This window comes from Neolamprologus multifasciatus, chromosome 22 (genome assembly GCF_963576455.1).
Source record: "Neolamprologus multifasciatus chromosome 22, fNeoMul1.2, whole genome shotgun sequence".
Classification (NCBI taxonomy): domain Eukaryota; kingdom Metazoa; phylum Chordata; class Actinopteri; order Cichliformes; family Cichlidae; genus Neolamprologus; species Neolamprologus multifasciatus.
Genome location: NC_140459.1, coordinates 20647275 through 20719363, shown reverse-complemented (window position 1 = coordinate 20719363; position 72089 = coordinate 20647275). Strand labels below are relative to the sequence as shown.

General features: G+C 39.4%; 4 protein-coding genes across 4 annotated transcripts; 2 read left to right on the top strand and 2 right to left on the bottom strand.

Annotated features, from left to right (window-relative positions):
- The first annotated feature begins 42337 nt into the window (after positions 1-42337).
- On the top strand, positions 42338-43874 carry bet1 (Bet1 golgi vesicular membrane trafficking protein). Its single transcript, XM_085148738.1, has 4 exons — positions 42338-42503; positions 42670-42776; positions 42953-43009; positions 43616-43874. The coding sequence occupies exons 1-4, from the start codon at positions 42485-42487 to the stop codon at positions 43769-43771; spliced, it is 339 nt and encodes a 112-aa protein (XP_085004864.1). The 5' UTR covers positions 42338-42484; the 3' UTR covers positions 43772-43874.
- A 414-nt stretch (positions 43875-44288) lies between these two features.
- Positions 44289-63698, bottom strand: LOC146493440 (putative acyl-CoA dehydrogenase 6). Its single transcript, XM_085148735.1, has 9 exons — positions 62704-63698; positions 54393-54513; positions 49345-49474; positions 48395-48501; positions 48101-48268; positions 47734-47907; positions 47173-47334; positions 45592-45742; positions 44289-44785 (listed from the first exon to the last, which is right to left on the bottom strand). The coding sequence occupies exons 1-9, from the start codon at positions 62905-62907 to the stop codon at positions 44695-44697; spliced, it is 1308 nt and encodes a 435-aa protein (XP_085004861.1). The 5' UTR covers positions 62908-63698; the 3' UTR covers positions 44289-44694.
- A 105-nt stretch (positions 63699-63803) lies between these two features.
- gngt1 (guanine nucleotide binding protein (G protein), gamma transducing activity polypeptide 1) lies at positions 63804-64778 on the bottom strand. The gene is made up of 3 exons (XM_085148739.1): positions 64667-64778; positions 64442-64540; positions 63804-64286 (listed from the first exon to the last, which is right to left on the bottom strand). Exons 2-3 carry the CDS (start codon positions 64535-64537, stop codon positions 64161-64163), a joined length of 222 nt encoding a protein of 73 aa, XP_085004865.1. The 5' UTR covers positions 64538-64540; positions 64667-64778; the 3' UTR covers positions 63804-64160.
- Positions 64779-64923: 145 nt separating this feature from the next.
- Positions 64924-69250, top strand: tfpi2 (tissue factor pathway inhibitor 2). The gene is made up of 5 exons (XM_085148737.1): positions 64924-65879; positions 66103-66273; positions 67822-68001; positions 68129-68302; positions 68786-69250. The coding sequence occupies exons 1-5, from the start codon at positions 65807-65809 to the stop codon at positions 68863-68865; spliced, it is 678 nt and encodes a 225-aa protein (XP_085004863.1). The 5' UTR covers positions 64924-65806; the 3' UTR covers positions 68866-69250.
- The last annotated feature ends 2839 nt before the right edge of the window (positions 69251-72089 follow it).

Here is a 72089-nt window from a genome sequence, read left to right as displayed (position 1 = left end):
GGATTCCCACTGGTTTGTCTCAGAGCTAAGAGATGTGAGGTTTGGACTGAGGTTGGGTTTATTCTACAGATGTTTTAGGGTGGTATCTTTTTGACATGACAGCAGGAGGCCAATCTGATGCCTCAGCATAAAGTTTCTCCAACCTATAGCAAGTTAAACCTGACTGCACCTTAAAACGATGTAACACTAACAAGAGAGCCCCAGCTGCTTCACTGAGTACGATAAGTTTGTGTTAATAGATAAAATTGTACTTGTTGCTTCTTCTTGCAGTACCTGCAAAATAATAACAAAAGTGCATCCAATGTCAACAAAACAGTAAAATCCTGGACTGATACTTATGTAGTGCTTTTCTACTCGATTTGAGCACTCGAAGCGCTTTCTTACTACCAGCTTCATTCACCTACTTCAACACGCAGGTTGGAGGATCCAAGGATCAAACCACCAACCTTCACTATTCATAGAAGACTACCTACCTACTGAGCCACAGCTGCCCAGGTCCATTTATAACACTGGATCTGGGGTAATAATGAAAAGTATGGAGTTCACTAATTGGTGAAAATGTGGCTTGGATCAGGAAAGCCCCAGGTGAGTTCCTGCTGAGCGGCTGTGAGTACAGGTAGTTTGTTTGGAAGTTAGTGGCTCACTGAGCATGTTTATTACAGTCCTCGCAGACAACCTGGCTTCACGCTGGTTTGCGGTTTGGGCACAACACTACCACACAGAGCAGCTTTTAAAGCTACACAGGCTGACGTGAAAGTAGAGTAGCATCAGTTGTTTCCTTGTCATGTGCTGTAAAGAAAATCAGGGGAAGAACATTAGATTAATAAATCCCAATCTGCTGTAGTTATGCTGTGAAACGAATCGCACCGTTCTGGCTAAGAGTGAAGAATAAGAGCTAACATGTTAGCTAGGTGTGAATGCACAGTTAGGAGTCCATAGTAGCTTGTAGCTCAGCTTGAAGTGTTTTATGTTTCCTGTGCAGTCTCCAATGTATTACTCTTTATGGAATAAAGTCCCCTTTTTTCATACTGCAGGAAGAAAACATATTTTTGTAGAATATCTGCAATAATATGTGCTAGTTTGCACATCAAATCGCCCTCAAAATTAATTTACTTGGATTTACTTAACACATAATAATTTATGTGAGTGTTGAACTTGTTCTTTTTGTTTTTTCCAGTGTTTCTTTGTATGTGCATGCACTCCTGTACGTTCCCACCATGCATTCCCACCGGCACCTGGAACCCATTACATCCTTATGGAGCTGTGTGGAGGGCACATGAGTCTTAAAGTGGCAGGGGCTGTCTTTCCCACATTAAAGTCATTAGTAAAGTCCGTACCCCCCTGCTGGCCTGGCCATTTCAACGGGCCTGATGACGATACCACATGTTGCATGAGGTGAAGCTCTAAAAAAGAAAAGGGACATCAGGTGAAAACATCTTCTCTGTTTAGTCCTTAGCATGAGTAGTTTTTGCTAATCTCTAACATAAAAAAGCATCTTCAAAAGTAACTTAATTTAAGCATTCAAAGTTGTCTGCACTGATTGTGTATGTAGGCAGTTAGAGCTACCAAATGTAGCTAGTGCATGTGTGTGTGTGTTGACCTCCTCTGCTGGTCGCATTTGGAGGTTTGGCTCATGATGGAAGAAATTCCATTTGAGAATTACAGATGTTTTTTTTCCACTTTCCTTTGTCTAGTCCCTCCCACTCTCTCTGTCTTTCTCACTGGATCCCCCCACCTTATGTGTCTCTTGCTCTCGTTTCTTGAGTGCTCAGTGGAAAATCACCATCATAGCAAATTGCAGCTCTGTGCGCCTATTCAAACTCACAGTTAGACTAAAGTTATAGACTGTAGGTCGGATTATATCAACCCAGTTGTTGCCTTTCAAAGCCACCATCCTTTAAATTTGTGGCCCTATTTATTATTGAGATGAGACGAAAATGATGACCAGTGTTTATTGCATGGAGTGCCCATCTTCCACCTTTGCCAAACATCAGTTTATTCTGTATGAATCACTGGCTGCTGGTATGGAGGGGAAAACGAAGAGTCTGGAGAAGCTGAGAGAAAGAGGTTAAGGAGAGAGAGGGAGGTTAAAAAAAACTGAGAGAGGGAGTGAAGGAAAGGGAGGAGGTTTAAGGGTAGAGCAGGCGGCCCGTGACATAGCTGAAGCATTACTACATGCCTGTTGGCTGACGTCCACTGACTTCTGCATCTGGTTAAAATCTACAGCCTCTTCTTTCCTCCTCACTACTTCCAGGCCTCTCATTCGCTTTTCACTTAAATTTCCAACCCTTCCTCAAGTAATTCTGCTGTTTTTAAAAAAACAAACCAAAAAAAACCCCCATTCCTTTCTTGATGTCTCTGGTTCATGATAGTCAGACCTTCTTTGCTTGTTTGTTTCCTGCTTTCTTTGCCCCAGTCTCTTTGTCTCTGCTCACAAAGACAAACATGGATGCATGAAATAAGAAACAGGAGGTCATATCAGAACCTTCTTCCCCTTTGACAGCTCAGTGTTTTGTGTTGGACAGTCTCTTTCTCTTCACTTCTTTAGTAGAGAGTGAGGTTAGCTTCAGACAGGAAGTGGAAAAATATAGACTGTTGTTTCTGTCTCCAGATATCATGCCAAGGTGAGCCAATCAGATGATGGCTATGACTTTTTATTTAGGCCTATATGTTTTGTTTTCTACATTTTATGAAGGAGGCTGTTAAGATCATTTCCAAAAGTTATGAAGTATTTCAAAAACATGGTGTCTTATTTAGAAAAGCTTTTATTTTTGCTGATGATGTAGAAGACAAAGCCTCAGCTAACTCCAGGACTTCCCTTGTCATGCAAGAAAATCACGTATTATGTCTCTTAACAGATTATTTATTAAAAAAAGGACAATTATGCTCAAATTAGAGCTGAAACACAGGAAACGACTCAGGTTGACCACAGCTGGTCAAACAAACTTAGACTTAGGCTATATGCACGAGTGGAGATCAACATTTCCTGGGTCACACTGTTGGACCTACCAGAGGTGACTCTGAAGTCACCTCAACTTTCAGCAATGAACCTGAAATGTTTGCCTTTCAGTCTTCAGATGGTAAACTAATATACACATTTTAACAGATTACTGACATTAAGACGTTTGCTCAATTGTTCTGCATCTCCCGAGTCTTGCACCTTTCTCTGACAGACAACTCTTGTTTTAAAGTATCATTATTGGATAAGCGCATGTGCTGAAACATTGTGGTGGTCCCAACTCATCATCTCCCAGTCATTCCAGAGTTTACATATGACAGGTATGGGCTTGTTTCTCTTTCCCCTCTCTCTCTCTCTAATACACATAACACGTTGATTATAATTGTGTTCTTGCAAAAGTCTTTTTGCAAACCTTTGTTTCTCTATATTTTACTAAGAAAGAACCAGACTTTGTTGCCATTTTTCAGGCTTTCCAGGCTTCTGGACATTGGCTGCTGTTTCACTGATTTTCAGGCCAGTCCTCATACCTGACCATTTTCATTGAAATACCATTAGTTTTTTAAACCACCGAACACTGTGGAGAAAAAAAAGGCACCTAACACCAGGGAGGAACCAATGCTGTGTCTACACATAACAAACAAATTAGCAAAGAACCCATTTTAAATTTATCGTTGGGGACTTTGTTTCTAGCAGCTTGTAACAAAAACATATATTTGTTCCCATTTCTTTTATTGAATATATGAAAATCTATGCTAGTGATAAAACATATTGACAAGAATTAAACAGTATTTTTTTCAAAAAGTATTTTTGCACTAACAAAGCGCTATTAGGAGAAAGCTTTCCATAGCACAGCATGATGTATAGTGTGCCCTTAAAAAGTTTGAGGAAACTGAGGAAGTTGTGCCAAAAGACAAATAAATTAAGAACCAGGCTTGTATAATTTGTCATATACAAGTTCTGTTTGTCGTCAATATATACACAGGAGGTCAGGAGAGAGGTGCAACAGTGAGTTTCTACACGATGGAGGCTCCGTCATGATTCGGGGTTGTATTTGAGCCAAATGTTGGGGTGTTGGGGATCTTCCATCAAAAATTATGGAATTATGAATGCAGACCATCAGATTTTGATCCACCATGCAATGTCATCTGGAAAGCTTCCGACAGGCAATAGCTTCATCCTGTTACCATGACAATGATCCCAAGAGGAGCTTTGAAATGTCCTTCATGAAACCCGGAGATCTATTCCTAAAGAATACTTAAAGAAATGAAGCTGTCCAACAGAGTCCAGGCTGTTTTGAATTCATACTAAATAATGATTTTCAAGATTGTTACAATTATACAGACTCTGTTTTTGCATTTAAGCTTTATTGTACTGCATTGCACTTTAAACACACTGTGTATGTTTCAATAAATCACTTCACAAATATACTTTCATATATTTGCCGTCACTCCTTTTGTCTCCCACTGTGGTTCTTTTTTGTGATACTTAAACATGGTTTTTACAGCTTCAGGGTGTATCCGCACCTCCGCTCTTCGCCCAGTTCAGTTTAAAGACCAGATGATATCCTGCACCCAGTCATAATGCTGAGGTGGAGTCTGAACGTCTTCACTTGTCCCTCCTCTAAAGTCAACTCCACTTTTTGCCTTTCTTTTTTTCCCCCCCTTCTGCAGCTGAACCCAAAAAAAACTTCACAATGACCAGAAAATTCTTCCACGTGTCCGCTGCACGACATGGAAGAAGCAGTGGGATGAAGAGGACATGTCTGATGTTTTTGCTTCTCATTTGCTTAAATAAAGCTTTGAAATGTAAACTTTGATTGCTCAACGGGAACCTTCCCCTTGCACAAGCAGTCATAGAGACAATGTCAAAGGAAGAAAGACGGAGAAAAACTGAACAAAGCAGACAGCAGACAAAGCAGAACAAAGCAGACAGCTGGGTAACAAGTGATAACGAGTGGTTAAGCAGCACACCGATAACTTGAAACTTCAGTTTTGCTGCTCATGATGCAGCTCATTTGTTGTTTATCTGCTGTGAAATACATGAGATATTTAACATCTGTTTTACTTCAGGAAACTAAGAGGTGACTGTTAAAAATAGTATATTACTGCCAACTCAACATACTGAAGTAAAAAAAGGCACGTGTGAAAAAAAAAATGCAATGCCCTGAAACAACAGGAGGAAGAAATAGTTAAGAGTGTGAACTATGAAAGAAAATGTCCAGGTGTTCACGGCACTGCAGTCAATCTTTTGCTACTTTTTCTATTTTCAGTCATCTTTTTTAAGCGGGCCTTGATTACTATCAGCAAGTCATTTGAAGCTCATTTCAGCATGACTCTGTTTTAGTGACCGGAGTGACCCCGAGGAGAGAGTGGAGGCGGTCTGCCTTGGAGGGGTTTGAGAGTAGATAGAAGCTCTCAGCTGGAGAGGACAGGCCTCAACTGGCATCAGACACAAAGAGAGAAACATATATACTCCCAGTTTTCCTCCAGTGAATCTGTCATATTCAAATGTTTTCAGATCGTTTGTGTATAAGATCATTATGTTTACTCCATTAACGTCTTGCTTAGATGTTAATTTGGCTGTTATTTTAAAATTTCTACCGACATACTTTTACTGTTCACGTTAAAGCAGTAAACTCTCATGTTGGCACCCTACATATGTCACAAATCTGAACTCATTGTTTAGCCTGCATTTATAAATCACAGCTATAAAAAGAAAACAATAACGTGGGTGGGGACTCACAGTTTAACTATAAATTAAAGTAAGTGCACTACAGAAGGAGAAAAAGAAAAGACAGCTTCCTTTGAGAAATAACTGCTGTTATTTATCAAAAGGTTCGTACCTGTCTGTAATCAGAAATAGCCGCAGGCCCTGTCTTGGTTTCTTATTTATTCTTTCTGTTGGATTAAAAAGAAGAAATTTCTTTGAAGCTGGCGTGCTTCTAAAAAAGTGATCGAATCTACATGAAGAAAAAAACAAACAAATGAACATGAAAAATGATGGTAGGCTTTGAATCTTGAATGCATTTCCTGCCATACCGCCTGACTTTAATGTCTTCTCAGATTTTCACTGAGATAACATTTCGAGTTTTAAACTCTCCTTCTCTTCTCCATCCATCTGGTTGTAGCAGACGGCTGCCCCTCCCTGAGCCTGGCTCTTCCTGTTAAAAAGGAGTTTTTCTTTCCCACTGTCGCCAAGTGCTTGCTCACAGGGCGTCTCATTACAGGGTCTTTACCTTACAATGTAAAGCGCATATATAAAGGCAACTGCTTTTTTGAATCGGTGCCATATAAATAAAATAAAATTGAACTGAATTTAAGTATTTGTGAAAAAAAAGCAGGCTAAATGTTTCATCTGAAACCGGGTATTTAATTGTTTCACCTGATGGTTAACATTGCAGGCGTCGAGCTTTATTCTATTCAGGCTGTCGGGTCTGACCAGGCACAGATAAGAGACGTGCTTGGACATGCTGTGAGCCATTTGGAAATCTGACCTTTTCCCCTCTCCTCAGACAAAAGCACAAACTGCATTTCTGTAACGTGAGCATATGACTGAAGCGTCTGTCCATATGGATGTTAGGGTTACAGAAATCAGCTGCTCTCACAAAAAGTCCCCTTGATTTACTGTGTAGTCACAGTGTCATTAACAGTCTACATATTTAATATGCAAGATAAAAATATAGTCCAGGTCATGAGCAGCACACACGCACACACACACAGTCAGGTGAGCATGTCGGCGAGTTAGAGGACCGTGTTGCTGTGTTTTCTTAGCCTGTGTCAGACAGGATGGCCACACTGAGGAGGAATCAGGAGTGTTTCCTCTAACTGCTCCCTGAGGTCCGTGTCAATACACACTTTCTCCCTCCCTCTCTCTCTCTCTCTCACACACACACACACTGAAGAAACACATTGGATCCTGTGTCAAACTTCAGCTGCAGTTCACACCAAAGAGGGGCTCTTTAATAGTGTCTTTGCTTCTTTATCAGCATATCCCCACATAAATGAGTCCTCTTTAGGTTTTTTCTAAAATGCTCCAACAATTTGGATATAAGTGCAGTCTTGGCATTTGAATATTTGACTGACTCTCTTTTGTCACCATCTTAGCTTTCTAATGGAAATGAGTGACATAAGAAACTGTAGGAGGGGAGGGAGGTAATGCCAAAGAGCGACTGACACACTTTTCTGGCTCTTCAATCTTGCAGTGCATACACACCGGTGAGGTTTTGGAGTGCAGGAATATTTAAATTTTCTTAAAAATGCCGAAAAAGAAAGGACAAGAGATCAGTCGCGAACAGCTTCCCAGCATGTAGTCTCATCTATAAATCTGCAGCCTCCAGCTCTGGAGCTCTGGTCTTTTTCCAGCATGTCTGGAATTCTCCCTCCTTTCCTTCATCCTTTTCTTCTGTTGCTTCCTTCTTTCCTCTTCCACGTCTGTTGACCACTCCCTCAGTGGCAGTAATCACACGAAAAATAAAAGCAGCATTTCCCACAAAGATCCGAGGTGTGATCTTTGCACTGCACATTTGTCTTTTTAAAAACAATTTTCATCAAATAAAATATGCAAATGTTTACTTCCTAAAAGGCAGTGGAGGGGACTAGTCTTTTCAAACCTATGTGCACAACAATTACATCTACTTTCTTCTTTTTTTTGAGAAATTTAATAAATCTCCTTTTTTTGGGAGAAATTAAGAGATGAGGCATAAGAGACGTTTTTAAATATTATAAAAATCCCACAGTCATGAAAATCATTATCAAAACAGTTTAAAAGCTTCTTAGGAGCCAAACGTTGCGTTAAAAAGGCTCAAAACCCCAATGAAGTATACAGCATGCGTGCCTCTCCTTTGTAACTTAAATATAATTGGGTTTTTTACATAGTGATGTGATTTTACATAGTGATGTGATGCACAGTGATTGTTTTCCTCCACACAGACTTGCAGATGACGTGGCTCTTGAGTCTCTGCTGCTCCCACGTCAAACCAGTTTCTAAAAGAGAACAAGGGGGGGAAAAAAGAAGAAATCTTAATGACAAGCCCTAGCGGCCCAAACGAACTGGGAGCTGGCAGCGTTGGCTGGCGTTTTCCTGCTTTGGCCCGCCTGTGATGGAGAACAGCCTGTGTTTAGGGAGGGGCGTTTAAAGTTTGGAATAACATGGCATTAGCCTCAAAATGACAATTCTCAGTCTCCATTTTTCCGTTTTCTTCCCGGCAGCCTGTTGCTCTTACTGTCTGCTTTTCCTCCATCTTTTACCTCCTTCTTTTTCTTTCCTTCATTACTGCATTAAAAAAAGTGATGTCTCCCTTCCTAACAAGACATGTTTCAACCAAATCCTGTTATATATTTTACTGTCCCAGAACTAAAGTATTTTCTGCTCTCAGTCCTCTTCTTTTTCTTTTTTTCTTCCTAACCAGATGTGTTTCTCCTCTGGATCTCCCCTGTGCAGGCCCCCATGATTCATTTTCCACAGACATCTTAAAAGGTCCAAAGCTCTCCCTTCCCCCCATGCCTTTTTCTTTTTTTCCTCTTCTCCCCTTTCTCTCATTCTCTGTGCTGAGGCTCCTACTGCTGGATTGTCTCAGCCTGCAGTGCTTGTCAGGATCACTGGAACGAAAACTCGGAAGGAATGAAGCTTATGTGGAATCTCGACAGCCAAAGGGCTGATGTTTGTGAACAACGCTCGCTGCCTCTCACCAAGCTGCCCAGGTATCCCATATGTACTGGTGGGTCCATCCACAGGATTGCACCCTCATGGAGGCAAATTCCCCTCCAGAAGGACATGATAAAGGAGGCTTTTATGTGGGCTTTTTTACTTTCCTGATTTAAGCATGGGGGGTGGGGAGCTGCATTTACATCCACTTCTCGTCCTCCTTCTATGATCTGACCTCCCTGTGCTGCCAGCTCCTTTTTTCCCACTCCCATTTTCAAGCTGGATTTGGATTGATTTAACAGTTTATGTTACACTCTTTGTGATAATGTAATCTGTAATTTGCAAGCTTCAGAGTAATTGTTTATCTTCTGAGAGAAAGATGTCAAGAGCATCGGCGTAACTTTGTGCTGAACATTTGGGGTGGGGGGGGGGGGGGGGGGGGGCAAGATCTCTGTCTAAATAAATAAATAAATCTGATGATTAGACATGCAACTATTTTGCTGGTAATACCTGAAATGAGTAAAGAAAATCAACATCCTATTTATGCAAGATAATTCATAATTTTATTGGGGGGGGGGGGGGGGGGGGGGGAGTATATTGGTTGGGTCTGAAAAACCAAATTATTTAAGGTCTATTGTTAGCTTGCTTTGTCCTTCCCAAAACCAATTGTCATGCATTTTGGATCATTGTCTTTTTGGAACACCCAAATATGTCCATGTTTCAACCATCTAGCCTTTGATTTCAGGTAGAGTTGAAGAATTATGAGGTAATTCTCCTCCTTCATTATTCCATCTACTTTATGCAACATGCTGGTACCACCGGCAGAAAAACAGCCCCAGAAAATGATGCTACCACCACCATGCTCGACAGCTGGTGCAGTGTTCTCAGGTTAGAAAACCTCACCTTTACACCTCCAAAAGTACCTGATGTCAGTTGTGCCCAAATAGCTCAGTCATTGTCTCTTTTGACCATAAAACGTTTCTCCAGAAGGCATTTGGCTTGTCCATGTGGGACAAGAGTTAAGGAGTTTGATTTTGGAGGAGGAGATTTTTCCTTGGTGGGCCCCTTCTCTGTCCATGGCTATGTAAAACTTATTTCACCTTGGACAGCAACGCTGATGTTCCAGGAGTTTCTAGTTCATGGCCGGTTGAACCTTGGTCGTTCCAAGTTAACTCAAACTTGTGCACTCAATTTTTACTACTACTACTACTACTACTACTCCAGAAAAAGAACAGTTCAGAGAAATCATTAAAACCCCCAAATTACCACGACATTCACGCCCACCATGAGTGCATGTAAATTTTTAAGAGAGGTCCACTGAATTGAAACAGTTGAGAATTCCTGACAGGCAGCACCTGTCACTCTAATTGTTAATCTAAATCATAAAAATGCAGATTTAAACCTTTAAATAATGGAAAGAGGCTGAGCTGTGTAAAACTTACACTGACAGTTTTGTCGTGAAGTGAAAATAAAAGACAAGCTTTTCAATTTGTACCACGCTGTAAAGTCTTAAGTTGTTAAAATGGTTTCTGTAAGAACTGGGTCAGTTTTGGTCAAACCAAACAGCTCATTTCTTTCCACTTCTTCACGTGCTTCATTTGACCACTCCAGAAATTGCCACCGTGCTCAAAAAATGTCACAACAACTGTTTATTTTATTGTTGCCTATCAGTGATGACAAAACTCGAGCATATAACTGAATGTAATTCCATAATCGTTGGACAACTGGATCTTCTGCAGCATCAAACACCGCATTCTTTCTTTGCACACAAATAAGGTGCACAGGCCACATAAAATTAATCTTTTAAAGCTTCTTGCTATCAAAATTTACAGAGGAATAAAAGATGCATCATGAAAATATACAAAAGTCATCATAAACAATAAGATTTCCAACATTTAGTCTTGAAAATGCAGCAACACTGGTGTCTTTATAGTTTATTTCTAGTTATAACTACAAAATATTCTGTTACATATGACATGATCACATTTGGGAAAACAGCTGTATATGCACCTGTAAACATCTGTTTTTGTGCAGTGTGTGAAGAGTGTGTGGGGGTGCCAGCGATTCCCTTGTCTTTACTGGCACGTGGCCTGCAACTGCTTGTTGAGTGAATCCCCTCTTTTCCAGCAATTAAGTGTTAAATTGAAAGGTGGGCTACGAAGAGGCGAAACCCACAATTAGCTGGCGAGTGTAAAAGCTTTACACGGGGTCAGAACGAAGCCTGGAAGTACTTTTTTGTAAAATCTGATGTAAAAACCATTTTAAGAGACACAGTAATGCCGACATCATCTCTGTTTTAAGCATCTCTGTGCTTAAAACACGCAGTGTCTGTTGACTTCAGCCACTTCAAAATGAATATATTTCCAGTTTTTCTTGCACATGGAGGTTAACATGGATGTAAAAGTCAGAAATACTAGATTTGAAACTCTAAGAAAACAAATCATATACACCAATCAGCTTCAAGCAGTGTTACAGAATCCTTGCAGATACATTCATTCGACTAAACTGAGGCTCGTGAAACTGTCAAAGAATTAAACTGTATAAGAATAAGAAATAAACAGGAAGCTCTATTGTAATACAACAACCGCATCAGTGTGATGAAGGCTGTCTGGAAGATGAGAACTCAAAGACAAGGGAGAATTTTGCTTTGGAAATGCACATTAAGTGTAATCAAACCACCCTGTAATACTTATGCTACTTACTTCATTCTAGCACTGTTATTAAATGAGCGGTATCTTAATTTATGGCTTAATTTATAAGAAAATGCCCTGCATTAAGCATCAAATAGATAGTGAAAACTAAATTATATGATTCAAAATTGCCCTGTTAGATCAAGTGCAAACAGCAGTTAAAGGGGTTTGAAAGTTAATGATTGTTTAGTGAGAGTGCAGCGCTTTCTACCAGCACTCATCCTCACATGAACCCAGAGTCCTATCATCCCATCCAAGCTCTACATCAGATGAAACCTCCTGCCACGTTGTCTCTCCTGTTCTTCCTCCCCTCCCTGTCTCCCTTTCTCTCTTTACTTCCACTCTCTTCCTCATTCCCTTGTTCTACAATTCTCACTGTGATTTTTTTTTTAACTCTCTGCGTCTTGTTTCCTTCTTTTTCAGACATTTTCTCTTAGCATTTCTTTCTTTCTTTCTTTCTTTGCTCACTCTTGTTATATTTGTATTTGTTGTAGAGATGAAAGGAGGTTGCAGTCCAGTTCATTTGCTTCCTGTGCTCCAGGCAGTCTAAAAGCCACCTCGGTGACCACACCGCACAAGCGTGGATGGCACATTGATGATTCAGCTGCTGTACTCCGGTCAAGGGCCATTTTCACTCTGCTGTACTCTCTCATTTGTCACGACTCCCAGAGAGACATGGCGCTGGCTTCTAAAGGTCTCTTAACATGAAATGCAAGATGCACTTTTGATAAAAGTTTGCAAGTTTATAAATGTTGGGTTTGTTTAATTGTGTATTTTTATAGAACTTTATGGGAGAAATGGGAGTGATCATTAGCTTTTTCCCTGAGAATCAGCAAGCTGAAACATTACTGTACAAGGTATTGTTAGTTTATGACACGTTTGTATTACTCTAGCGTTCATCCCCAGTTGATTTGCATGTTTCCTTTCTTTTAATCTTCACAGTTTTACCCACACAGTGAAAGTGCAATGAGGTTTATGCTTAGCAGGAATGGATTCTGTGCACTCCTCCATTTATTTTTTGTTTCTCTCATTTTATATAAATAAATCTGCGAAAATTAGTTTAGACTCAGACAAAACCATCAATTATTGAGGGGCTGTAGTAAGGTTTGCTGAAACTATATTGATTAATATTTATATTGTACTGTAGTGTGTGATTAATCAGTTCCTGGTCCACATACATATCTTAGAGCACTGAAGGATGTGGTCCATGGAGGAGGAGGTGGATCCCTCCTCAAATCCACACTGAGGCTGCTCCCTAAATGGTGGACACTTTTTCACACAGATGTAAAAAAAAGTCCTTAAAAACAGACATTAAAGGAGAGAGTATTCACACAGTACCTCCACCTATGCATATAAGCAAGTTCTTTGTAAGTTTATACCGGGTTTTTCATACAGACATGCTTTTTAATTGATCACTTGAGTGATCACTAAATACCTAACAAGGTTACAACTTGCTGAATTCAACATGCTGAATAATTCTGGCCTGGTTATCTGTTCCTGATATACTGAGTCTATAAACACTTGATCAGCCAAACAGCACCCAGATTATAAAAGTGATTTACTTCTAAACACAATGGACCCGATGCACGCCACCGACCAGTGAAACCATTAGAAATGTGACACAGGAGCATTTCTTTTCTCTTCTCTTTGCTTTGCATTTGAGACTTCTTTGTTTGTGAAAGTCAGTCTTGCTCAGTCAGAGCAACAAATACATGGTTCAAATGCTTCAAACGCATGCACATGCTGCGGATCAACCATTTCAGCTCGTGCCGTCTCCAGCGTCTAGACTGTGAGGCTGCAATAGGCTACAGTGAGTCAGGCTGTATTTTTTTCTACCTGCTCATTAAAACGTTTAAACATATCTTATAGAGAATCATGCTAACATTTCACCTCAAATGCCTCTGGCGACAATGAGAGAAACGTGAGGCGTCTAAATGCCTCCCAAAATCTTTTCTGAAGCCCGCCCAGACAATCTGCAGGCAGAAAAAAGAAAAAGGGAGAAGGAGAGAAGTTAACAGCTCCAAAAATAAATGCAAAGAATGGTAGAAAGAAAACAATGAAAACACTGAATCCAGCAGTCCACCATTAGTCTGTTACAGTTCTTCAGTTTTTTGCATTTAAACACCAACTTTTTCCTTCAGCATGCCTTCAAACTGAAGGGCACTTTCTCCCCCAAAAAACAGCTGCTACACCTTCTGTGAGTTATCTGTATATTTCTAGACAGTTTGTCATTGTTTTCTGTTTCTCTCGCTGTGAAACAAAGAGTTTCCAACCGCAGATGCTCCAAGCTACTCTGGGAAACCCATCTTGGTGCTTGTACTCATTTTCTCGATGCCCCTTCATGAGTGAGAGAGCAGCATCCTCTTCTGGTGAAGATGCTCAATATGCATTAAGCAGTCCGAACTCTTCCTTTTTCTTAGTTTCCACACGTCACTCTGCAATTGTCAGGGGAACATACGACAGCAGCCCGCTCACATATTTTACACGAAAATTTCAATTCTGTGAATGCAACACGAAGTAGGTTTGTTGTTGTTTTGCACACACATATGTGTATTCTTGAAGAAAATGTGAGGTCAAACTTGCTGGTGAAACGACGAAACGTCAGTATCACACTGTCCACTGGAGGGTGCCGCAGCATCACACACGGAACCACCGGCGGGCATGCTCCATCCTTAAAATGCAGACGGCATCAGCAGCCGCTCACCGATTTTGTGAAGAAGTCTGTAAAAAATAATCAGGTTTCTAAAGCTCCGTTCAATGAAAAAGTCACACTTCAGCTTTGCTAGGTGTTTTTCTTGTGTCATTGGAAAGTGTTAATGTAAACGCTGCTGCACACACACACACACACACACACACACACACACACACACACACACACACACACACACACACACACACACACACACACAGAACATCTCTACTGGAACAAGCAGAGATTATATGCCTTTCAGCCCATGCACATCCGAATAGCCCAGTGAGTTCAGGGATGGGACATCCTTTCATTTTTGCTCCAAATCTGTGGCAATGCAGTATTTACCCACTTGTGTCCTTTTCACCCTCCTCTTACTTGGAATTCATTCAAGCGGTAGAGCACATCAAAGAACATCTTAGCCAGGAGAACTTTGTCTGCAGTCCTTTCTGTCTGCACAAACTGTAAAAACGTATGACACATGTTCAAGCAAACATGCATCCACATTCACAGCAAGAAAAAGGGGGCTGGAGCAGGTCTGATGAAGAAAAGGCATGTTGGGAATTATTTTGTGTTGCAATAATTAGGTAAAGGAGCGAAAGTGCAGCTGATTTTTCTTTTGTCATGTTTTGCATATTTGTAAAATCTTTGTGCACCTAACTTTATGCAAAACAATCTATCAGCCCGCTTATTATCATTAAATCACCTTTTTGAACCATGATTGCTACCAAAAACCAAACAACCACACAAGGAAAACCTAAAATCTTGATTTATTTGCCTATTAATCCATTTACAGAATTCTGTTTTTCTCTCTTCTTACCTCCAGTCATGCTGGAATCATTTTCTGTAAGATCTGTGAACTCTGTGCTGTGATCAACACGCAAGAGAAGTAAAACTTTTCAGTACAGAATGAACCTGCAAAGCAAATGTCTTCTCCTTGTATCTTCCCCTGTGGCAGTTATGATTCGCATAATGTAGGATGACAGACAGGTCATCAAACGTGTTCAACAAAAGAGTGCACATCAGTCCACATTCAAAGAAAAAAAAAATACAAAACAGGGCAACAATAAACCATTTTCTGCATTGGGTTGCACAAAAAGACAGACGAGCATAAAGCAGCCTACGGTGAGTCCCTTAAACAGGGCTATTTCTGTAGCTGTTGACATTGCAGCAGGAGTTTTAACTATTATGATGTAAAAGGTGAAGAATCGAATCCGTTTGTAGAAAGGAGAAAGACGTGTATGGCATGTTAAAAGTCTTTACCTTTACCTTGGAGTTGTACAAATAAAGTTTTGGTAGAAGAAGAAGAGGAATTTTTAACTCCAGAAGAAAAAAATCACACTCTACAGAGAATTAGCACCTACATCTGCACCTTAATATATGTAAATTTAATCAGGCAACTATAGATAATTGCACTCACCGCCCAATTTATGAGTTACCTCTGTTCAGCTGCTCATTAATGCAAATACATAATCAGCCAATTACGTGGCAGCAGAATAATTCATTTAGGCATGTAGATGTGGTCAAGATGACCTGCTGAAATTCAAAATGAGAAAGGAAGATGATTCAAGTGACTATGAAAGTGGAATGGTTGTTGGTGTGAGTATTTCAGAAATTGGTGATCTGCTGGGTTTTTCCTACATAGCTATCTCCAAGACTTCCAGAGTATGGTCTGGAAAAGAGAAAATATCCAGAGTGGCAGTTCTCAAGTGGAAATGCTTTGTTGATGCTACAGCTCAGAGAAGAATGAGCACATTGCTTCGACCTAATAGGGGGCAACAGTATGTCAAATAACCACTTGTTAAAATAAAGGTATGCAGAAGAGCATCTCTGAATGCAAGACCTTGAAGCAGATGAGCTAGAGCAGCAGAAGACCACACCGGGTGCCACTCCTGTCATCTCAGAACAGGAAACTGAGGCTTTAACTTGCTCACCAAAACTGGACTATCGAGTAATCATTCAGGCTGGTTTTTGTGTTGTAAGTGTGGGGGATTCTTTCTTGGTACCACATCTTCTGATGGCTGGTTACAGTGGGATAACACACCATGTGAGTTCAGATCATCTCAAACTAATTTCTTGACCATAACAATAAGTAAATTTTACTCTAATGCCCTCCAGAGTCACCAGATCATGAAATGGTCTAAAGTCTTATACAAGTCATAAAAGCTATAAAAGTTAAGAAATAGAAGTTTTAAAGACAAGAAGCTCTGATCAGGACTGGAGCTCTCTATTTAGTAGCTTTTTTCTTTTCTCCTTTCAGTAACAATATCAATATAGAAATGGAGATATAAGGCTTTATTGGAAAAAAAAATGCAAAATGTCTTTTTGTGCCACAGTACAAAATTAGCCTTGTCAGACCTGATCTGCTTTTGAGTCATATCTCTGAAAGATGTCCCCTAAATCTAGTCTGACGTATGTTATGATGAGAGAGACACTGTCGTGTTTGCTTCCACCGTCCCTGCTTGACTGCATTTACGAAAGGTCCTGTTCCGTCATTCAACATTCACCGTGAGACTCAATAAGAAAGAGAAGTCTCGATCTGCATACATTAGACTTGTAAATGTATTCAGATGCTCGCGACAGCAGCCATACATAAAGATTAGTTTTAAAAAGTGTCAGGACCTCATAGACAAGTTTGAGGGAGGCAAAAGGCACAGATCAGTGGAGTAAAGACAGATGGGCCACCAGGACACCTAGATAATTATGCGTATGATAATTGACTTAGTAGACTAAAATGTGTCCTTGAGGGGAAATAAAGTATTTTTGGTGGTTCTAAAGATTTAATTTCAATTGCTGGATAATGGACAGCTTGCTGAGTAGATTGTCTAATTAACAAGCAGGGGAAAAAGCAGTGCAGAGAAGCCAACGTGGCCTCCTGACAGCAAACTAGAATAGATCGCTGTATACCTATGGTCAAAACAATGATTTTGTTGCAATCTAAAACACTTTTGTTGGCTGGTTAAGGCTCTGAATGAGCAGTTTTGGAGGGTTTGGTTTTAAAACAAAGTTGAAACAAGAGTCCATTGGTAGCATCTGCGATGCTGTGATTCACACAGATTAAACTGGCTTGTCACAGACAAAAGCATCAGAACAGGTAATATGCACCCTGGTTCACATACTAGCATGCTTTATTACTAGTACCAAACGCAAGTGCAGACAGGTGGGCCTGTCATCAGGTCTTTAAACGACTGCTCATAATTTAAATTACGAATGATTAGATGAAAAGTCAGAGGATCGCCTTGAACAGAGTCTAAACCTTTGTATCACATCGCATTTCGTGTAAATCTATAATCTGTTAATTAGCCCAGCTGCTCAAAACCACAAATGCCATCCTCATTGAAGTATTGGACGAAAAGTCAGAGTACCACTCGAGCCATTGGAATACATCCTCTGGGCAAAAATACATGGCACTGCCACATGCTCACTATCATGGCAGCACAGATTTAATGTTTCTGTCTGACAGAGAGCTCAAGTAATCAAAGTTCCTCCATTATGTTTTATTTTAATGCTAATGCCCAGAAATCAAAAGAGCTGATCCCGAACTGAGCACAAAACATAACATGCCCTTCAAAAAAGTTAGCTGCCCTTTTAACCCAGACCAAATCACTGTTAATACACCAGCCGTACTACACCGTGGTCTGAGCCTGATAGATACGATCTATAAATGTATCCTTCCTCTACACTTACACCCTAAAGGGAGAAATAAGTAGGGACACAGTGAGAGGCTTCTGATTTGTGGTGATGCACTTCATCAGTCACAGGTCCAGAACATCAGGAGGGTGACTCTGTCCATCTTCCCTCTTGTCATACTGGTAGCAAGTGTGCCAACACTTGATTAGTGAGTTCATGGAGCAAGCAGGGCCGAGCTGATTAGTGTTGGCCTGACTCCATCTTCCTTTCTCGGTATGGTGTTTGAAAACATGTTTGCAGCATCTCTCGTTCTCCCCTTCATGTGAGATTCCAGGATTGGAAGCAGGTGCCTCGTACCTAAACACAGGCCCACCAGCCATTAGCCACTTTTGCAATCAAGTCTCTTTCCAATGATCTGCTCTGCTACCTCCTGGTCCCTGGAGCAAAGTCTCTGCTCTATCAAGCACTTGTAGTTTCAGCCAGATATTGATAGTATTTTCTGTGACTTCAATATTCAGCCCACTTGGTTTGCTGTTTTCCTTTTGCTGCAGTGAATGATTCATCATTTCTTACCCAATCTCCTGTCTCATCCGATATCCACATTGGCTTAGCTGAACTCGCTGGATCACTTGCCTGTGCATTACCCCAGTCTGCCCAGTTACAGCCCAAACCTCAACTTAGGGTTTGCTGCCACCTGAACCAGGCCATAGCTCTGCTTCACCAGCTATCAGCCTAGATTGGATCTGCATGTTGGAGTTTTATCCAACTAACAGGCTGTTTCCATTTCAGTTTCTGTTTCATCCGGTGTCATGTCTCCAATTATGTGCTTCCATGGTTAGACTACTGTTTGCACATATACATTCACACCATCAAGTGTGGAGTGCTATGCACATTTGGGCCTTAATTTTTACCATCTTGGAAATGCAGAGGAAAGAGAGGAACTGCTAAACACTTTTTTTCAGGCACTGAAGGTAAGAGTTTATCATATTGAGCTGCTTTTTTTGGTATACTTTATTAATCCCCTGTAGGGAAATTACTCTCTGCATTTAACCCACTCACTCAGTGAAGCAGTGGGCAGCCACCAATCCAGCACCCGGGGAGCAGTGGGTAGGGCTGGTACCTTGCTCAGGGGTACCTCAGGGTAGCCGTTTGGTGGATTTGAACCCCCGATCATGGGGCGAACGCTCTACCTTACTGAGCTATCTCCTCTTTAGTATTCATGCATGTCTATACTTCCACTGTAGAAAAATTAAACGTACCGTGTGGTGATGGGAACTTATAAGAATTTAGTGATTCCGATTAACTCTCTTATCAATTGTCACTGGTTCTCATTGGCTCAGTTTCGAGAGTCGTCACCATTGCTAAGCAACAAGAAAGAAATTACATTCATGCAAATTAATTGCATGCTGTGGGTCAAACGTTTGTGCATATGTATATTATGTATTTCCTCTCTTTGTTGTGATCAGTGTTAGAGTTGTAACATTTTCTTAAAATTAATAGAATACGTTACTTAATTACTCCTGGGAAAAAGTGTTTGGTTATACTACTCATTACATTACTTTCATGTTACTCTGCAAAATAGCTGAAACACACTGTCTCATAATCACCATTTAACAATATAAACCTGAGGCTACAACCCCACACACCAACACAAATCCCTAATGAGGCTACACATCTCTAAGATCTTTCTCTTAGTAGAATAAAAAGCTGACCACACAACTCAAAGATGAAAACCAGCCACAGTGATTCTGCTTTAGAAACATAAACAGGTAGAAAGGGAGGCTGCAGCCTGACTGCTCATCTGCTTGTTCCTGTTGAAGTTCAGGGTCTGGCTGCTTAGCTTAGCGTTAGCATGCTGTCTCGGTAGAGGCTCGCAAAGCTGTGTTAGCAGCATAATGCGCTTGTTTCTGTGCTGGATGTAGTTTTCCACTTTACCATTCATCTTGTCTATTTGTGCAATTAAAATAAATGTGCATATGGGTAGCTTCATCCAACTTCAACCTCACTGTGAGTCCGATCAGCCAGAGCACTTGAACACTGCTTTCTGGATTTTAAAGCAGTGTAAGTGATGTAACAGAGCACCGAACATCCACTCCATAGCCATCTTCAAAAGAGTTTGGTCTAATACTGTGCAACATTGTAGCACTTCTTTGGCTGATAACTGCTCTCAGTCAACATAAGTGTCGGTAACTAAATGTCCACAGAAACGTGGGCTGTGGCATTGAAACAAACAGCAGAACTGCAGCTGTTGTCAGTAGCCTTCAATTCAGTGGATTTGCAGTATATAAACTTACATGTATACACAGCAGGTATTACATTCATATGTACATTCATACAGTGTGGCTTAAAACACAAATCAGCTGAAATTTATTTAGTAGATTAGTTCATCGATAGCGTTAGACACCCTTGGTCCAGTGGATCTTCAGGAAACAGTAATATCGTTGCAATAGTTGATAGATGAGTAGATTTGGGCTCTGTTATCTCCAACATACACCAGATCTAAAGTAAAACATGTGTGCAGCATGAATTACTGCAGGTTCAACCTCAACATACTTCTCTTATCTCAAATCCATTCCTGTAGTGCAGGCTTCAGAACTGACATGGATCACAATGAAAATAAACAAACCAAAAATGGTAGAGGTTTAATATTAAACTCAAAAATACTGCTGTACTGGCAAGACATTAAAAAAGCCTATCTTCCTCTGAGGTTAACACTTTATTTGACAATTTTAAAGAAAGTGATCTGAATTCTGCTGACACATAATCATCCTTCATCCTTTGCTCATGCCACAGCTCTCCACAAAATCTAATGAAAGTCAGCTGGATAGTTTTTTGCATGATTTAATTCACAAACATGGACATCAGACCAGGCTATCGCCACTTTGGTGAGAATTCTGGTATCATACTATAACGGAGACAAAATATTTAATATATAAGAATAATAATGTTGTCTCTTTTTATGAGGTGAATTTCTACACTCAGACTGTGGTTTAATTCCACATCTTAATTTACTGCCAGAAACAGTTTTTTCTCTCCTAATATTGCCGTCTTACTTTTCTCTGTAATGAACAGATGATGCTACATGTATCACTCATAGAATTTAGCTACATATTTACACTACAAAGCTACACCAAATTGTAATTATGGCTTCTTCTTCTTTTTTTTTGGTGAATTCACTATTACATTCCCAAGCTTTGTTCCAGCATCCAACGGTGAGGAACCTCAGCTTAGTTTGACATGTGGGACTGACCTGAACACAAGCTGGTGAGTGAAGATAAGCAGCTGGTAAATTACCTTCCAAGGTTACAACAGCAAAAGAAAAAGAAAGGACTCATGAGAAAGAACATTAAGGCATAAATATATTGGGGCTATTAGAAAATGAAGATTATGCAATGAAAGGATATTTAAAATGGCTCAAAATGTAAATTAGACAACACATTTCTGCAAAACAATTTGGTTTTCCATCATCACAAGGTTTGGACCGGTACTTTTGGTATTTATCTTAAATTAGCTGGCTGACAATGCGCAACGTGAAAGATTTGCCCAAGGCCACAGGAGTGTCACTAATCACTCTGAAATCCCGGTCTCTCTTGATTTTTTCCCCTCCTTTGGCCATGACAATAATCACCTTTAATGTAATTTTGTGAATGTACGATGGTCTTTAGCTTTCACCGTTCATTGCGTTTAGCTTTAACTGTTTCTTTCTTTGTCTTTTTCAGCTGCCTTGTGCTTGTGTGCACAAGGCACATTTTCAGTGTCTTAAAGAAAACTGAGAAAGGCACCGAAAAAGCTCATTCTCCACTGAGGTCAATACTTTATTTTTCAATTTTAAGAACACAAAAAGATTCAAGCTGCCAATCAACATTGTCCTTTCACACTTCACATACACAACTGTTCTTCTCTAGCAGGAGAATATATGGAAAAATGTACAATTACAGAAGAGAACTAAAGAACAGTTTTCTTGATTTCTCTAACATCTCATTGGATTTTTTTCCATCCAACATAAGGTGAGATTTCTTTTTTTCCAAACGTTAAAATATTTAAATGTGTTTGCCTGTGACTTATGGATTTAATATGCTGAAGTAGGCAGATCTCATGGAATTGGTAAGAAATAGGACATCGTTACCCACAAAATTCCCCAATCTAACCTGCTCTGTGGTTCAGTCCAATTTGATTGAAGAAACGTTAGTCAGCTGTCAGTGGCTGTAGGAAGGGCATTCATAACTTCATTAGTGCTGTTTTGGTGCTAAATAGCTACTAAACCCAACAAATAGACCGTTTCTCTACGATCAATTAAATGTTCGCATAAACACTGGTTAGTTGCATTCACGTAAAATAATCCTCACCAAATGGTGGACATAGCCACTGTGATAACACTTTTAAAGCCATTTGAGTTTTTTGGAGGCAGAAGGTACCATGTTCTGATGAACGCTTGGAGTGTTAAGTTATCAGCTAGTGCTAGCTAGGCCCGGTTCAATGATGCTAACTAGTGGAGGAGAACAGCTAGCATAGCATACACTGATCGTGTACATCTGCCTTTGTTGGAATACTTGTTATGAATACTTTTTATCATGTCAGGTGGCCCTGCCCCTAAAGCTGCATACACACTCTATACATATCACGTCAAAGCAAGTAAATGCAAAGACAATGAATGATTGACATATAACTTAGTAGTAAATACATTAGGAGGTTACCTAGGTAACCAGAGTCCAGAATTTCAGCAAGTGGACAGATGTTAGCTTTAAAGAGATATGCAATGAATGATGTGTTTCCAGTGCGGAACCTCAGACCATTTTGATATCCGTTTGTAAATATGCTTTTTAATGCTGTAAAAATTGACGTTTTAACATGAGACTCTGCTTGGATTTGACTCATTTTACGTAATACACACAATATTCTGTCATCCAGGACATTTAATGAAATTATTTAGGAACAAGAAGCAACCCTAGGGTGGAGTATTTACTTTTAATGCAATAGGATTGTATTTTATATATATTAATTTTGTTTTCTTTGTTCTTTTAAGATGTTTGTACTGCAGTAAAAATGAGTGAAAGCGCAGTATTTTATTATTTGTTTATGCTGATATTGTACATTTCAGTGTTTATTACAATTTGTTTAAATGTATGTTAAATATGGTTTTCCAGTTTACTTGGTGAACACCTTAACATTGGTACCTTGAGGGGTTGTGGGTTGCTATAGTGACAGGCCAGCGTCTTCTTTATTTACTGTTGGAAATAAAGGAATATTTGAGGTGTTTAAATATCAAACAGCACAAAGGTCTTCAGGATGAGCTGCCTTCTGATTTACGAGTTCTCTTATCACTGCACTACTCTTGTATTACCATTTCTGCATCAAGCCATTTTTGCGCATTTTAATCTATTTTAGGACGTGGAAGAGAGCAAAACCTGAAAGAATTCTGTCTCTTTTTGCCTAATATTTCCTTTTCATTTCAAAACAACTGGTAACTTTCCTGCAAATAATGTTGTTATTTTTATGGTTTGGTCTCACCCTATCATTCAGTCCTGATTTTGTGCACACTGACTAAATCTCAGAGACAAGAACAAACAATTCCAGTTGCAAAACATTTTAAACGGCAGTGGGTTTGATTTACTTGGATTGAACTGTTCAACTTGCTGTCAGACTGTGGTTTCAGCAACATCTGCCAGCACCTTGTTTTCTAACATTAGTATCAGCCTCACGATGACTCATCTGACCAAGGATCTACCACAACTTTTCTGTCCGTTCAGTCTTTATTTAAAAATGCATCTCTCCTCAGCTGTGATCGTGTCTTTCAGTCATGTTTGAATGCATTGTGACACGAGAACATCGGGATGGCATAAAAGTCGAGGCCTGTCTTCTCTGCTTAAAATGAGGAGAAATGGGAAAAAAAGCAGAGAGACTGTACACCTGAATTCAAAGCTTTTGATTGTAGTCAGAGGGAAGTAATGAAGTAAAAATACTTTGCTGCTGTACTTAAGTAGAATTTTCTTAATACTTCAGTATTTAGAACTTTTTACTTTTACTCCCTACATTTAAACACAAATATTTGTACTTTTTATTCTGTACATTTTCAGAACAGACTTGTTACTTTAGGTTCACGACATTCGAGCAATGTTTTTATTTCACGCTTCAAACATCAGATTGATTTGAGTCTACATGGAGGGAACAGTAGCACAATCCTATTAGTGTATCCATCTCTGAAGCTTAAAGACGTAAAAAGTTATAGTTTATGCACCATCTATACTCAGGTTAAACTGGGCCAGAACCATCCAGAATGATGTTTGTGGTTCAGATGGCCATAAGCTGTGATCGTGGTACAGCATCTAAGCAGAGCTGCAGAAGAAAGTGAGCATAAAGGGAGTAACATTTTTTTTAAGGTAAGGCAGGTAATTTCAAATGCAACTTTTCTAACAGCTCAAAAAATATCAGCAAACACGCTGCTTGTGTGCAAATTGCCACACAACTAAACTAAAGGTACATCAGCTGTATTTCCTGGGGAGAGAAAAGAAAGAGACTCAAAATCACTCAGAGATGGTGAGAGATGTAAGAGATACGTGAAGGAGAAGAAGAAAATACGTTATATTTAAAGCTAAGGGCTGCTCAGTCACATTTGATAAACTGGAAATTTAAAGCACATCTGCCAAGTCCAATAAGATATTGGATCTTTACATTAAGTTATGTTTTTCCATGTTGTGAAATGTCCTGCAAAACAAACGGAAGGATAGGTTTGTGTTATTCAAATAGATATTTAGCTGATGATACTGAATTCATCCTTTTATATCAACTGTATACTGTGTAGTATAAAGACAGTATAACCAGTATACTGTCAGTATAGGGAATGGAAACCATCAAACATCTACTTACATGCATATCTTGATATGTTAGTTAAAGTTAAATCTTTAAATCCACTAAAACCACTTTCTAAATCACACTTTAACCCTTGAGTATACAAATTTTTCTGTTTAGTTGTGAAAGCAAATTTTATTATTATTATTTTATTATGATATTATTGAAGCACCTAAACCTAAATGCCCTTTAAAGAGCTTCTTTTTACTTTCTTACTCTGAGTACATTTCATAGTATGTACTTTTACTTGAGTAAATAATTTGAATCACTGCTTAACAAAGTATTTTCTTTTACACAAATATCTGTGCTTCTACTTCAGAAAAACAGCTGTAGATTTGTCACCTCTGCTTGTATTTCAGCTTCTAAAGAGAGAGGCAACAAAAAAGAAACATTTCCTCGTGCCTCCTCATTGGTGTCCAAATGCTGCTGCTTGCAGATCGCTTCCTAAAGCATTTTACAGGCTTTCTCATCAAAGCTCAGGTGCACACCTTTTCCTCCAAATTACTGCTGTGAATCTAGTGAGCACCTGTCCACTTCAAGCGTTCCAGTGACGTCTTGTTCTTCTTTGCATTTGAGATCCATGCACAAATCAAGAGCAACATCGCAGTAATCTGTTCATGAATGAGGGCCTTCTTTTGTTTAAGAGAGTCACTTTAAATTACAGTACCTTTTGTCCTTTTGTGAGGATCCTTTGATTTGATTTACACCCATAAGTTTTTTGGGTTTTTTTTTATGAATATTAGCTGGGACTTCTGAGATCGTCTGCATGCTCAATGAGATGAGTGGACTTTTGATCTGTGTTCACAACACTGTGATATTTATTTCCACACAATAAAGAGCACGGTGTATTTGCATTCTCATGAGCCTCATAAAATTTGAGATTGTCCTTTTTTTTTGTTAAATGTGAACATCTGTCGGTTGAGGTGTTGTGACGCACATCAGACAAATGATTTCCTCCTTCGACTTCTCCTTGGGAACAGCAAAACCCCCCCAAACAAAACATTACCAAACGGCCCAAACAGTGTTTCTTTGAAGTGCTTTTAAATTTGCATAAATGCTGCATTTTCAATAGGTAGAGAAAAAAAAACTCAAGAAGAGAACAGAGGCTAAAATATAATCTACAATACAATGATTAAAGAGGATGGTTGTCGGCTGAAATAATACCCCAGAAAAATGGCTTTTATGTGTACACGCTCCCCATTTCCCTGGACAATATAAGAACTCTAACAAACTGAATGGGTACTATACATGTGGGTTTAATGTATTCTCATCTTTTATGTCTTTTCTTCTGGCTGAGAGATATGGTTTGCCCTCTTTCGCCAGGGCTTTTTAGATTTATTCTATTTTTTAAATTAATTTAAAATAGTGGTAACTGTTATTCTGCGCGATACCTCATCTGTAACCTTTTCGTTCTCATTTTGTTCATATTATTGACAAAGAGGGTGAAGAAAGTTTGGCCTTGATTGGCAGAAGTACCTCGGTCGCATTAACACTGTCCCTCAGAGTGATTGAAAACGACTGTGAGGAGTTTGTTGAACAGTTTCTAAAACAGTCTTGAGACTTCATTAGTCAAACAAGAGAGGAAGGACTCGCTTCCATCTGAGAATGTGCCATCTGATGCAGTAAAACATTCATATTTAAACAGAGTGCCTCGTGATGTCTTGAGTCACAGTGGCAGACCCAATAAAAAAATCGAGTACAGAATTTAAAGCCTCAAAACTTGCAACACAACAAATTTCAAAGGATTTCAGACTTGAGTCAGACTTTGAAACGGCCTTTTCTAAATTGATAAAATCAACCCGGATATGGAAAATTACATCGAAGAAAGTGTTGTGAAAACCACCCTTCAGCTTTCACGCTTATTTGAAGTGTAATGACTTTGCAAAATGCAAAACAACTGGCTAAGAAGTTACAAATTATTATAATTGACTGTGTCACAGCAATAACATACACTAAAACTTTAGAAAGATTGCAACATTAAAGCTTAATTTTGAATATTTTTAAGGGTACTCAATGTGCTCAAATGTAACCCCAAAGCATTCTTGACCAAGAGTCTAAACCTGACGGCTTATTAGTGAGACTCACATTATTGCCGTGGCCGCTGTGTCAAGAACCCTCACTAAAGAACACCTTGGGAAAGATGGCAATGTTTTGCACCCCAGAAAATGGCGAGTGTCTCCTGGTATGCATTTGTCCATGTAGCAGTGGAAGTTTTGGGTGAGTGGGGCAGGTTTGCAGAAGTGAGTGCAGGTAGGCTGCATGTAAGCTGTGTGTGGAGTAAGGTGGGGACTAGTTTGTATGGTCACAGAGCAGAGTGCAGTAGATTTAATGAGATAAAAGTGTGGAATTAAATCTATATTGTAAGACTTTTTAAAGCTGAAGTGTCTTTTTTCACTTTAAAAAGTGTAAATATGCAAATCTGATGAAAGAATGGAAGTTATATCAGAGCTACAGTGTGACTGCTTTCTTTCTTCCTTTGGATGAGTCATTACCGCCGTGGATGGTTTGTTTTTAGTGTCACTTGCATTGTGTTATCTAAGATATTAGCAACACTGAGCTGACCCATGACTAATTAGTCTGCATTGGTCTTATGCATGCATGCTTTGCACCCATATTTATCAGGAACGTCACGCCTAATGTATTCCTGACAACAATATGTTTATGTGATCTTGCTGCACTGACACAGCAGGGGCAGATAGACTGTGCCAGTCACTCATTATGCCAACTGATCTTAATATACAAGCTTTATAATAATATGGGTGAATGTTGCCTTGGATATGGGGGAGGCTCTCTTGCGGAGACGTTCACATTGTGCTTTAAACTAGGGGGCAGTGTTACTCTTCTGAAACAGAGAAGCAGTGTCTTTGTATAGCAAGTGCAAAGTTGTGATTGATGTGTTCACGGACACAATTTAAAATGCGGGCTTGGTAAAGATACAGTACTAGTAATTTGATAAGGTGGAAACTTTTACTGTTTTGCCGATGCACTGTTAAGGAGCGATCCAGCACAGTGCTGTATAATAATAGTTGTGTTGTGTGTTGTGATTAAGATGCACTTGCCGCCTTTGTTACATGGCCTCCAGGTTCAGATGTCTATTTACGAATTCGTGACAAAGTTTAAAGATTCACATGGTTCTTTTTTTGGAAAAAGCTGCCACATTAATACCTGTGCCGGCTTTTATAATCAGATTATGGTCCATAAAGCCAAGCTGTACTTTCCGAGGAGGAAAGTGGGGCAATGTTAAAGTAAGATAAAAGCAGAATGGGATATGACTGCTTCTCCCACACACATATTCTCTCTCTCTCTCTCTCTCTCTCTCTCTCTCTCTCTCTCTCTCTCTTTTGAAGACAAGTGCAGTGGCACTGTCACAGTCATGTTAACATCTGCAGAGGTGGATGTCATGGCTTTAATTAGAAAGTATGTTTCTGAACTGTGATCATACTAGGGTGCAAGTACCAATGGAAGAAGGACCTTAGCTTATGCTAACATACCTGCGACAGTAGGAACTGCATTGTGTCCTAAAACAACAGTTAACCTGCTATTGCCAAGTGTACGATTACTTGATAAATGAGACTTCAGCATCATTAGTGTGATATAGCATACATCAAACTGATAAATATGATGTATCTGTGAAGGTTTCAGTCATCCAGGTCGTTGTGGTCTAAGGAGCTTGGAAGAAAAAGCGTTTGGACTTCTTTAAGTTTCCATGAAGACGTTTCACCTCCCATCCGAGAAGCTTCTTCAGATCTAAGAGCACCTGGTGGAGAATCCCAGATTTTAAGACCTATGGGAGTGTCCCCAAGAGGGTGATGGACCCCCTATTGATCCTCTACCTTATCACACGAGCCAAGGGGTGAAAACGGGTGCGGGTCACAATCAGCCAGGGTTTCGGGTGAGCTCATTGTGAAACTAGCCCCACCCTATCATGTGATTTCCTGAGGTCAGATGGCCCAGGATGTGAGTGGGCGTTAAGGCGTCTGGGAAGGGATCTCAAAACTGGATTATAGATGGCAGACAGTTGGTGTTGTAAGCCGCCGCCTCTATTCAAAGATGGTCGCTCACAGTGGACATAGATGGCTTTTTTCACTCCTCTTTTAAACCATCTGTCTTCTCTGTCCAAAATGTGAACACTGGCATCCTCGAAAGAGTGACCTTTGCCCTTCAGATGCAGATGGACAGCCAAATCTTGTCCCATCGAGGAGGTTCTTTTATGTCATCACCCAAAACCATGGCTGATTGTGACCCACACCCGTTTTCTCACCTTGGCTCATGTGATAAGGTAGAGGATCAGTAGGAGGGTCCATGACCCTCTTGGGGACACTCCCATAGGGCTTAAAATCTGGGATTCTCCGCCAATTGCTTTTAGATCAGAAGTAGCTTCTCCAATCAAATGTCTTCAAGAAACTTAAAGAAGTCCAGATGCTTTTCTTTCAAAGCTCCTTAGACGATAAACATGATGAATACTCATATATACAATGTTAATAATATTTCATTTCTTTTTTTGTTATATGTCAGAAGGTTCGATAAACACTCCATTAAAAAAAATAATTTTCTGTCACTTATTTTAAGCTGCAGAGTTTCCTGTGGTGGGCGAGTATTTGTCACATCTTTTCTTCACTTTTAAAATTTTCATTTATTGCCTGGTATAAATGCAGATACCAGTGTATTGGCAAATAACTAATACTGGCTGATGTATCTTTAATGCTGATATATTAGTCAGATGCTACATAAATAAATAAAAACGCATCTTGACCTGGGCCCTGGCTGTTATCTACATCTTTCTGTGAATGCAGATGTACTTTTAAAAAAATCAGAAAAACTCTAATTTGACTATAAATGAAGGGTAGCATGAGCCAGAACCCAATACCTTGTATGTTACCTGCAGATTCTGCACATTCATATACAGGCATCTACATAAGACACATGTGATCTAAAATGATAAAACAAGACTTAAATAGGGCTGCACAGAGAGCTGGCACAATTTTAGCAATGTTACAATAATCATGTAGAGCAATAAACAACCCGTTGTTTAGTTTGTGTAACATGTAATGTTGCCAAATTCGCCAGATTGGTGCTCTTTTCTCTGTGTGTGAAATTTGAAAAGCAAGGCTCATTATATCTGCCATATGACTCTGCAATACTTTAGTGGACGTTCAATTATTGTCTGAACAAACGCCTGCGTGGACATAAATGCACAAACTCTTTGATCACAGTAAGCATTCAAAAGACACAAGATTATTCTAAAGGAATTCATAGAACTACTCAGCAAACTATCAGTTAGTTGTCAAAGCTCGTCATGCAGACCACTGCGACTTAAAGAAGGTGTTGAAATTGAGCCCCTGTGATGCTCAATTATAGCAGGACAAAAACATGCAGGGCAGCGACATATTGTAGGGAGGAGAAATGCAATAGACCAAAGCTTTAGTGACATAAAGGACACAACAGTGCAAAAAACCCCAGTGATTCTGTTTTTGGCATGCTGGTAAGCTTTTTTGAATGAAATTCACATGAGGGTGGGCATCGCCTGGCCTGTTCTTTTCTTTTTCTCTCTCTGAGAGGAAAAAAAATCCTCGTTATGGCAGTTAATAGAAAGCTGTTAGGCCTGCAGCAGGAGTGGCACTTCCATGTGGTCAGTTTTCCAACTTTCCCCATCATTAAAATTGAATCTGCTAAACTCCCATAAGAACTGGGAACCAGCTTGCGCATTAACAATCTTATCTAAATGCATCATTATGAAAGAACCCAACTTAGCTGCAGGAAATAAAAGCGATGACAGAAATGTTTTCACTGAATGATCAAAGGCAACACATTCACAGTCTGCTCCTGGCTGGATGATGACTCACTCTGCTAGATTGTGTCTTTCTGCCTTGCAAACTTTTCTCTTTGAAGTGGACACAGATGAGATGCTAATTAGTGGATGTGACTATTATTACACTATGCATGCCTTTTCATTATCGCTTTCTATATTATTATAGAATATTATACATCCTCCAAAGATGGCTCCATCACCCCATGACCCTGACCAGGATAAGTGTTTCTTTATAAGCTCCAAAGCAGTTTCTCTTCTTGTGTTTCTCTTCTTGTGTTAGTATCAACTTTATCTGCTTTTGCTAAGCGAATTTGCCTTTACAACAAAACCCTACTCTTTTCTCAGACTTTGTAAACAAGTCAAGCTGAATTATAAGGCTCGAGGAAACACACACAGACAATTGCATGTAGCTGTGTAAACACTGCGTGCGAGATCCTGGAGCTTGGAGCAGCTCAATTACCTTTATTGCTGGAGCCCACACTATGGGTGTGCTGTGTGATATATATATTGTGTTTTGTTGGAGTTATGGCTCCGGTTGAAATAAGTGAGAGCGGTAAAAGAAACAGACGAGGACGTAACAAGCATGTATTCCACACGCACACAGGGAGAGATTAAAGTAGGACACATTCACTGAGGGAGAAAGCCTTGCAATGCTTTCTCCAGTTAGTTATTAAAGCCATACTTTATAAACCTCTTTTTTCTCTGAATGGTAACTAAAAGCAGCCTGATGGATGGTTCGTCCTGCTAACTTGCTTGAAAGCTCCTTAATGGCGAAAAAGAAAACTGACGAAAATATAAAAGTAAAATAACAGCACGTATTTGAAACAATGGATCTCTTAACAAAACACTCATGTAGTTGCCAAAATATGCATTCCTCACCAGCAAGGTCCTATTTTATAAAAACACCTATATATTATATACTCTTGTGTTATAACTGGTTATAACTGGTACTGATTTATTTAGTATTTTTTTGAATGAAACCACAACTCTGTTGCGGCAAATCTCGAAAGCCAGCTATACACGAGGCTGTTATAACAGTCTATGTGTTTAAGACAGCTGGAGGCATCGCACCAAAACATTTCCTGAGAATAAAATTTTGTTATGTCTATAAATGTTTCCAGAAGACTGGAAGGGTTTGTCAAGATCGCTTTTAAGATGCAAACATCCTGCAAGGAATGTTTCCTCGAATAAAGGAAAAAAACATGGCACGACAGTCATCCTTCACAACGGACCACTGACTATAACTGAATCATATTATTACAATATTATACTGTCCAACTTCAACTGCTTAAAAAAAATCAAGTATTTTCAGTTGCGTCCATTCATGTTATGGAGACTTTTTTCTGACCTTGATTTCATATGACCACAGGCCAGTGGGGCGATTTTTAGGAATGGCGACGTTGGCGTGGCAGACCTTGACAGGATGAATAATGAAAAAGCCCATATAAATAAATCCAATAACGCAATATATGACACTATATCTCTTCTTTCAGTGCGCTTTCAGCTAAATATTCATGTTAGTTTTGTGGGACCTCTGGATGGTTTGTGTCCCAGAGAAAGAGAAAAAAAGAAGTCATATTACTAATACATCTGCAATAGCTCCTGTGTGAATATGAATGTAGTTGTATTAGCTATCTTTTAGATCTGCACTACAGAAATCAGGATCAAACTTAATAATAGTGCAAACTAAGAAGGCATTTCAGCATTAATTTTCACCAGGTGTCGATTCGCTTAAAGTCCGTTACATCATGTCTTTGAGGTAAACAACCTGCCACAGGCTTTATTGAATCCTCCTGCATCTGTGTGGCTAAAATTTAAGTCAGTGTATTCAGCAAAGCAGTCGGTGGCCACAAACATTTATCTAGAAGTGATATGACCTCAAAATGTTCTCAGGAGTAAAGATGTGCAGTAAACAGGTGATACTGAATTGGAACAGCTTGTAAAACACCGCAAACTGTCCTGCAAGTAAATATTGACCTCTATATTTTAATGAAAATGTTCCAAACTCCTTTAGCTTGCGAGTAATGATTTTCCATAAATGTTCTCTTACATAACGTGTCATATAGAGATTCAGAATTCAGAATTTGCAGCTAGTCATTCTTTTTTTTTTAACTGATTAATTAAAGCCCAAGCATGGTGCAAAGACTCTATTAAAAGTGCTCTGTTTGTCATTTAGCCTAATCCTGCGGTAACAGCAGTGAAAACAGTGCCCAGTGCCCAGTATCTCACATGGCTTGACCAAGGGGGCAACCAGAGGCTACAAAAGTAAGCGAGTAAAATACAAAAATGTAAGAGAAAGGACTCAAACTTCTGTTGTGTCCTTTCTCTTTCTGGTTGAAGGTTGTGTTGTTCTTTCTTAAGGAAAAAAAATGCTAAACGTGCGTCTCATTGCACTGCAGAACAAAGCTGAGGGGGTATCCACTGAGTTCAGAATGAAGAGTCAGGATGTGACGAGCTTGAAGCAGAAATTTTAAATTAACGCATTCTTGAAATATGTTGTAGCTTTATTGCTCCAAAGCACAAACATCAGTTTAAAACTGAAGCCTCTAAAATTGTGAGATATTTATCTTTTCCTCTTGTTTTTTGAGCATTGCTCCAAAAGACTAAATGGCCTTTATTTGTATAGCGCTTTTGTAGTCCCTAAGGACCCCAAAGCGCTTTACACGTTCAGACATCCACCCATTCACACACCCATTCACTCACTGGTGATGGCAAGCTACATTGTAGCTACAGCCACCCTGGGGCGCACTGAGAGAGGCGAGGCTGCCGGACACTGGCACCACCGGGCCCTCTGACCACCACCAGTAGGCAACGGGTGAAGTGTCTTGCCCAAGGACACAACAACTGAGACTGTCCAAGGCGGGGCTCGAACCGGCAACCTTCAACCTTACAAGGCGAACTCCCAGCTCTTGAGCCACGATCGCCCCAGACTAGGCTTTGTATCCTGTCTGGTACCCTTAAGCTTTTTTATATTATTTATATTGCTTGGCATTATTTTGGGGAGTTTTGTTTCCCTTTCAGCAGGTGATGGATTAAAGTAAAGGAGTAAAGTTTTCTTGGTTAAAAAAGGGTTAGGGTTAACCTCTGTTTTTTTTTAAAGCTCAGTTTCCAAATCAAGAACATCATTTGGTTTTATCATCACAAAGTTTTATCAGAAACCTTTAAACCTTTCAAGCTATTGTATTTATGAACAGAGAGAATGAGACACGTGCACACAAGCCCTAGAAAAGCATAACCTCCTTGGCAGAGGTAATATTTTCAACATATCAACGATTTTGCTCCATTAAAGATAACAATTTGAATACAAGCCACAATTATAGCTGAATATTTTTTTTGTGTGTGTCACTGTAGTTTTCTGCAACACCAGCTTTATCTATCAGCCGGCGCACATTCATCACAATGAAAACATACAGCTGAGGATTGTCTGTAGACGGAGATGAATAAAAGTTGGACCAACAAAGGTGTCGTCTGAACGAGAAAGAATAAAAAGCAAAACATGTGTTATCTTCAGTTCAAGGGGTACTTAGGAAAGCAGTAATGTAATTTGCAATCAGGAGCACTTCAAATGGCACCTTTTAGAAGGTCAGCGGCGAGAGAGGACTAAACAGTCCCGTGTGGCACAATCAGGCTGAGGAAAAAGACTTGAGACTAGTGGCCTTTTAGGTTAACGGCATTTTTGCGAATCAATATCTCAATTCAACTGTAAATGGCATCGCATCACCCTTTTCAAGAAAATCAGTGATGGCGTCGATCAGTGCCCAGAGCTCAATGGAAAAAGAAAGAAGCAGCTCATATATTTTGGGGCGTTTTTCTGCAGTTTTGCGGGTCATGAGGTGCAGGCAAAGACAACCTGCAAACATACCGGGACACAGATGAAATGGGTTAATAACAGAATGGGGACAATGGGGCGACAACCTACTTTAGTTTGAGTAATAGGCTTGCTCATTAGGAGTGACAAGGGTTCCCCTGCAAGAATTCAGAAACATGGGATAGTCATGAAGCTTAAAGATCAGCTTTTAAAGGAGGATTCTGAAAAAAGTCTCTGCATCCCTTCGCCTCTCCACCCACCCACCACTCTATTTGAAAATTCAATTTTCCCCTTTTTTCCCACCTTGAATGGTTGGATGCCTTTCCTGCAAGGAAACTGTGATGAAACAGAATACTAATAAGATGACAAAATGCAATGCATGCAACCTATATAAGTGATAGAAACGATACACTGAAATCACACATGCAGATCTGCATCTGTGCACGAGGTTATGTCGAAACGAGGCAGAAAGCAGTCGGGAGACAGCCGTGTTCTTGCTCGTATGATGGCAGATGTCGTTCTGTGTCTAGAGACAGCTTTTCCCTGCAGTTTTTGATCTTCATTTGGAAGGTTATGCAAGCTGGCATTTAGAATATGGCAGGATATCATGTTTTATGTGCTTATCACACAGATTTATTTATTTATTTAGTTAGTTAGTTAGAGTCCCAGAGGTCACCAGGCTTCCAGATCTAATGAAAGTCAAGAAGCTTTCTCTGATCACGGCCCAGAGTCATCTGTAGGCTCATATCAACCAGATTTGTCTTTTCAGTAACTTTTTCTTTTCTTTTAAATGTGACTGTTTTATTCGCTGGTAGAAGCTCGTAAATGTCAATGTCAGTAACTTTGTATTTATATAATTATTACCTGAAAGAAGGAAAGTAACACCTTATAATAATATCTTTAAAATATAACATTAACAAAATGTTTGTGTCGGGTTAGATGGAGTGTTGAGTTTGGTATTGAAATGCAGATGATAAAAGGCCGACCAATTAACAGGAGGTGAACCAGGGCTCTACAGGCCTCAGTTAGCATGTTAAATGTTAAAGTTTGTGACAGTACAGTTAGAACATGACTGAACTGGCTCGTTTGAAAGGGTTGGCAGAACAAAGCCTCTCTCCTCTCTCTGAAAAGAACTTGGCAGCACAGCTTAGGTCTGCAAAGTTGCATCTGAACAAACCACAAACCAGCTGAACGTAATAACCACAGATGACAACACTCAGGACAGAAAAGTAGCCTTTAAATGAAATGAACAGAGAAGACATGAATACTAATACATGGCAAGACATATGACACAACAGACAAGGAAACATAAAGGGACCAAAGGAACCACAGAGGGAGGAAAAGATCGAGAAACAGTAAGGGAACTAAACACAATTAGTGGGAACTAAGGCTAATTCAGAGCTAATGCTGCAGCGAGTAGAATTCAGAGGCTACAATAAAACTGAAGCCCATTGTGCTAACAAAGCAAACATGAACCAGAACACAGAAGCAAAGTGCTACCACAAAGTTAACAACAGAAATTGAAGAATAGCAAACTCTTAAAACAAAAAAAGTTCAATAACAGAAAAGTTATTGAATGACAGAAAAGCTCAAACAAAAATCCCAAACTGAAAGAATTCACTAAGAAATGAACACATGCAGAAAACTCCCAGGGCCATGATGGGTCACTTCGTTACAGATGGTTTATTTTAAAACCAAAATAAAAACAACAACTGGTGAAGTAATTCATTACAAACTACATGTGGCAACAGTGCAAAATTACAGTAGGTCACAACTATCTGGCTATTCATTCTATTTGGCTTAAAGGAGATCCTTTATGCTCACTTCATATGTTTATCCTCTACAGTAGCTTTGCATAATTCACAATTCAAAATAATCCTTATCTTATTCTTGGGCTTGGTGGAGCCCATCAGTTCATCTGCTGTCATGGCTCCTCTCTCTGTGAGCCAGCTTTCTTCATTTTTCCCCTCATTTTGGCTCCTCCTTGAAACTAAAGGTTTGATGGGTGAGTGGGCGGGGCTTATGGGCTCTCAATTACATTACACAAGCCAAGAGTAGAAAAAACTTTTTGAAATAAAGACTTTCATTATGTATAATAAGAGCATCAACCACACGCTGTAACAGTGTGCATATATAACCCAAAATAAGGAAACTCATAATAGGCCACTCTTAACTTGATTATGCTAATGAAGAGGTAGTTAAGCTGAAAGAAATCCATTAAAACATCCTTATTTACTGTAAATGTCATGAGTATTCCTTTTTAAACGTTTTATTGTATAATTCATAATAATTCATCCATCCATCCATTCGCTTCCGCTTCTCCTTTTCAGGGTCGCGGGGGGCGCTGGAGCCTATCCCAGCTGTCATAGGGCGAGAGGCGGGGTACACCCTGGACAGGTCGCCAGTCTGTCGCAGGGCCAACACACAGGGACAGACAACCATTCGCACTCACATTCACTCGCACATTCACACCTAGTGGCAATTTGGATTATCCAATTAACCTATCCCCACAAGCTGCATGTCTTTGGACGGTGGGAGGAAGCCGGAGTACCCGGAGAGAACCCATAATAATTCATCTAACAGTAAATAGTCAGGCCACCATAATTTGTAATGAGCTGACTTTTATATTCTAGCATAAATTGCCCTCATTTTCTCTCTGCATTTGTCTATTCTGTCCTAGTCCCTTATCCAAATCTCACAGTCTCTCACATCTTATTAAAACACTCTTAATTATGAATAAAAGGATTTAGGCTTGACCATTTATTGCTCATGTTAAGCCTGATATAATCAAAATTTACAAGGCAGTCAAAGCTAAAAGAGCAGCAGAGTTCTTTTAACTGTGGTTCAAAGCAATATTAAGTATGGGAATCAAAATTGTTTCTCCTGAGACTAACATCAGGAAGCACAATATCATCCTCTTGATCTTTCCTAAGGCATGTATTCCTCTACATTTCTCCCCACCATCATCTGACTCATCTATCGCTCCGTTCTCCTGAGAAATTATGCTAATCAGGGCGAGCGAGATATTGTTAAGCCTCAGCAGCATCCAGAGAGGTGCAGTGCAGAGATAGGTTAGCACTTCTCATTTTCAGCTAATTATAGCCTTGTCTCATCAAATGGCATGCATACTTTGGTGACTGGGGATTATCCTCAATACTTAACATAGGTGGGTTCAGGGAATATGTTTTTTTCCATATATGCAGAGCAGCCATTGCATAATTTATCCAACTACCATTTATCCTTTTTTACCTAAATGTTGACAAGAAAAGCTGGTAGCGTGAACTAACTTGGGATACTGGGAATTTTCACACTAAAACACTGTTATAACACCGTTATAAAACAATAATGCGCAAATACATTTAGAAATATGTCAAAACTCTGTTTAAAACTAAAAATATAACATGCTGGTTTAGCTCAGTGGGTGAGCAGGCGACCACAATTAGGGAAAAACTAACCAATCAAAATGAGTTTTCAGCTGTTGTTTAAAGATTCAGCCGACCTGACAGGCTGAGGCTCAAATATGTGATCGCCTCTGGTTTTAAAGTAAGAGCACAGAACAATAAAGAGAGCTTGATCAGATGATCTGAGAAGTCAGTTGCAGGATCAGGTCTCAGTAGCTTTGATTTTTAAGCAGGAACCTGTCCTGCTTATAAAAATGTGCTTTAATATTAACATTTTTTAAATGCTTTTTTGTTTTGTTTTTTGTAAAACGGGGAATTTATTAGAAATAATTAGAGGTCAGAAATGAATCAAGCTAACATTTAACCACCAAACTAATTGTTCTTATCACAAAGAAAACATCTAGCTGTAGCATTTAGCATCAGTGGTATTCTTGAAAGTACCAGCACCTGGATAGTTCCCACAAAATACACCAGAAAAAGCTCGAATTGACATTTTTTCCACACTTTAACTATGAGATATGCCACTTTAGCCATTTGTACCTATGTTATCGAGCAGTGTATTTATCTTCACCATAAGTAATGACTTTGTATGCAGTATTCAGACTAGAAAACAGTACCCACTCTCCCAACAAAAATAGCACTTTCTATAAAATGTTAACAATTTCTTCTAATTATTACAGATACTATATAATAAGTTCTTAAGAATCTTAGAGTCTGTTAAATTGGGAGCTATAAACGTCCTCACTGCAGTACTGTTTACCACAGCACGTTCAAATCTGCTGTGGAGATTTCAAGCACCATTTGAAAACTCTTAGATATCTCAAGAGGATGAAAAGACATCTGTGCAAAGTGCAAACTGTACTGTTTGTGAAGAACGGCTCAGGGACCGTGCATGCTGATCAGTGCAGCCGGGCTGTTCTGCATCCACGCAATTCACTGAAGATGAATGCCAGTTTCTAGACATCCAGAAGCCTTTCCCCACTCTAAAGATCTTTTTAATAAATCCAATCCTCTCAGATACACAAAGACAGCTGAGACTGGTGCACACAGTTCAATCAATATCCTCCCCTTCTTTGACTCATGTCAAGGTCATGCATACAGCAAAGCCGTTGGCTGAAACATAAAAAGATGACTGCTGGGGCATTGAAATGCATTATGGCAGAGGGGAGCTTAAAGTTTTATGTATTTATAAGATATTGGATTGGAATAAATTAACATCACGAAAGTCATTCTAATCTCTTATATCATATTAGCTGTCTCCTACGATATTGGCACAGAGCTAGGTGAGCGATGATGTATGAGGGGTTTAGCAGCTCATCACTGCTAAACAGCACCTCTAGGATTTTGCAAATATTGAGAAACTCTTTTCTGTCCCATGCAGCACAGATGGATGTGTCAGTAAGCCCGTGTTATTCAACCCACAAAGAAGATTTCTTTCCATTTTATGGTGATTGCGTTAAAAATTCTTCAAAGGAAAACATCTGTCTGTGTTTGCCCGCTGACGTGTACCACTTTTAGGCTGGCAGTGTTTAAAAGATAGTCATGAGATGCAAAAAAGAATCAGCGGTTTTCTTCTTTTAGACTGTTTTTCCTATCGAAGCGTGTGAATCCCATGAGTTTGGCAACCAAAAGCATGAATGATGACTGTTGTTTTTGTGTTATGAGAAGAGATCCAGAGCACATACAGATGAACACGCAAGAAAAGATTCAAACAACATTAAATTTCATTAAAGCTAGTGCAGTCTCGACACAATATGAGTCCCTGTAGAATATTTTTAATTATGATAGCTGAGCCCACCTCAGCTATCATAGAGAACAGAAGGACACCACCCTGTACAGGCTGCCAGTCTTTTGTAGGACTAACACAGGTAAAAACAACCATTCACACTCATACTCGCACCTGTCTTGAATTTTTAATAACCAGTTAACCTATGACCTGCCTCAACCCACTACACTATTCTCCCTTGCTAGGTTTGTTTCCTCCATGAAATCCACAACCTGCACACAAGACACTGTGTACTTGTTGGTCCAAGCAGCCTCTCCATCATCAACAGTTCTATGTCCACGGGGTCCAGTGAGTCTTTTAAAACTAGACTTAAAACTAATCAGTCATTTGAGTCCATCTGATTGCTCTTTGTGTTTCCTGTGCCTTTTTTGGACACAACTGTATATGTTTAGCCCCCACTGACACACATTTATTTATTTCTTTTCTATTCACTTGGTGGTTTTTTGTATTTTTTTCCCATTCTACCTTTTTTTTATAACACTTTGATCAATGTGAGTTGTTTTTTTTTAATGTGCTTTATCCATCCTCCCTCCCTGAAGGAGGAATACTAAAACAAGAGACACAAGAAACTGACACAGATTTATATTCATAATGTAAAAGAAATAATCAGTCATATAAAACACCCTACATTTATCACAGCTTCAGACCCATTACATGAGAATCAGGCGCTCAGATTAGAACCTCTGACATCCAGAGCCTGTGACTCTCTTTGCTAATAAAGTCTTTTGATGTCAGTGTGGCAAGATATGAAGAAATCTCTAAAGTTGTCAGGAAAAAAATGGTAGGGGTCTGGCATTCGGGGATCTAAAAATTATTTGAAATGAATGAGTTGCTGTAGGGAAAAGTGACATTTCTGCTGCTCTGTAGTCTGAGTGCAGATGTGACCCCTTTAATGCAAAGAGAAGTTTTCAAGCACTCTCAGATATTATCACAGGATCTGCAGGTCACTGGTGCTACTGTTGGTGTCTAAGTTTCAGAAAGAGGCTGCACAAATTGGATGGTAGCTGCACCAGAAAAAAATGCTTTTATTGTCTGAAAATAATATTAAGTTTGCTATTGAACATACAGGCTAAGACTGCTTACAATAATGTTGTCTAGACATAATAAAATATATACTTTTGTGGTTACAATAACAGAGGATCTGTTGGGCACGGACAAAAATCAGCTTTTCCAGGGAAGATGTTTGTGAAGCATGATGGAGGAATTGTTGGTTTGGGGTTACTTTGTTGTGAGTAATGTGTAGATTGCAGTCACTTTGATTCAGTTTCACATCAAAGAGCTTTCAGATCTTTTGAGCCTATCTGTCTGAAAGTTTAAGGTGAAGAGGAAGTGGACTTTTTATCAGCATTATAATCCTAAGCACTGTAGCAAATCCACCATCAAATGGTTGAAAAAAAGGACAAATGGAGAGTGATGGAATGGCTTATAACGGTCAAAGCCAAGATTTAGATCCCAGTGAAATTTTGTGGGATGTTTGTGTATCTGACTGCTTTCAGTCGTGAGAAGTAAGAGAAGGAATTCTGCTTGGAAAAGAGGCCAAACATTACAGTGATCTGAAGTCAGAGACTGGTGGACAGTTATGCAAAATTCCTACAGGTTTTTTTTCCTGCAATTCAGGGACAACATAAGCTTTATATTGCATTAAAAAAAGAAAAAAGCCGAGTTACTTTGGCTTCTTTCGATATATGACTATAACTCTTTAAATACTGTCACCTCACAACGGGCTTGAGGCACAGAGACTAAAGCCTGATGTGGATATACTTACTTAGAAAAGTTTCCCTTTGTTAGTGGGTTTGTCAAATTTCAAGGCGAGTTACATAGCTTTTGAAAATTTCCCTGCAGGGATACACACTTGACGATATGCTTTAGAGCACCGCGTCAAGTACGTGACTCGGGCGGCAGTACTAGCCTTCCAAAGGCTCCAATTTGTACCACTGGATGTCTTTGGAAATTGTGAAAACTGCAGTGAAATAATTACATTTTAAATAAAATACACTGCTTTTCATTTTACTTTGTCAGCTTTACTACACACAAGTAAAGAAAGTCCACATGTTAAAGTTTTGTGCTCTTCAAAGCAATCTTGTATACGGAATGAGAACAGAAAAAATAACATGTTTTTTTGAAATCGCAATTATTTTTAATGAAGATTTCTCAAATTGTTCATCTGTTAAATGAATCATCTACCGTCTGGAAAATATCAAGGGGAATTGAGTAAGTGGTGTCTTTCTCTGATGCTTATGCTTTCTTAAGTACTTCTTGACAGCTAAAGAATGGAAACAGTTTAGATGGGTGTTGTTTTATGCAGAGGTTTTACTGGTCTGGCCCACCTGAGATCAAACTGGGCTGTATGGTATGGCCCATGACATAAAGTAAGTTTGACAACCCCACTGTGGACACACTGCAGGGTACACAGACAAACTAACATAAGACTATTTTTGTGTGTGCCTTTCAAGTTGTATTCTATAACATATGTGCAACCCTGTTACTGAAACCTATTCAGTGTGAAAAATAAAAAGACAAAACAGGGAATGACTTGACAATAAAAACATTATAAAAAAAAATAAGTGACATGATTTAGGCGATTACTAACACCATGTATAGTATAAAGGTCAGACCTCTATGACATATTTTGTATTTTTCCAATGTTTTCTTATAAGATTGAGCATGTCACTCTAACAATTACACTACATTTACTACATTTATATTCCATTTCCACTGCCAACTAACAGTGACTTGCAACACTGTACATAAAAGAAATTTATAGAAAAAAAAACATTACAAACATATAAATATTATTAAACAACATGTCATTTTTCCTGAGTATTTATTTGTCACACCTTGAAAAGTTAAGGTAGATTTTGAAAGTTGCTTAAATTAATCTAAATTAATTATTATTGTAATGTATTGAAACTGAATGGATATTCAGTATGACAGTAACATGGTTGCGCAAGGCATACATAAATTACATAATGAGCATTTTATATTTTTTCTTTTGAAACTGGTTTAATAGTAATTATATTTGAAGCTCATATACAAGCTCACATACGGTTTTCCTTTTTACTCGTTTTTCTCCATTTGTCCTCGTCGGCCGCCGTAGGGTGTCGTGGCGTTTGTGTTGTGAGCAGACGTGCTACAGTTACCGGATCAATCAGAAGTCGAACTTCCTTCTTATTTAGTCTTTTAACATAAACCATTGGGCAGTGTTAGCTTCGGTCGGGTCAAAATGAGGCGCGCCGGACTGGGTAAGAAACAAACAATTAAACCAAAGCTTCTCTTTTCTCATACGTAGCATTTGTTGCTAACTAGCTAACTAAAGCTAGCTGGTGTTAACAAATGTTTGTTGTTTGGTACTCTGAGTACTCTGTTGTTCATGAACGCTTTATTAATGCTTAATGTATTTTAATACAGGTGAAGGAGGCTCTGGGAACTATGTGGCCAGTGGATATAGTGTATACGAGGAAGAAAATGAACACCTACAGGAGGGACTCAGGGCTAAAGTCAATGCTTTAAAAAGTGTAAGTAACTGCTGATTACGAGCGTTTTGTTGTTATGTTTAACAGTTAGTAATTATATCAGCAAAGAGTTTAATATAAATGACTCGACGGTTTCTGTATGTACTCAAAATGTAACCTAATTTCTTCAATTACTGTGTTTTACAAGTCACGTAATCATAATAAATTGATTTTTACAGCTCTCCATTGACATTGGCACAGAAGTCAAATACCAGAACAAAATGCTGGACGATATGGTGAGTTTTACTTTGGAGTACGCTGGACCACTTGCTGCTACAGCAAGAAAAAGAAGCAACATTTAGTGTTGTCTGAGGTTGGCAGGGAGCTATTTTTGCCTGCTTTATGTGTTGTTTTATGTTGTGGTTTGACTTATTGGTGAGAAGTCACTAAGAAACCCCCCAAAACTAAAGAATTTGAGTAAATGATTCAGATACCATCACTGTAAACTTCAGAAATGTCTCCTAGCACTTGAATATTGTTCTCTGCTGGACTTCTGTAATCATGTAATCAGGGTGGCTGTAGCTCAGGAGGTGGAGCAGGTCATCTACTAATCAGAAGGTTGGTGGCTTGATCCCTGGCTCCCCCTGGTCTGCATGCCAAATATCCTTGGACAAGATATTAAACCCAAGTTAATGCATCATTCTGACCCATCCATTGGAGTATGAATGTTTGTGAATGTTGGTTCGTAAGCACTTGAAATCATAGAAGAAAGTGCTTGTGTGAATGGGTGGATTTTGCATATTGTATTTAGTGCGTTGAATACTCAAGAACAGTAGAAAGGTGCTACTTAAGAATCAGTCTATTTACCATTTACCACTTTTCTTCTCTGCTTCTCACTTTAGGACACAGACTTTGACTCCACGGGCGGCCTGCTTGGTGCCACCATTGGCAGAGTCAAGAAGCTGTCCCGGGGCAGTCAGACCAAAGTGCTGTGCTACATGCTGCTCTTCTGCTTTTTCGTCTTCTTTGTCCTGTACTGGTTTATCAGGTTGAGGTGATAAGAGGATCTTATTGGACTTTGCTCTTCAGTTCTTCTCTTCCAGTTTGTGCTTCAATGACACATCTGAACCAGACCAGGATAATAAAGAGAAAAGGCAGGGATGTTTTTTTTTTTTTTAAAGTAATTACACTTTCATATGTGCCACAGTGTCAGGCTTTCAAACAATGACTCGAGAAAAAGTGTAGAAAGGCCTACCAATGCTTTTTAAAGGAGTGCTAAAAAGTAAAAGTGGTTTAGGACAATGTCTGAGAAAATCAATAATCACAGGAAATGTAGTGCATACTGTATGCATAAATGAAACAGACAATATCAGTATTTACGGTGTTTATACTTAATATCTGACCAGTTAACCTGGATTGAGAAGAGCATGATTTATGACTGTAGACGATAACGGCAGTGTCAAGAACTGTAATTCTCAGCAATCAGCTGAGTTCAACTTGAACAAGTTATACAATGATCTGCATGATCTAGTGTATGCGCTTTTAAAGGTGAAAGGACACAGTGCGACAGTAGTGTATGTCATTGTTTCATCTTTATTGTAAAAATATTAATGTAAATAAACAAATTTTATGCTCTGGATTAGCTGGTGTAACTTCATGTTGTTGGATGTGCTGAAATGTCTTCAGCGCGAAAATCTCAAACACAAAACATTCATTTTTATTAAAGAACATTTTTCTTTATTCTAAACAATAATTACACAACTAACAAATTACACAACTAACAAATTACATACAACCAAAACTGTGCATTGTTGCACGCGTGTACAGACAAGGAAGGGGGGGGCTTCATTATTCTGTGTGATTGACCGTATGATGATGTCTTTATGACCACATACAGTATTGTTAACAAGGCAAAATCTCCTCAACTGATCAAAGTGCACAAATCAGAAGTAATTTTCCCACTGGGTTAGCGTTGATTACATCACTTGCCAGGTAGTGTTTCCATGTACTTGCAGATGATTCCCAGCATTACCTCATCAGCTCCTCCACCAATTGACATTAACCTGGAATCCCTGCAGAGAAGGAAAATTTCTTGTTTTCTGTCACAATTACAAACAGGAAGCTGCATGTAAGTCATTTAAATGATCCAGTCACTTTTGGTTACACAATCTGGTTGCATTATTTGCCCTGTCACTAGATGTCAGCATCGTGCAAAACAAAGACTTAGGAATCTGAAACTAAGTGTTACTTGATTAAGCACTAAATAAACTGAACGGGGCCTCAGAAGTTTTCAAACATTCCCTAAAAGTTGCTTCTGTTCATCTGGACGTAGCGTTTTCAGTGGGAGAAATGTTTCGTGACTCATTCAAGTGACTTCTTCAGTCTCCGCTGACTGCACGTTTCCCCAACCTTATAAACAGAACATTTGCATAATGATTTAATATCATTTTTGGGATGTCCTTACCTGGATGAGTGAGCATGCATTGAGAATTTAAGCATTATTAATAAAGTGAAGCCAATCATGTTTGCAATTTTAACATTAATTATTAAGAAATACCATTTAAATCATAAATGATATACATTAACTATCTATTATATTTAAACAAACAATAATATACATTAATCAGAAGGCTTAATTAAAGACCTGCAACAAAACTGAATGCTGATGCCATAGAAATAATATATCCCAGCAAAAGTGCATACAGTAGCTGGTGAGTCATGGATTTGGGTTAGATATAATATTTTTTTTCTATTTTGCACAGAGTAATAACTTGTGGCTACCTGGTTACATTGCATTTTTATCATTTTATTATGACAATAAGGAAATCCAGATTAGTTACGTTAGAGTGAGCGTGTCTCATGCCTCATTTCATCTTACCTGTAAAATCGGCTGACTAGCACATCACTGGTGTAGCCCATCCCTCCCCAGTACTGGAGACAGCTGTCGCCCACTTCTCTGGCAAGGCGTCCCCCCTTTAATTTGGCCATGGATGCCAGCTTGGTGACATCGTTGCCTTTAATATACAGTGCTGCAGAGGGAAAACAAACGATAGCCACGAGCCGGGAAGAGTGTAAAAAATGTCCAGGTGGACAGAATGAAAAGAGGAAAACAGACAATAAAACAAATGTGTTTCAGTTTCAGAATCACATGCGTCTGGCTCTGATTCAATGTTTTGCCCCATTCAGGCCTTTTCCCTGTGCAACTGATCAGTGCCTCCATTGTAGGAACCCTCTAGAGGAACATGTGTGAGCCGCATGATTTCTCCTGTTTCAGCGTCTAAAAAAAAGAATTTGTGTGTCCGTGTGTGCGCTTAAACACCTGCACCAAACAGTCGCAGGGAGCTCTGCTTTCTGGGCAAGCAAATTCTGACTTGAACTATTCCCAGTCTGATGAATTCACTCAAAGCTACTGGAAACTGAGGGGGTTTTAAACTGGGAGACAAATCACAAGAGCTTGGACAGCGACCCCACGGATGCAGACATGCATTCGTCTTATAAAGATGGCCATGTGAAGCACTTGGACTGCATTCTGGCAGAGCTGGGCATGTGCCTTTTCTACAATAATATTAATACCACTGCTGTCCACTAAGCTTCATGCACTCTCAACCTGCTATTATACAAACACAATTCCAAAAAAAGTTGAGAAACTTTTTTGGAATTGGGTTTGTCTGGTTCGTTCCAAGGCGGAGGCACAAATCTCTCGGGGGGTTGCATCAAAAAGGACATCCGGGGTAAAAACCTGCCAAATCAAATATGTGGAGCTCTGGGCTCTGTGGTGAGCAGATGAAAGTAGCTTTCTTTCATTAAAAAAAAGATGGCAGGATCTGACTGTGACATCACACACTTGTCTTTCAGAAATGCATAAAGAAACATTTAAAAAATCAGTTAAGAAAATACAAAACAGAAAATACTACTTAACATATTAAAATTAGAAATAAGCACATTAATAAACAGAATGCAAAATTAAGCTAAAACGCAAATGAATAGGAAAACGTCACATATCTGTGCTTACATTTATTGAAATCTTTAATAATACTGTGATACCTTTAATCATATATTATTATATATCATATTGTTTAAGCACTTCTATAGAAAATGCCATTAATCATATTCTTTCCTGCTGGTAAGTTGATCATTTTCCAGTGGACATCTATGGGGATTCACTCACTCTTGGAGTTGGCTGCTTGAAGCCAAACATAATAAAGCTCCTTTGCACAGTACTTTATGCTTTCAGAGTGCAGTTTCTAAAATCAAATAATAATAAAATGTCATTGTGGTACACTAGTCCAAGGTTTTCTTGTTAGTAATGCAAACATACAGCTGTCACATTTCCTGCGTCTTCCATATATCCTGCTGCTCTGAACCACACTTAGGACTAATTAAAAGTCACCCAGGTGCAGCCTTCATTACTGAGCTAATATTAGCATGTAGCTTTATGTTGTCTATAAAGTGAAACTACCTGTAGCACGGTAGAAGAGAGAGCGGAGCAGCTCGACCTCCGTCTGCAGCTCGGCCAACCTGAAGTGAACCGCCTGGTGATGAAGGACGGGCTGCTTGAAGATCTTCCTCTGCCGTGTGTACTGGATGGTCTCCTGAATGACGTTGTCCATAGTGGTCAAGACTGGAGGTGACACGGGATTATTTTTAACACCGCTGAAATGTGTTATCTATCTTTGGTGAGAGACGCTCTGGTTTGGATCAACCAAGCCAGACAGGCTAACACGAGCGTCAGATCCAGTAAAAACAGCACAAATAGTTTCTTATGCATTCTGGCCAAGACAACATTGATTCAAATCAAAAGCAAACAACTGCTTTACAAATTACTAGAACTATGTGTCCTGAACTCCTCATTTATCTGAAAACTAAGTGTGAAACTGAAATAGTGCATCAACTGTGCAAACTTCCAGTAAAATCCGTAGGAGGCTGATGTGGGGGAAAGATGGGTGAAAGTAAACTTTCGATGACATCATATCCTTGGAGTAATAAGTAAGATAAGCTTCACTGAGTAAAGTCGACTTACTATTGGCCACTGCCCAAAGCCTCTCTTCCTGGAACTGAAGCATCTGATAGGTAAAGCCCATGCCTTCTTGGCCTATAACATTCTTACAGGGCACGTGAACGTCATCGAAAAACACTTCAGCTGTGTCAGATGACCACATACCCAGTTTATCAATCTTTCGGGCGATGTGCATTCCTACGGTGGAACAGACAGGAAACAGAAAGAACGTCAACATGCAATACAATATAAGAAGTTGTTTTAGGGCGCAAAATTAAACAATCTGTGTGCTTTCCAAAAAAAGGTGCAATCGTGAACTTGGAAATGAATCACAGATAGTGGATTTCTGCAGAAAATGTCTTTTGCCATCTAACAAATCGACTAACCCTACCTGGCAAGTTCATGGGTAGACATATGAGTGATTTGTTCTTATGTGGGGGCCCTTCACTGGTGTTGGCGAGGAGACACATCCAGTCAGCCTGGGTACCGTTGGTGGTCCACATCTTTCCCCCATTGATCACATACTCATCACCTTTCCTCACTGCCTTGGTCTTGATACCTGAAAAGTGGTTGCGTGTTCAGAAAACTGGGGTTTAAATGGAAACCTCAGATTAAAAGACTAGACATGGACCCTTAATGGAAATTAAAAATACTGGAGAAGAAGAAGATATAATATTAAACGCACTCGAGACATCAGAGCCAGCTCCAACCTCACTCACTCCAAGGCAGGCCACTTTGTCCCCACTGATGGAGGGAAGGAGGAACTCCTTCTTAAGCTCGTCCGAACCAAACCTGCAAACACAGACACACAATGACTGTGTGACGCCGTCTCTTTGTTTTTCCATCTGTTGTTTTATTTTCTACCAGTATTTTTAGGACAGTGTCAAATGAGAGTTTCGTCAAACTCGTGTAACTGTGGCAGATCGTGTGTTTTAAAAAAACACTGCCATGTTTGAGGCAATTACCGCACCAGTGGGAGTGAGGAGGGAGCTCACACGGTATCACTCCCACTCATCTGCAGCTCTTTTATACTACTTAAACCACATTGCAGGCGAGAGTAGATCCTCTAATTAAGCTCCAGAGACTCTGACTGTCTGTTTCACTGAATTTTTGTCTTGTGTCACCAAGAGCTAAAGTAAAGGGATATCACGTAACAAGCCAAGGTCCTGTATGCTTGGTAACAGTTTGCTTCACACCAAATGGGCGAAACAAAGTATTACCAAGCATATTAATTCACATACAGCTTAGGGAGTGTAACTCTGATCAATGGCTGCTCACTAGAGGTATTTACTAGTTTAATAATAGTAAAAATATAACAAAACTGTTTTACATGTTACATAAAAGAAGGAGCGATTGACTAAAAGAAATCAAAGAAAATAATGCCGTTCACACAGTGAAGTGTTTTCTATCTTTGATCTAAAGATTATTGACAAAAAGACAAGTTACTACGATATTATCCACAGTTTTGACAGGAGTTTTATTTTCTCTGTTCCCATGTGACCATCCTCCCCAATGCAGGGGATTAGTTACAAAAGCAAGCAAAGCATCAACCCAAAGTGTCCAGTGACATGACTCCAAGACAATCGTTGTAAGAATGGATTCAGAGAATGTGACACTAGGTTTGCAGGCTTGTACCTGGCCAGCGCCGGAGTCGTCATGTCAGTTTGTACCCCGATGGCCATGGGGATTCCTCCACAGCGGATGTTGCCCAGCTCCTCTGCCACTGCTGCACTGAAGCTGAAGTCGAGGCCCAAGCCTCCATACTCTGCACAAGACAAAACACATTTAACGCTTCAGCGCATCGTGTGTATTCATGAGTATCACTATTTTAGTCATTTAAACTTAAGAAAAACAAATGTGGATCCTTACTGCAAAGCACAAAGAGGCAGAAAGAATGGCTTACAAATCCTTTCCAGTGTCACTTCCATCTATCCTCTATCTCTAAAATCACCACGCTCACACATGCACGCGCAATATACGCCGGTATACATACATAACATTGTGATCTGTTGGCACTGGAGCATGCACTCAGATTAATTATAGGGTGTTATCTGTAATTATGTGTAAAAAGCACTGCTGGGGGATCAGTAGTCAGCTCATGTGTTCTACTACCATCTCTAATCGGATCTTGATCTCTTCAACGACCCATTTGCAAAAAAGAAGTAAAGAAACCAAAAACTGATGTCTATTTTCTTCCATTATGGCAGTGGGGATATTTGCAAAGAGCAAAGGTCCGTAATGGAGCTGAATGCTGTATAATAAACGTGTTTAAAACACACATTTATGTCAGTTGTCCTCACCAAGACCCATCCCTTATCTTTATTTTGCCTTTTATCATCAATTAAAATGAAGCACCTGGTGTTATATTACATATTTAATGCGAAAGGAGAAATTTCTATCTGTTACTCATGGAAGCAGGAAGCTGATGTACCCGCATTTATAATGAATTTTCTCTCAGCTTGGTTTGGCAAACAAATCCAGTCAAAAGAAAAAACACAATGAAGATAAACTGTCATTCTGCAGTACAAAAATATATATAAATAATTTTAAAAATCCCTCAATTATCAAGCTGGTCAAGCAGATTTAACCTGACAGTTATTCGTTTAGGACAAATGTCCTGATGATAATGACCAGGCAGTCAAATGTAAGAAGACTAAGCATTTGTGAATGTTCGGTGCTGTTTTCTCATTACTAAATACAGCACAGCAGCCGCTGAATGATGGATACCAGCACTGACTGACAATGAATAATTATGAGTGGATTTACCACACAGAGGCTGGCAACTCAAGCAAAGTGGTTTCATATCACCTGCCAGACTAGTTGGGGAAAAATGGAAAGCGCAGTCTCTCAGAACATCGAAGACGGACAGCGAATAACAGAAAGAGTCAAATAAATTGGGACAGAGAAAAGGGAAAATATATAGGGACAAGCAAACAAGGGAGTGGGGGAGCCAAAAATAAGAGGAAACAGGTGCAGCTGTGCAGAGATAAGTCCCTGAGCCCTGGAAACCCTGCAGCGGTTAATGTGAACGAAGGGAAGCACCGAGGTTTATCCCACTTTAAACAAAACAGCAGGCTGTCTGGTTGAACAAGCAAGCAGAAGAAAAACAAAGCAAAATCCTGTCACAAATGTCAAACCTATACACGTATGTCTGCTCAGGGAAGCAGATGTTCCTCGCTATAGGCTCCCATAGGGTGGAGCGCCACGTGAAGGAGAAACACAAGGATGAAGAATCTGGGAATTGAAGGTGCAGCACAGAGACACTGCAGCGATGATGGGTGTAACATACTGTTATTTCTTTTATTTCTCTGAACTTAATATCGATATGAGGAACCCGATAATAAAACAGATCACTTCTCCCTGGATAGGAAAGATGAATCACCATCATAAGCCCTTCTGCAATACTGTCCTCTAATAACTATTACAATGGACTCAGGTGCCACTGTGCTGCTTTGTCGACTCACGTACGCGTGCATCATTATCGTCCTCATTACAGTGTGACGTCATATTAAAACCACTGTGCTAATGTTTCTGGACAGAAAAACCTTCTTTAAGGTATTCATCAAAGTATAGGCGAAGAGAAAAAGTGAGAGAAAAGTAACACCCTGGACATACGAGTCTCACCGAAAGGTTGCTCCTTTCAAATCCTGCACGAAAAACACTCAGTGAAAGGGGAAAATGCGCGGGCTGCCAGGTTCTATCTGTCAGCCAGGACACAAGGCCATTTCCACTGTACGGTCAGCAGATACCTCTCTGTCAGGGAAAAGGAAAATAGTCAGTGAGCCAAGGGTCATCCTCTTCTTCTTCCTCAACGTGGCTGCCTTGGGAAAACTTCCTGTTCTCGTGTTTTGAAAGGTTAAAATGCCTTTCCTTGTGCAGGGAGAAAGAGCAGAAAGTAAGTCTTCTGACTGCACACGGGGGGATTTTCTTTATGGCTTTTATTGATTCCTATTTTTAAAAAAACTGAGAATATGAGATTCAAGCCCTGCCTTAGATCTATTTAGTCAACAGTGTGTAATGCTTCTTAAATGTTAAGCTACCACTGTCACTACTGCATTTAAATAATATTCTTTAATTCCTATTTTGGGCTTCCTGTTAGAGTGATATGACATTTTCCTGCACAGCCCTTTAAATCCTACAGTTTGTAATGTCAACACCAACTGCGGAAAACTAAATAAAATGGTGTCTGAACGTTTCAACAGTTCATGCAAATCTTTTAGTGACTGCTTTATATTTACTATGCATAAGATGCCTTTCAGTTGTTTGCTGTGCAGAGTTTTGTTCCTGTGCATTGAGGAACAAGCGGCACGATCGCAACACGCTTTCACATTTTTACTACAAATATATGTTTTTGCAATGACTGACTCTTTACTATGTACTTCTGAAGAGTTTTATTGCGCTATATTTAGCTTAAGCGCATTTCTCATCAAGGGCAAACACGTCTCTCTTTCACTTGATGAATAACATCTAAATTAAACAGACTCCTAAATCCCTTTTTCCCCATTCCTGTAATCCAAGCGTCGGAATCAATTAACACAATACAGAACTGTGTGAGAGTCTGCTTCATTAGTCGGCAGCGCGGTACACATAAACAGCTTATTGTAGTTTTTCTGACAGCATGCATTTTCACAGAGTGGAATCGTTGATCTTTTTTCCGTTATTATTAAAAGATATTCAGCAAGACGAATGAGTAAAGGTGTAAAATACATTGTTTGTGCAGAAAACAGATGTCAGCCATGTTTCCTGGGGGATTTTAAAGAGATGCAAACTCCACAGACTGAAAACAATTATATGATACGTCACGATGTCTGTGCAAATGAGGAGCTAATACCCCGTACATGACACAAAAGCAGAAAATCATTGCGTTGTGGTGACAGTGTGCGTAGTTAAGCATGCTTTTTCAGTTTTAATCATTTCTGAATTTAATTAACTCTCTGCAGCACCTCGAGGAGTCATGAAGCAGTCACTGTGGTAAGACAAACTGGGCAGGAGTATCCTTTTCTCTTTATTGCAGGAGAAAGCAATATGATTGATGTTAGCACCACTCCGACTATATGCTGCACAGCAAGAATACATTTTCGACCATGTCAGTTTGATTCCCTTAACAACTGTCATTTAATGACTGTTGCTGACTCTGTGTTTTCAAATGGCATCTCTTAAGCATGTTTCTTGCACCATACGTGATTGCCGTTAATCTACAACCTGATCATACTGTGTGTCTTCTCACTGCGAGGATTCTCCGCTCTAATCTTGTCAACTAATGCTTAATGCTTGTGTAGTCAGCACATTTTAATTCCCTCACCCTCCCTTCTCTCTGACCTACAGGCTTGTGGTGCGAACGTCTCACTGTCCAACAATGTTGCTCACGTGCTTTTCTTCTATTCGCCGTCAAATGTCAGAAAACGAACGAGATCTCGAATATGCCAAAAAAGACGAGAAGTGGCTAATTAATTTAGAGAAACTGACCTTATACTGTGGGAGTAATGCAAAAAAACTAGACATAAAACATCTGCTTTTGATTATCAAACACTTCCCATAAATCTCGTTTCATATTCATAATGGATTACACATAGAACCGCACATATTTCGTGGTCCTGTACTGTAAATTTCTCACTGCCTCCCACCATCTCAGCGATGAGCCAGCTGGATATACATCTGGAAAAAAGGATAGTCAGTTTCAGACAGCTGTAGTGGGATGCCGCTGTGACACCAGCACCCATCATCACAGTGGGAACATTTGTAAGCCCGACTCATAATGAATGGCTGTCAGAAGCAGAGAAAAGCAAACGGAACATGAATTCAGCTGTGAAAGAGATGTGCTGCATGTTTGCTGAAGCAGAAATGGTCAAAATGGGCGGTTTCGAACGCGCTGTGGGATATGTTAGCTATGTTACAAATTCATCATGGGGTTTTTGCAATGGCAAGATAAACAGCTTGACCAAGCAGCATTTATCATGTAGACTGAGGCCTGGATGATTAATCAGTCTTCACGTCTGCATGGATTACCAACGGGAAAGAGCAAGAAATATAAATGGACAAAAGTCTGTGTCGCGACATGCCCTCTAATACTGCCAAAGTCATTCTCGTGTAATAGATACACATATTGCAAACATAAGCCGAGCACCGATTGCCTTTATACTTTTAAGGTCAATATAAAGAAAATAGGAAGCAAGTAAAAACCACGCCAGTTTTTTTTTTTTGTTAGCACTTTGCGTGCTTAGAGAAAGTCATTCTTTCATCTTTTTATTATTATTCATTTCCTAAAAATACCCTTGTGTGTAAGACACAACAAAAAAGCAAAATGCTGCACTAAATTTGGCACCTTCGTGCGACGGCTATTATAGCTTAGATCTCGCCGTAGAAAACAAGCTTCCTCCAAAATAAAGGCTTCTGAGGCTTTTGATGAAACAAAGCCTTTCCTTATCCCTCTCCTCCTAACAATGCATGAACCCCACCAGATAATTAAACTCGTCGTTTTTCAAAATCACAGGTGTTGGAACCCATCCCAGCATACACTGCAAGTCTCTAAGAGATCTAACAACAATGCAGATGGTTTCATTTCACTCATGTGCCATTCCATGCCAAACCTCACAAAAAACACGAGTGAGGACTGGACACTATCCTGGAAACTGATATTAGAAGGGCTTACTGCATTACCCGAAAGATAATATTAGGTGTCTTACCAACTGGTTTGTTGACTCCTAGAAATCCTGCATTTCCTAAGATCTTGAAGAGCTTGTGGGCTGGAAACTTCCCTTCTGCTTCCCATTGATCGACGTAAGGGTTGATCTCCTGGTCGATGAGCTACGGCACAAACACCACAGAAGAGAGGTATCATGTTGTATCTGCATTTCTACTTTACAGTGCACATGAAATCTTTATAGCTGTTTCTTGTGAATTTTAAGCATTTGTGTGCATTAATTTCTTTCTTTTTCTTGTTGTTGTAACCATCATGTGATTCTAACAACAGCTGACAGCCCTGCTCTTTTGTCTCCTGTGTCATAAGACCTAAAGGACATGAGAGTGGGAAAGCAATTAAAATGATTTTTATATATAGTCGGCTTCCTGCTGTGTAGTGCACATATATTCTAAAGTCTACGTAACCTACTTCAAGCAGACAGAAAAAGAAGGTATCACATATCAATGAATAGAAAAAGTATTATATGGTCTGCCCACAATCATGATGAATATGGCGACAGCATGAAAGGCATGCTATTCTCAACATGTATATGCTACCAGTGCACGCTTGCGTTTCGAGGGCTTATGCTGAGCACTTTTGTACTGATGCAGCTGGAAGCTAATATTGTGCAGCTCTTTAGTATGCATTGCATGCCAATATTTTAATGACTCAAGTGTTCTCCCCCATCGTTTTGTTCTTGGCACTGCAGGAAAAACCTCCAAAGTAATATTTAGATCAGCATGAAAAACGAAATCTCAGTGCTGAAACCCATACCAATGGCATTCTTTTTGGGTTAGCAGCCACTCCATGTACTCAGCCACAAAGCCCGAGATACAGCTGCCTTAAAATGAAGGATGACTGTGGCATGTTTTATGATTTTAGAGTGGAACAAAAAAGCTGTAAAGCTTGTATCTGTGGTCAAGGGACAACTTTCATAATCTAAGAGGTAAAATGATGACTTGTTGAGGTACATGCTAACATATCATATATATATACACATACACACACACACACACACACAAAAGTGAGCCTAGCTTCATGCTATTTTTTAAACTAAACTAAAGAATGATTTATATGCGAAGAACAAATGTTTTGTGGTCATCTTGAAACTCAAATTTACATAATATCCATCAACACTGAGAGCAGCTTTTGTCTTCTGAATCCAAATGAAAGCTGCAGTGTCCTCTAACAGTGTTTTCTGAGTCATCAAAGTGTCTGTAGTGAGTATAGAGAAGGTTGCAACCTGGTTTTTCAAGCAGACTGTGAAATCATTGAACTCTGGTGCCATGATTCCTTTCAAGCACCTGGAAGTGGTCCCCAGATGGTGAAGCACCAATGAACTCAAATGTTTCCCAGAGAATAGCTACATCCATAGTGTGGGTTACAGTTCATCTGGTACCGTGTTTGTCAGTTTCTAAAACAATTCTCCCTCACACAGCAGGTCTGACAGAACAACTTCTGCAAAATAACCTCAGCATCAAGTGCTGCCAGGCAAGCAAATCAATTAACATGTAAACACAGAAAACAAAAACTTATGTGGTGTAACTGTACCCGTCCATTTTTTAATGTTTCTAAAAATCCACTGAGGCATCTTCACTTGCTATTTGTTAATAAGCTTTCTTTAATGGGCCATGTTTTCAACAGAGCCATGACTATTTGCTCCTTCACCGTTTCTCTGCTATGTACTGTATGCTCTAAATGGTGGAAAAAGCCAATAAGAAGTAATGATTAAAAAAAAAGACATATTAGGTAGAAATGGGAATACTTAGATTAAAGTCTCGGCCAATAAAACCTAGCTCTGAGAAGTCAAAACTATTGGATTATTTCTTTGTGTTTCTTTGATTAAATGTTCAGTATTAAAGCATTCAGAAGTTGTTTTTTTTTCCAGGATTGGAAAAAGTCACGCACACGGTCATTCTCAGCTGCCAAAACACCCAAACCCAAACCTGCCAACTACTGAACAAGCCAAAAGCAACATTCTGGGTGAGAAATAAAGAAAACATGACCATCATCATTTCACCGTACAGAACAGAAAACAGACAATACCTTTGACACTGATACAGTGCGCATACCTGGGCTGTACTCTTAAAAAAAAGGCTCACTTACTTACTTTTCAACACAAGAACCAACATTTAAAAAAAGGAGGCACTAGTTTTTTTTAACGTTCAGAACCTGCGGAGGGAAAGGGAGTGCCCATCTGTCGCTGGAAAGGGAAACATAAATGTCATCTGGGAGTAACCCAATTCTTACAAAGGTTATTGTGTAGTCCCTTTGCAACATAACAGAAGAATTTCACATCACTGACCTGACATGTAGTTAGGTCAGGTCAGAAACATTGCAACAAAGTCTTACTAAATGTCCAGTTTGGAGAAAAAGTCTTGAAAGGGTCTAAAGTCAATGGAAGTTAAAAAAAAAAAACGAGGTGAAGGCGCATGAAAATCCCTGACTTATTATTAAATGGGAACAAAAATAATAATAACAGATGAATCATTCTTGCTTTTGACCTTCTGAAGGGGTATTTTTTCTTCTTGCGCCTTGACATACATCATAATTGACAGTCATACAATTAAGGCTGCCACAAACGATTTTTTTGATAGTCGACTAGTCACCAATTATTTTTGCAATTAGTTGACTAATCAGATCATGCATCCATTGGACGTAAAACTACAGCTTATTGCACCAGCATGCACCTGCTCTTATATAACCATCATTAGCTTACAGCTTGAAGTGTTTAAGGTATGTGCTAACAAAAAATAAAGACAAGATGATAGTTTATTAAATCTTAATGAAATTTGCAGATTGTTTCGATGAAGTTTAATAAACTCCTTGCTATCTAAAATATAACAGGACACCGGAGTATATTCTTGAGCATCTCACATTTCTGATAATCAATTGTCTGCTTGATGTTTATTCAGCTGTGTAAAAACTGTAACTTTAATATCAGCCAAACCGATTTACTCAGGTACAAATAAAATACTAAAAAAAAGCCAAACAATAACATTTTTAAGTTATCTAAGTGACTTATATATGTTTAACCTGAGTAGCGAAAGACGACGGTGGGCTTGAAAAACGATTTGCCGGGTGTCCGGTGTTCTCACGGGCTCTAGTGAGCCTTGCCCCCGGCTAGCTATCGAGCTAGTGAGTAACAGACATCTCTGAAAACGTCGGAGCGCTTTTGAAAATATGTGGTGTCTTGATAAACTGAGCAGATATTTGAGCTTTACACAGTTACATTCTCGCCTGAAAATATGTTAAACTTTATTTTGCGACCCAAAAAGAATAATAAGAGTAATATTAAAACTAATATTAAAGCCGCCATTGTTGACAACTGCGCTGGGCCGCGATATGAATTCTGGGACACAGCTTCTTCTTCTTCGGGATTTAATGGCAGCTGGCATCCTTGTACATGCAGTGCTGCCATCTTCTGTTTCAGTCCGTTATTACACTCTTAAATACTACTACTCATTCCTGCGTCTTTTGGGATCTTACAAAGCTTCAAATGAGGCGTTGACTATTTACCCTGGAGAACCCATGGGGTCAGATCCGACCCCATTGGTTTACTAGGGAAACCATGGGGTCAAATTTGACCCCATGGGTTCTCCAGGGTTAAATCAGTCGTCGACGATTTTAACAGTCGACTAATTGTGGCAGCCCTACATACAATGCAGCCCATATCAAAAAAATCATTGTATTTAGATAATACTGTTATTGTTGATCATAATGAATTCAAAACTTATCAATACATCCACCAAATTAATTTGATTAAGTGCGACAAAAACCTTGAAGCCTATGAGCAATCTGTCTATCTGCTGTTTAATTAATATTCAGAGTGCAAAATGTAAAATTATACCAACAGACCTGCAAAACATCAAATATATTAATAACAGGCTACGTTCCACGGGCTTTTAAGGTAACTGTAAGTAAACAACATTTTCTTCAACCAGCTTTATCAGCTAATTATAATGCCATTTCTATCCTTCATTTTTTTTCAAATGCTTATTATTATTATTATTATTAGAAGACATTGAATATATATTCATTGCTATGCAGATGACACTCTATATTTGACTCTATATGAAGCCAGATGACACAAATCAAATCCAAATTCCAAATTCAGACAAAAAAGGGTTTTTATAATGGGTCCTAAAGTCTTAGAAACATGGTGACTAACCTGATACTAACTCTCGATGACATCACCTTGGCCTCCAGAAGAACTTTAAGAAATTAGTCATTTTTTCACCAGGATATGTCTGTCAGAGCACATGTTAAACAAATATGAAGGACTTGCCTTCTTTTATTAGATCACAGAGACCATATTTCTCCCATACTGACATTCTCATTGGCTCCCTGTTAAATCCAGAATTCAATTTAAAATCTTTCTCCTTACATACAAGGTCCTGAATAAACAGGCCCTATATTAGTGTGCCTTTTGTCCCATCTCTCTCCCAGACGCTGCCCCTCCCTGAGCCTGCCAGGGTTTCTTCCTGTTAAAAGGGTGTTTTTCCTCCACACTTTTGCCATGATCTTGCTTATCTGATTGTTTGAGTTTCTGTTTAATATTGTAGGGTCTTTACCTTACAATATAAAGTATCACTTAGATAGGAAATAAATGTAAAAATTGACCAATTTTACAAGACAAAAATAGAAAATAAAAAAGCCTTACTTCTTACATAAAACAATAAAAGACATTACAGGCCAATCACCTTCATTGTTGTTGTGTAATATTTCAGAAATATTTGTTGACCTGTCAGAAATTCCCGTCTAACGGAGGCTGCATGTGAGTAGTCTCTTCCTAGAAATTTTTGCTAATTTTATCTGTTAAAGCACTTGAACTTCCAGGCACTGAAGATGTAGTCATTCTAATTCTGAAAACTAATTTCCCGGCAAGAATCTAAGATGTAAACGAAGGCAGTCCAATGTGGTCACACCCACTCATATTAAATTAGTTGTGGAAACATTGGCGTTGTGAGCGTCTAACCTTCAGCAGTAACAAAGGGATTTCCTAAAACCCCGTTTGACACCTCTAAACAAAGACAGTACGGCTCTTTTAATAAACTGCTCCCCCTTGAGTTCCCTTTCCAGCACTTCCGACTTATTGTCCTGTATTTCCTTTTAATTTGTATACACCCTTCCCAGTTTTCCCAGTGCTATTTTATTTTTGACCTTCTGGCATCCTTAAAAGGTTTAGTCAGACAACAAACTTCCTTCTATTTACTACAACAGCTTTGCCTTAAATTAGGCTCTTATTGTTATTTTTTCAGACTTTGTTGCCAATGTCACTATAGTAATAGAAATTCTAAATGAGTCAGACTAATTACTAATGCTTCCTATCATTTTTTTAATACCATCATTTGGAGCTACTAATATTTAGGCCCTTAAAAACCCAAAGCTTTGAATGCCAGGAAGCACAAACTGTAACAAAGAGACAAAACCCCCAGAAATCTCTGATAAGGAAGGCCAATACATAATTGTATTGGCATCAAAATGAATCCAAGACACCCCGAGGCCCTTTAAATTATCTCAGTTAAAATGTAAAACCCTCACTTAATATGTCTTTACAACCTACCCTGGGGCGATCGTGGGAGTTCGCCTTGTAATCGGAAGGTTGCCGGTTTGAGCCCCGGCTTGGACAGTCTCGGTCGTTGTGTCCTTGGGCAAGACACTTCACCCGTTGCCTACTGGTGGTGGTCAGAGGGCCCGGTGGCGCCAGTGTCCGGCAGTGCGCCCCAGGGTGGCTGTGGCTACAATGTAGCTTGCCATCACCAGTGTGTGAATGTGTGTGTGAATGGGTGGATGACTGGATATGTAAAGCGCTTTGGGGTCCTTAGGGACTAGTAAAGCGCTATATAAATACAGGCCATTTACCCTTGCTTAAGCAAAGAGCAAAACAGTCCATCTTACCTTCTCTGCCTGGCCTTTTAGACAAATTTAGCAAATAGAAACAAACTAAATCAAATCAACAATCCAAAGTTCAGATCTTCTGTACAACAGAATATTTCAGGGGCTTGTCACTGAAAATATAAAACTGGACTCACAAACAGATTCTCCCCCATCACACAGCTGTGACTGTTAGTTTTCAACAACCTCAATAATAATTCTGAAAATGCCAGTGTTGGGTTTATCTAGGCACAAACCCCGCTGGAACACGAGACCAACTAACTGCACGACAAAACAAGGCGAGACAGAGCTCTTTGTCTTTGTGGCTCGCGAGGTTAGTCAGTCAAAGTTGAGGAAAAGATTCCTTCACCTGAACTCAACCAACTTCAACTGATTCCTTTGGCTATATCACTTTTTATTGTCAGCAAGCAATCATTCTTGAATATGCAATTACAAATACTTTCTTAAGTATTCTTAAGCAACATCAGTGTCTGTATTGTGGGTGTGGGTGTGTTTCCAGCCATACTATACATAGACATGCAAATTTCAATTAACTTAAACTGTATGCAGAAGTAAGCGTCTTGCTAAACTACAAGAACAGGAACCTGCAACAGGTCATGTCTCAAATACATATTTAAAGGTGTGAACTCTCGAACTTTTAAGAAAATGGAACAGTCTGGTTTCAAAAGCTATAATGGAACTATAACGTCGAGACTGCTTCCGCTCATTTCATGGTACACAAGTGCACACAGACTCTTATCAGACCTAATAAGGATAGGATACTTTATCAGCATACAAATGATTAAATATTTCTAAGCATAAATGACAATCTTAAATTATTAATTGTGACAGCCAGCCTCTATATCCAGAGGAAGAACACCAGCTCTGGCTCCTAGATAAGTGATACGCACTATTTGATTCCCAGCCAACTATTTATTTAATACAAACAAAAATGTGGTCTGTTTAGGCTAAAGTACATTGGCCTGATTACCTGTTTAATGTGAAGGCCATGACCCACTCATTACTCCAATCACCATCAGTGTTTATCTAGACACAAAAATAAACCACCAAGAAACCAACTGATATCAGGCATTTGGGGACTTGTCCCCTCAAACAATGGTTTCATTGTGACGCTAAATGTGATTTAAGTCAGAGCACAGTCATAACTGTCCTTCAAAGAGGGCTAATGGTGAAAAACATAGACTTCACCTCTAATATCCTACATAAATAACTTTTAAATGTGCTCTTGCTATTTTATTGTTTTATATTTATCAATGTGCACACCAGCACGCCACACCACAGCTTCTGAATATTCATTTAACAAATAAACATGCACATCAAAACCTTCAGTTTCCTTAAATAGCTCCTTGAATATAACAAATCTGAACGGACACATATAAACATGCTGTGCATGTTGGCGAGAGCATGGTTGACATTAATTAGCAGGATGTGGGAGTGCACGGTAGGTCATGAATCCATACAAGCTGGTGTTGTGCCAAAAAGTAATTTACTGTATATGCCAAAAGTCTTCTGCAAGTATTTAAACTATGGGAAATGAGTTGTTGGCCTATAATTTGTCAAACATATCGTTTGTGAATGATATCAAGTCAATTTGTGCAACAATGAACAACTTCTCGTCACAAGGTAGAAGCTGCAATCACTTTTTTAGCAAAGAGACTTTCATATATCCTTTGCTTATCCAGGTAAAAGCACTCATTGAGATTAATAATGTCTTTTTCAAGAGAGATCTGACCAAGAGGGCAGCAGAAATTGCAAAAAGTACAACATAACATTTCTATAAAGATATTTCAAGTGGCCAAAAAGGACTGTATTGGTTGCACTAGAACATTAAGTAGGTACATTAACGCAATCTCTTGCAAAAGAACGTGGATTATTACAAAAACAGTTATTTCTTTATAACACATATAACCTATTAGTAGTTCCTGTTAACTACAACCTATTTACCAACATGAGCAAAGATATTAGACATTAAAAAAAACACATGGAAACACCGGAAATCACTTTTTGACACAACCCCAGCGGCTGTGTTCGTCACTGTAAACAGAGTAGCCTAGCCAACCTGCCGTTCTGCTCTTCTTCTGCCCTTCAAAACATGCACGCGTGTGCGGTTATTTGCGGACACATAAAATAACACTACTTTCCAAATGTAGCGGTAACGAGCGGGAAAAGCTGGACTTAAACACTGGCGCCTGATTCCTTTGTGTGGGCACGAAGAGCAGACAGGAGACGTCAACACAGCTCAGCGGAGGAGCAAGCTAGCACTGACCTCTCACCTACTTTTACTTTACTGCCCCCCGCGCTGATTTTAGGGTCACGTTAGGGAGAATAACACTGCTGTTGCAACTGTCTCTTCGCTAAAAACATGCTGTGTTTTCGTTATTGTCTCAAAACATCCTGGTGTTAGCAGTCCTGCATACCTTTCTGAGGGACTCCTTTAATGCAAAGTGCTCTTGTGTGTAGATTAAATGGTCGGCCGCAGTCTCTGGGGCACTGGACTTTACTTGTTTAGATGACACTTTCTCAGTCAACGAGCGGACACCACCACCCAGTGAAGTTAACTTGTAAAAATGACGGCTTCTGACCAGCACGTTTAAACGCAGGGCTCCTTCGCGCAGCGCCATCTCTGTTGACAACCATATGTACGTGTGTGCGCATGCGCTGGTAGGAAGTTCTTACTGGATCAAATGGATCAAACCCAGTGAGAAAGTAAAATATTAGCAAAGCTTGACTTCCCACCATTATTGGGGGGAAATTTTGTCATAAAATATATCGTAAATTGGGTACCCTGGTGTGTAAATAATTACTCTATCACCAGCAAGCATTGAAAGTAGCCATGTAAGTTATCTAACGTTGTTACATTGTTACTATCATCAACGTAATAGCAAGATTTACTATCGCTTTTGGCTGTGGGTTTTGTTTTTAAAGTATTTTGAGCCCAAATGCAATTAATTTTTATTTTCATTATGGATTCATTTTACTAATAATTATGCTGTCTGACAGAAAGCGTGTTAAAGCGTTTTGCAGAATAGGAAAGAAATGAAACATATTATGATACTCATTTTATATCCTGGAGGGCTTTATAGCAGAAATAATCTGCAAATTGAAAGCGGCTTTGGAGAAAGTCCTATTTTCCACAGGATTGGTTTTAGATAGACACAACATTTTCTTTTTCTATCAGTGCTGCATAGTCTGCTGTGTTCAGTTCAATTACTTGTATTAATAAAGCCTTAAAACTTTTTGGAGTCTGCCTGAAACTACAGAAAGAATTAAAATAAATTCAATCTACAATGAAATGAGGAGAAAAAAAAAAGAAGAAGGAGAAGACTCGCAAACCCGTCGTACTTTAGGGAATAAGATCTCAAATTTGATGTTCACCATCATTATTGGAACAAAATAATAATGATCACATAAAGACTTGGAGAGAGAAAAACCCTCTGTATGTATGCAAATGAAGTTATGAAGATTTATCTGTTTCTCTACTTTGTCTACAACCCTTTAGAGAATCACAGAGACAGGCTGAATTATAAATGTGCACATTTAATGACAGTTGCTTCTGTGAATGAAACAACATATGGGCCCATGTGCTCAGACTATATACACCACATGAGAGAGAAGCATTATGTAACACTTGCCAAATACAACTTTTAATTAGTGCATCTTTCCCAAAACAAAACAAAAAAAAGCAAAAAAAATTAAAAAGAATTAGAAGGCTACAAATCTGGCCCCAAGATGAAGAATTGTTTTACTCGGGAAGTCATAAATGTTTTCTTTATTGTGTCCTTCTAGTCATCTCGGTCTTGAAATCCATTTTACAAGGGCTGGGTGAACGTCCTTGGGTACTAATCTGAGATATGAAAAGCTCCTTAGGTCCAGTCTAGCAGATGACACAGCCACCTTTCTCCTTGAAGGGGTTCTTCTCCTCTGATATGCCTTTGACGAGGGTGTCCTCCTCCACTAGAGCCTGAATATAGTCCTTGATTTCCTCACAGCATTTAGATGTCTGAAAGCAACAGACAGAAAGCGTATTTCAGTTTTGAATAGCCTTTGTGATGTAATTAGTTTGACTAAATAAATTGAAGCTGTCTGATATTTACTTTTGGATATAATCAAAAACGCATCTTGAGCACACAAATCACCACAGTGTGGAGAACTTACCAACCACCTCTCGAGTTTGACTTCAAGTTTAAGCTGGTTTACTTCCATCACAGCCTTGTCCTTATCTGTCAGATCCTCCACATTTATGACCGGCATTTTCTGTCAAAAAAAAAAGGAAACGTTTAACCTTTTTGTTAATGCTTACTTCCACATGATAAATAAATAATCTTAAAGAAAATGTTCACAATTCGTAAGACTTAGCAGAAGGGATAGGAATGCACTTACGAACGCTTACAGGAAGCAGTCCTTCACCCCCGAAATCCTGCTGAAGAATCCCTCTCCTCTCTCTCAATCTGGGTTATAAAGTAATCAGCATAAACAATTCTAATCCCCTAATCTGATTAAAACAAGGCCCCACTGAACGATCATACCAGCAGCTCAAGTACACAAAGGAAGGGGTGGGCAACTCACACAGGTGTCCATTTGAGCTCCCTTGATGTAAAAAACAAAACAAAACACGGTGATGTATTTTTTGTCTTTTATAGATTCAATTTGGAACTTTTGTTCTATTTTAACTCTGAGATTTCTTGCAGGCTCATTTGGATATGGGTTAAGGGGTGGCGCTTCATTTATCAGGTTAATTTTGATAAGACGGCTAATCTGTGTTTAGCCTCCACCTGTCAAGGTGGAGACACTTCGTTCTTCTAAACGTGAATGCACGGCAGTTTTCCAGTTAATGTCCTTCATAAAGGTAAAACCAAAGCAGTGGGATGGAATTAAGCTGCTGTGTTAAACCAATACAAATATTAATGTGAGTTTTAACTTAACTTGCAGATAAGGCTGATTTCTCATGGTAGGACATCGTAGAAAGAAGCACTTTTATCATGAAATAACATGAGCCACGGTACTATTAATGTGACTCTGAGTGGAAGTACGTGTGTGTGCGCGTGTGTGTGGATTCGGATCCGGTCAGACGGGTATTCTGGTGTGGTCTTGCCTGTGTGGCTCAGACAAGAAAGATGTGTTAATGTTTCACAAGCGTGTGTGTCCCTAGATACAACGCAATATTGGCTCTGTGGAAATTTTACAAGGATGCTGTGTGTGTTACTGGATTGGTGCACATTCCCATCATCATCATCATCATCATCATCATCACTAGAACCAGTGGCCTGTGGCAGTGAAAATATCTGACTCTCCCAAGCAGAGCAGGTTACTCCTCATATTTTATTAAGACTTAGTCACATGATTTAGCGCTCCTCCACGTAATTCAGAATGTGACGTCATTAATCAACTGCAATAATTTATTTTCTTTGGCGCGCTGACTCAGTACATGCCCGTCCCTCTTCCTGACTGCTATAAAACAAGGTCTGAGTGGGGCTGGTAGACAGAGCGGAAAACTCTGGATCTCGACCAAAACTTTGCACAATGGAGCTTTGCGCATTTGCTCTGTTTACAATAATTTCCTCGTTTTGCTGCGTTTTGGCGCTGCCACCTAAAGGTAACTCCACATCATGTTTTATTTTTTAATTTCTTCTTCGCGCTTCTTCAATGTTTTCATCAACTTTTTAAAAGCAGTTCTGAGCTTGTTGGTTATCACATGACCTCGGGCGTATTACAGATCCAGTTTGGCGTGTGTTGTTAAGCATTGCTTAAACTTTCTTTTCTGTGTCCTTGCAACGGTCCTCCGGTATTTCAATAAAAATATGCTTGGTGCTTTTCAGGCGTGTGCCTTCTTCAAGTGGACGAGGGACCTTGCAGAGGCAATATCCAGCGGTATTACTACAACACCATCACCCAGAGGTGCGAGGATTTCGAATATGGAGGCTGCCAAGGGAATGCCAATAACTTCAAGAGTTATCAGGAGTGCCACAAGACATGCTACAAAATTCCCAGTGAGTAGCCTGACCCGTGAGTTATTAGATGTGGGAATCAGACAACACATGATATAATATTGATATTATTGCGATTTTTACGAAATCGTCATATGCTGAGTATTGCATTAACATGTATTGCTGTTTACTCACATTTCCAACAACGATCTATGTCCTCAAAATGAAACTTTGTCAAAATCAGTTTTGTCTAATAAGATAAAGTTATCTCACTTCACTTATTTTTTTTTACTACTAAAACCTAAAGGATAAAGCCAAAGTCAGTGTAATATATCAGTTTGTCATTGAATGAGGTCTTAATTGGGAATTACAGTGGGGGAAATAATGTTAGTAAAGTATGTCAAGTTTGCTTAGAAAGAAATGAACAGACTCTGTTTTTATAGTAGTTTCATTTCAATGGAGAGTGAGACAGAATATCAATCAAAACTCCAGAAATAAGACATTACACAAAAGGTATAAACTGATTTGCATGTCACTGAGTGAAATAAGTATTTAATCCCCTACAAACCAGCCAAAATATGTGCTGGATGGGTTTCCAGTTGAGCTGATTTAATGCAGGTTTGTAACGTTAAAGTCAACTAACATTATCTCAGAATGGGGATGAATGAAGTGAGCCTACTTGTTCAGATTATTTGAATTTATTTACTTACATATCTATATACCTATATACATATCTATATACATGGTATTCCTGTATCAATACAATACATGGCCGGGCAGCACGGTGGCACGGTGGTTAGCACTGTTGCCGCACAGCAAGAAGGTCCTGAGTTCAATTCCAACATCAGGCCGGGGTCTTTCTGTGTGGAGTTTGCATGTTCTCCCCGTGTTTGCGTGGGTTCCCTCCGGGTACTCCGGCTTCCTCCCACCGTCCAAAGACATGCAGCTTGTGGGGATAGGTTAATTGGAAAATCCAAATTGCCATTAGGTGTGAATGTGCGAGTGAATGTGAGTGCGAATGGTTGTCTGTCCCTGTGTGTTGGCCCTGCGACAGACTGGCGACCTGTCCAGGGTGTACCCTGCCTCTCGCCCTATGACAGCTGGGATAGGCTCCAGCGCCCCCCGCGACCCTGAAAAGGATAAGCGGAAGCGAATGGATGGATGGATGGAATACAATACATGGATCATTAGGGATGAAATTCTGGGCCAGTATCCATGTTTTAAGTAACAATTTAGCTGATCTTTAGCTTTTGATTTTGCTACTTAGCCTGCCTTCTCTTCCAGGGGAAAAAAATATTGTCATTAAACATGAAATTATTTATGTGATTCTAAAAATTTTTCAACTCTTCTTTACACCATCTTTGAACATTTAGCCAGCCCACAACACATAAGTATTGGGCATTGACACAGATAAATTACATTTTCTTTCAGTATCAGCTGACATTCGGCAGATACATCAGTGATGGTGACCTGAGGCATGTCCATTTCATTTCATTTTTAGGAAACTAGCCAGTGCCTCTCTGGTTGTTAACCCGTTCATATGAATTAATTAGTGTTGTTTCACCAGATCTCACTGTTAAATGTTGATTTTTTTTCCATTCTTCTCCACAGAGGTCCCCCCAATCTGCAGATTTCCTAAAGAAGAGGGACCCTGCCGGGGTCTCATCTCCCGCTACTTCTTCAACATGACCACCATGCAGTGTGAGCCATTTTATTACGGTGGCTGCCTGGGGAATTCCAACCGCTTCCTTAATCTAGCCTCTTGCATGGAGTACTGCAGTCCAAAAAAAGGTGAGCAGATTACCCCCCTGAGTCATCTCTGTGAGGATACACAATAGACAAAGTCATTGCATTCACAAGGAAATGATTAAACAATAACTGGCGAGCTCTTCCTTGTGTTGTGTTCCTTGTGTTACAGCAATCCCCGTGCTCTGCCGGGATCCTCTCGACAAAGGGAAGTGTTCAGCCACCATACCTCGCTATTACTATAACACAGCCACCAAGACGTGTGAGGAGTTTGTCTACTCAGGCTGCGGTGGGAGCAACAACAACTTTGTCTCGCGGCAAGCCTGCATGGACGTGTGCGCAAAAGGTGTGCAAGCCTGAGCCGGGCGGGAAGGGTGCATGGGCGTATGTTTCACAGCTCATTGTGAAGTCTTTATCTGAAGATGATAATTTCAGGAGAATTTTCTGACTTCTTAATTCAATAATGGCAGCATTTGAATTGCCACTCAGACCCACTTAGTGGATGGAAATAGGAGAAAATTCAGAAAGTCTGGGGGAAATTGGAAAGAGATCAAATTATGCTCAGTTGATTTATTATCAGGCCTAAAAATGCTTGGTATCTTGAAAAAATAAAACTACTGGCTTTGACTCAGGCTGGATGATGCTTTCCAAAGCATTCATCCACTGCTGCCAATTGCTGTGCTATGATCTGGAGGAAACCAAGCAAAATCTGTTCCTAGAAAGCTAGTTTGGTTAATTGTGAGACTAAAAAGTTCACAATTGTTAGTATTATATGTTATGCTAATCAGCTGTTATGCTTTTTTTTTTTTGCTTTTTGTTTTTGTTCCAGGATGGAAAAAGCATGCAGGCCAAGGAAAAATTCTGCGAATGAGAAAAAATAGAAAACCCATCACTTCCCTGCAGGCGTAAATGTTTGACACTTGTACTGTAATGTGTGTTTGTTTATGCTGAAATATCGACCAGGCTGCCTATGCCCTTGTGTGACATATTTTGACCACATTTGTAATGTCATTAGAGCATTTTTCTGAATTTTTTATTGACTGTATGCTGTCAGTAAAGTTCAAGAGGATGGATTGCTGCTGCTGCTGCTGTTGATTCATGTCCAACATTCCTCATTATGTATTTTAATACCGTATGAATGTAATGTATGCCTTTCTTTTGTTCAGTTACAATTTTTTACGTGAAATATCCTGAATTTGTTCAGGAATTCTGCCTTTTCTGTATTTTGATAACACTGTGTTAAGCAAATTTCTGTACTGTGTGGTATTTTCATAAAAGTAAAAACTAAAATTATGTGGATTTCGTCTTCTTCAACCATTACCATGCACATAAACTCACAGAGTGTCTGCTTTTACCCTAAAAACTTGGCTGGTTTCTTCACTTTCCCTCAGTCACTTGCACTTTATCTCCAGGCTGCTCTTCCGTTCCTTACTAATGTTGCTGTCTTCCCTCCTTATCTGGTAATACTTTTCAAGGCGCTCGAGCCTATCTCATTCGTTTCAGCGCAGCCTTGAATCGGGAAGGAAGCAATCATGGGGCAGGGAAACACTGCTGTGGCAGGTTCATTAGAACAGCACTGCATATTTAGAGGAGAGCAAGCTGCAGGTTTACAACACATGAGTCATGAGCTTTCAGAAATATTGTCTGCAAATGTTTTAGCAATTATAATGTAATTATAGTGGAATACACACAATAACACGCCCCATAGCAGAAAGCATCCATGCAGGAAAATGAATGCACGTGTATATTTTCCTCCCAACCTCAGTTATTAAAAAAGAGTTTTAACAATTGCGTTTTGGTCAGTAGTTTTTCAGATAATATACTCTCTTTATCGTGAAGATAAATCACAATGGTCTATAATGTCATTAAGGAAAGCAGGCTGTTAGTATGAACATCCTGACTGCCTTAAATCTGTGCTCTGCTCCATCTCTTGTAATACAATAAAAAAGTGCCGTGTGATTCTTCAGACAATAAATATTTATTGAAGATATAAATGGAAACTACTCATCCATCTGGCTCAAATATAAATAGTAATAAAAAGGAATGCATTTGGCTCGGGATATTGCTTTGAGTACCAAAGCTAAATCATCTATTAAAAGTATGCAAGGGAGCAGTCATTCTAACAGTATGCAGCCGTTAAAAAGCCACACTGAATCATCACTACTGATCATTATGAAACCGGTGGGGGAATTGCTGTTGATAATATTTCAACTTCCTGCTCTTTAGGATAAAAATTTATCGATACAAAATTTCAGGAAAGACAGAAAATTTGATCCTAAAGGGCTATATACATATATTAAAGGTATTTGTATGAGGCCTATATATATATGAGGAAACATATTTATGTTCTGACTGTTAAATCATAATTGCACCTTGCAGCAGCATATTCTTCTGTGGTGCCTTTAAATCAACAAATGATGTGACAAATCTTTGAAACGGCAAAACAAGAAGAAAAATGGATTCAGTTATGAACTTTAAATCACAACAAAGCTCAGTCTACGACTATTAGCAAGTGTCAGTATCACACTGATTGCTGATTTTGTGCAGTTCAGGTGAACTGAGATGAATTGATCATGCTCTGGTTATTTCATTAGCTGCAGTACATTAGATAATGTAAGTAATTTTGCTCCTCATTCTCAATAGTGATTAATAAATACTTACAGTGAAACATGATCATCATTTAAAAGTGCATCAATTCAATATAGAAAGCTTCTTTTCACCATGTGTCAAACAGCAATGTTGCTCTGTGCCAAGATGCCTGAGTGTACTGGAGGTGTAGGTGAACGCCAAGGGGAGAAGCTTCACAGACGCCACCTGGTGGCTGATTCACAAATCTAAGAAGAACCTAGTATAAATATACTTAATACTACTATATTACTCTATTTACTTCTACTAAATGAGCAAATCAATATTTAATGAACAATGTGAAAGCCACTGGGTATATCTGGATGCTTTAATCTAAGCTTAAACTTTAGGTACAACAGTAGCTATCCGTATATTGGAGGAACCTGTGCCAAGCATCTTGGAGTGTTGACTCAGCAGCATTTATTCATTTAGAGCCTGTTTCTGTAAGTGCATCAAGTTTTTCGGGGGGGGGGGGGGGGGGGGGAGCTTTATGGTTTATAAATGTTTTATAAATTTCTTACACTGGTGGATGGTGAATGGTAATTTGATAAGCACGGCCTCTCAAAATGGGAACACTGTCCTAAACTGATTAATCTTGTCCACCGTGCAAGTGTTCCCAAACCCCAAAGAGGTAATCCATTATAGCTATTTGTGATATTATCAACAAACAAAACAGCCTTCTCTGTGGATTGATCTCTAACTTTGTTGTTGCTCATGCAAACTCTCGAGCTAACATAACAGGATGTGAGCACAGCTCTTGATGCTGAATAGAAAAAGGCATCAGTGGATGTCATTTTTCCTTTTTCCGTAACTTAAGTAGTTCGCCTTTGTGACGTGGGCGTTCAATAGGGAAACAGTATCACATCACAATTAGCATATATCCACTTAAATCCGTTCACTTTTATTTATGGGGTAAATCAGGAGCAAAATAGGAGCAAATCACACCAACAGTCGCCTCAAGGTGCTTTATATTGTTAGGTAAAGACCCTCCAATGATACAGAGAAAACCCCAAAAGTCCAACAACAGCCTTATTAGCATGCCCTTGGAGACAGTGGGAAGGAAAAACTCCTTTTAACAGGAAGTCATCTGTCACAACCATTTAAAGTTGAAGTCACCTTTATAAGATTGCTGCAAAGAGTTGCAACAAGTCTAAATTTGTATTACTTTTGTGTTGCCGTCCTTTTTCTGACTTACCTCATGACCCTTTGGAAATATTCTCAAAGCATTTGTTGAGGAGCCCTAACTTCCAGTAGCGCAAGTGTGTTATTATGTTTAGAACCGTGACTACAGGAGTAATGTACACCACACGCCTTTTCTGTTTGAAGAGTCGCCATTTCTTTTGCTGTCACATCACAGAGTTGGTCTGTTTCAAGCGTAGACCAAACACGCCAGCTGCCCTCTGTGTCCCGACATGTCATCAGAGTTTCCCCGGCATTCATCACCGTCTGCTGCATAAAGTGAGACGTCTCTGTCCCTCTCCCCTCTCCCCTCACATACTGAAGATTGA

Excerpts from the sequence above, each read along its gene's own strand:
- gngt1 (XM_085148739.1), bottom strand. The coding sequence starts at position 64,537 with ATGCCGGTCATAAATGTGGAGGATCTGACAGATAAGGACAAGGCTGTG. Across the intron at positions 64,287-64,441 it reads TCAAACTCGAGAGGTGGTTG|ACATCTAAATGCTGTGAGGA; the intron begins GTAAGTTCTCCA and ends TGTTGCTTTCAG.
- tfpi2 (XM_085148737.1), top strand. The coding sequence starts at position 65,807 with ATGGAGCTTTGCGCATTTGCTCTGTTTACAATAATTTCCTCGTTTTGC. Across the intron at positions 65,880-66,102 it reads TTTGGCGCTGCCACCTAAAG|GCGTGTGCCTTCTTCAAGTG; the intron begins GTAACTCCACAT and ends GGTGCTTTTCAG. Across the intron at positions 66,274-67,821 it reads GACATGCTACAAAATTCCCA|AGGTCCCCCCAATCTGCAGA; the intron begins GTGAGTAGCCTG and ends TCTTCTCCACAG.
- bet1 (XM_085148738.1), top strand. Across the intron at positions 42,777-42,952 it reads AAGTCAATGCTTTAAAAAGT|CTCTCCATTGACATTGGCAC; the intron begins GTAAGTAACTGC and ends TGATTTTTACAG. Across the intron at positions 43,010-43,615 it reads ACAAAATGCTGGACGATATG|GACACAGACTTTGACTCCAC; the intron begins GTGAGTTTTACT and ends TTCTCACTTTAG.
- LOC146493440 (XM_085148735.1), bottom strand. The coding sequence starts at position 62,907 with ATGGCGCTGCGCGAAGGAGCCCTGCGTTTAAACGTGCTGGTCAGAAGC. Across the intron at positions 54,514-62,703 it reads TAAAGGAGTCCCTCAGAAAG|CTCATCGACCAGGAGATCAA; the intron begins GTATGCAGGACT and ends TTTGTGCCGTAG. Across the intron at positions 49,475-54,392 it reads AGGAGTCAACAAACCAGTTG|AGTATGGAGGCTTGGGCCTC; the intron begins GTAAGACACCTA and ends TGTCTTGTGCAG.